The 72,089-nt window shown below is 36.5% G+C and overlaps 1 protein-coding gene across 1 annotated transcript; it reads left to right on the top strand.

The window, feature by feature from the left end:
- The first annotated feature begins 19,756 nt into the window (after nt 1–19,756).
- His2Av (Histone H2A variant) lies at nt 19,757–65,496 on the top strand. The gene is made up of 5 exons (XM_081726169.1): nt 19,757–19,894; nt 20,038–20,115; nt 20,310–20,423; nt 47,547–47,676; nt 64,893–65,496. Exons 1-5 carry the CDS (start codon nt 19,892–19,894, stop codon nt 64,952–64,954), a joined length of 387 nt encoding a protein of 128 aa, XP_081582295.1. The 5' UTR covers nt 19,757–19,891; the 3' UTR covers nt 64,955–65,496.
- Nucleotides 65,497–72,089: the final 6,593 nt, after the last annotated feature.

The following is a 72,089-nucleotide window of genomic DNA, read 5'->3' as shown; positions in this document are numbered from 1 at the left end:
GACACACACAAATTATCTTAAAATAAGCTTTGGTATCCCTGTAATATATCCTACAAGTATTGTGACGATATATAATAAAGTAAGCATGTCAATAAAAAATCTTATTCTACCTAAAAAAATCAGTTATCGTTCCAATTAGAGAACAAGGTCTGGTGTAAACCTCAACTGTACTTCCCCTAATTATCCTACTAAAATTTCTATAGTGCGTTGTGTAGGGCAAAGACGAGACTTCCAGATACTGGTACGTTTGTTTCGATGTAGCCAACAAGAGGGAAATACTAGAGACAAAACAGATAATTTTCCCAAAGTTTCCCTCTAAAATCTGGAATTAAAATTATCTGTATCTGGCAACACTGCTACCAGACAGATGCAAACTATCTTAAATTAAACATTGGTACACCACTAATATATCCTACAAGTATTAGGGCGATATTTAAGGAACAAAGCTTCTAATTACCAAAAATATATTATGGTAAACATAAAAGGGAAAAACTAGAAAAATCAAGGGTTAGAACCTAAATACGAATTTTTCGTGCGCCCCCTAATTACCCATTGTAAAGATTTGTACTTGCATTTGTTAAGTAAGGACAAATGTTCGATTGGCGTAAGTTGACTTGCACTCGGACGTATAGGTACAGATTTATAAACAAAATCTCGAATTTTTTTCCAAATTTAGGTAAGTTTTAATTTCCCTAATTGGCAACACTACGCGCAGGCCCGTCCAATTGATGTCAACAGTTAGGTATCCATCCGAGGTATCTATCTGGCAAGAATTAAAGAGGTCTTTCTACAACGAAGGAAGCTACAGGGAAAAAAGAAGTAAAGGAAATTTGAAATTAGAAAATTCTCGAATTTTTGACTGGCGTGAAATTTGAGAAGGAAATTCGACACTAGAAGAAAAATAAATTAATATAATAAACTATGGTCCAACCATATTTGGCAAGAATAATATCCCGATATCTTAAATAGTGTCCACACAGGAGCGGATTAAAAACATGACACACCCGTGTGTGCCACTTTGGCTACCTGGTGTACATTTGATTACATTACTAAACAGTGTTGTTGTTGTAGTTATAATCTCGACTAATAATAATATCGTTGTTGTAAACAATAAATTTATAAGGAAAATTTTCTCTCCTTTTACATCTTAGTTCTAACACTGTTGGTGAGAAATGCAGGGTGTTTCAAAAGGAATATCGGGGTTTTAAGTCTTCGTAGTACTTATTACATTTTACGTACAATTATAAGCAATGCATCTAGTAAAAGAGCACCTCAAACAGTCTTTGCTACAAGTGTTCGATGTGAGATTCATTCGTCACAGGTACACATCTAGTCGATAGGCGAGAAAGGCCCATAAACTTTCCGCCATATGGCACAAAACACATTCAATTTAGGGGAGTCTCGTTTCAACTGTACCATCTCCTGAGGATTTGCTGACGGCCAGATGCAAACATTATGAGTGTTCACATTAGCTCCTAGGTGAAATATCGATTTATCACTGAAGACGACACGATCCAGAAAATCTTTATTGTTATGCAGCAATATTTCACTTGCGAAATTGGCACGTAAACCGCAGTCTGTAGGCTTTAGACCTGTAGCAACTACAAACGATAAGGACGTAGTTGCAAGCGTCACCTTAATATTCTTCACACAGACGGTTGCACTGTACAGATTCAATCTTTATTAAAACACAAAAAGCTTTCTGCTCTCTAGTCTCCATCTTTGCTACTTGCTCCTTCTAACGGCAGACAGAAGAAACAATGTATGTACATGCGTGCGTACAAAACTGTTTGAGTTGTTCTTTCATTTGATATAATATTTATAATTGTAAGTTAATTGTAATAGATACTACAAAGTTTCAAAACCCTAATATTATTTTGAAACACCCTGCATTACTTCAAATTGTGTCATCATACATTCATGTCTTGTATATACATATACAAGAAGTGCCATTATTATCAACTACCAACTTTCATCATCATACACACGGTCGGCCCTAGGCAATTTGTCGCCCCGTGCTTGGCATAATTTGCCGCCTCCCCCTTTCTCCAGAAAAGAAATCTTAAAAGTCATCATTTTCAGTATGCTACTTCAGCATGAACAATGAAGGGGAGGGTAAGTGCAGTTGCACTCAGAAAGACTTAAATACTTACTAAAAATGCAATCCCGTTTTGTCTGTTTTTTTCTTTTAAATATAAATCTATTATGTTAGTGAAAGATAAAGCAAACACACCTGAAGAGGAAAGATGGTAATCCTTTTTATAGAATTCAATATCCAGCTTCAATCTCAATGTATCAGTTTGCAATTTCAGTGCAACTAGCTCTTTTATCTTTATTTCTTGATTTTTTTTCTACATCTGTTAACATTTTTTAAAAGGCTTGTTTCTATCTTCAATGATAAGGAACTTGTTTCTGACAAAAACAAGACTAGTTGTCATATCAAAACTGTGATAACTTACTAAGTGGAACAGATATTCGCTACTATTCGAGAATTGGATTTTTGCATTTGAAGACAATCAAGCAATTGTGCTCGGATTGATTCGACTATTTGCTTTAACATTGTCCATGTGACCTTAAACTAATGCAACCTAAACAAATGAAGGTAGTATTCAAATAGGTCAACTTAGTAAGTGTAACTATCATCATCATGAAGTCTGTTTCCAACAAGAAATATTTAATTTAAATAATATACTTATAACTAGAGACCGGATGTTAGGCAAAATGTTCTTTAATGTTCTTTAATGCTAAAGATATGATCAAAAATAACATTTTAAATTTTATATCGGGAATTATAGTTTCGATTTAAGCCAACTTCATTTTGCTTATTTTGCCTATTTCGGCCCTCACTGCCTAAATAATTGCTTTAGTGCCTAATGTTGCATATTCTATGCATTTTTTTTGAAATAAGACTTAATTGGGAAATACATATAATTTATATACTGTAAATAACACAAGCACATGGTACATTACAATCGCTCTCTCTCTCTCTCTCTCTCTAGCTTCGTTTTTTACATATAGAATGAAAGAAGACATGAACAAACAGGTATGTTGCTATATTCTTTGAACACTATTTATGACGAATCTATTTTTTAAATTGTATTGAGTATTCATCTTCATTATTTCGAGTTACATTTTAGTGCCTATTTTACTGCTTTTTTTTTTTTTGAATTTTAAGTGCCTATTTGCCTGCCCATTTTCCAAGTTTTTAATCCCTAAACATCCGGTTTCTACTTATAACAGATTTTGCCGGACCCTCCAAACTTGCCGCTCTATGCAAATGCATGTGTTACAGATATGGTAGAGCCGGCTTTGCATATCATATATATCTAGTCGACAAATTATTTATATATGATATTTAGAAAAATACTATTAGGCAAATAAGTATTAGATTTTACCTTTAGACAAGTTGTTTGAATTTTACACTGTTCGTGACATTATTTTCGTACATATTAAAGGCCTGCTTTCAAGAAAAAACAAAATTTCATTTCTACTTTTATTTCTTAGTTGATATTGATTAAAACTGCTGAAATCCGAATTGTTAATAGGTATGGTATTCATGTAAATTGTAAAATATTTGTAGCGTATCAGTGTCTAGCGTTTAATTTATGTTGCATTTTACGGTGATTACACCTACAAAAAATATTTCATATTTAAATAGACGTAAGATGCATTGCAAATGACTATTTGAAAAAAAAAACGAAATTTAGAAAAAAAACGAGAGGCAATGTTTTTTTTTTAAAAAAAAGTACATTTCTGAAAAAAAAAACGAACGGTTTTTTTCTATTTACAACACTATTCTTGACACTTGAAGATATTGTAACAGAGTGGTGCTTGAGCAATTGACTAGAAATTCAAACTCCGATTAGTGACAATTTCAGAGTCTTGTTTTATTACAAGTGTAAACTCTTTAGTCAGTACAGAAGAGGCCGTGGATCGTGTTCAGAGTTGATAACCATGAATTTTGGTGAGTCAGAGTAGGTCACAATGGAAGAGAGTGGTTCATGGTGGGTGGTGGGTCAGAGTGGGTCACGATGGGTGGTGAGTCATAGTAGGTCAGAGTGGGTCATGGTGAGTGGTGGGTCAGAGACGGTCACAGTAGGCAGTGGGTCGTGAGTCAAGTTTTCATTGACCCACGCCAATACTGACTGATACTTATGTGTATAATCGGGAAATGCATATTTGTGGTAAATTTCATAGGAAAAGAATTAGGAGAGTAGAACAAAATGTTGCTAAATGGACAAAAAAGTTTTATTTTCCTTTTATTGTTCTTATTTACTGCTCTTTTGACGTAAAATTTGCCACATACATGTATTTGCCGATTATACAGATACTAACATTATAAGAAATACCTGGCGAATTCGTTATCAAATTATATTCCTACAACAACATATTTATAGACATGCGAGAATAATTTTAGACACGAGTGTACTCCCATGCGCAAAAAAAATTGCGCGTATACTGTAACTCACGATTTTCCGTATTTATTCCTTTTTCCTTACGTTTATGGGTAAAATTGAGTTATTAGTATGTGGAGATAATAGAGAGCAATGCATCTAAGGAGATATTTCCAAAAAATATAATAAAATAATAAAAATATAAACAAAAAACAAAATTATGCTCGGTTTTGTGTATACTGGCAACGATGATTTCTAGGGATTTTTTCAGTAGTACAGCACGATTGCGGAGGGAATTCAGTAGGGAAGTCGAGGAGATGGATCAAGGAACTGGATACTGAACTAAGATGTTGCATTTATTGGTTAAAACCTAGTGTGTAGATTGCCTGCCAAATATAAATTAGCTTCTGTAACTAAGATGTCGTACGAAAATATAGAATGAAACAGAAAAACTCTTATGTTAAGGTTCGAAGCGATACGCACCATGGTTATGAAGATTATTTCTTAAGAAAAAAGAACAAACACAACGTAGCCTCTGTGGTTAGGTGGATAGAGTGGCGGACTCGTAGTTATTTTATTACTTTGACACCACATCGAATCCCATCCTATCCCAATCTTTTTTTTTTTTTTTTTTTTTACAAAACATTATAATTTTCATGTTAATAAGAACCGAAGCAATATACTAAGGACAACTTATTGATATCCAGGATTACAGTATTATTGGTAATAGCTATTGTTTTCAGTTCATGTTGTTGTATAGCTTCTCTCACCCTGTTTTCTTGGGAAAATAACAATTTTGTCTCCAACAAAATGTAAATGATATATACGGACAGAAAAAGACATCTTAATATCAAACGTGATTTATCGTGATGAAATGGACTAGTTTGCCATTATTAAAAAAAAAAAAAACTAAATTACTGAAGTTGACTTTCCTTTAGCTTTTAGCTAAAAAAAATATGTTTTTTCTTTATAAGACTATACTTTATGAGGCAAGGTGTGTGATCATACCCACAAATTTAGCTAGGGAGTGAAAGATAATCGTTTATACAAACATTTTACAGGTTTAGGTGCGTGAAACACCAATACACAATGGTCTCGCTTATCCGACCATCCTTTGTTACACATACCATATGATCCGATATATCATTGCAGAAAGCACCAATCGGCAAGAAGAACTGCAAGTTGTGGTCTTAATCTATTTTTCATGCTCTGGAGTATATCGCCTAGCGCGCCCGTCTACACGTTGACTCATACATCTATCATTCAGTGCAGACACGTATCCAGGTTTTCTATTCGGAGGGGGCCCAACACGAATCCTCGTAAGCACGTAATTCTAATGTTTTAAAAATATCAATATCAATATCAATATCAATAATAATAATAATAATAATAATAATAATAATAATAATAATAATAATAATAATAATAATGTAACAGTTCTGTATTTCTCTTAAACTTTTTCCTACTTTTCATTTATAAACCAGTTTACTTTGGAAACTGCATTATAGCACAAACAAAATGAAACATATTTTCGAGAGAAATGTAACTAAAGAAAACTGTCTGCTACGTATATCACATAACAAAAATAGCAAGACGACATTGAGTGTATCGTTCTAATATATTAAAGTTAAAAACAGAACGGAAACAAAATGTTAATCCTATTTAATTCCAAATGGTATAATGGCATTAATGTATGTTCTTAGAATTATAACAAGACAACAGCACATTGCCCAAAGTTTGGACACTGACTATTAGTAAACTGATATAAAAGAATCTCAAAAGGGTAAAAGCATGTTTATTAAAAAGTGCTTGAGTTTCGGAAGGGGACAGCCCTCAGGCCCTGACGCTGGATACGTCCCTGATTCAGTGCAGTGCAGTTATTTGTTATAAAACATTATTATTAGATGTGTAATATGTAAGATTATATCATAAGTTTTACTTTTAACAGGTCTTTTCTTAACACATCCATATTATCCAGCGTTCTGCCTGCCTGTTTATGTCGGATAAGCGAAATTCTACTGTATTTCCGAAGCTAGCATATACATGAACTAGAATTGTATTGACCTAGAACAGACAATAGTGTGAAATGCTTATATTAAAAGGCTGGAATAAAAAAAAATAAATACTGTTTTGGTAGCGTGAGAACAAATTGAAAACAATTCAATATATTTCCTAGGTATTAGATTATCATCTTATTGTGTCGATATGTATTCTTTTTTTAAACATAGTTTTAAAAGTCATACCATTCTCAATATTCCTAAGGAAATCGAAAGAAAAACTCCTATGTGCCTCTTGTGGCAAAGCGGCTTAAGTGCGTGGTCTGAAACGTTAAGGTATAGATAGAGTACCCGTACTTTAAAAATGCAAATCCGGGACGCTACTAAATTACGAGAATCTTTGAAATGCTTAAAATTGAAAGAAGTGTTGAATACTAATTTACTTTTCTCCATTAGATAGAGTTGTTCAAGCATTACGTTATCACATTTTTATTCCTTTCACTAGACCTTCTTCCAAGGGCGCCGATTTCTCTGTATTTTTTTTTTCTGGGAGGGCATTCAAATGCAGACGATATATATTAGGATTTTAAGGCAAATTGCATTCAAATTATGCCGAATATTGTATATTCATAAATACAAAGGGGGCCTACATGAACTTTGGGGGGCCCGGCCCCCTAGGATCGGCGCCCTTGCCTTCTTCCTAGTTAAGCAAACGTAAGCAGATGATTTATTCCCTTCCCCTGGTAAGCAAAATTGTTTTTGTTTCTCAAGATTTGTTGTGTTTCGTGAAATAACAGCAGGAATTTCCAGATTACTTAACCATCTAAATGAATGTTTTCACTTAGAGCCATCCCGTCGATTCGCTTTGCCTAGGACTAAAATAAATTAAGGATCAATAATGAAAGAGACATGTGGATCGAAGATCTTTCTTTGTTCGAACTTTGATTTTTTCAAATCCATGATGGGAAATTATATTATGTGTACAATTTTCGAAATTAATAGTATACAATCGTAAAAATATCTTACAAAACGATGGTTTATTGTAAAATACTTTGACTCAAAGAATGAATTACAAGTAATAAACTTGTTACTTTTCCTGAAGAGTCTAAGTCTTAAATGAGACGGAAGCTCTCGAGCGTAGTGCTTGGAACGATTGCCTCACTTGTTCTACCTTCCCGTGACTCAGCCTTGATTCGACTTGATCCTAAACGGATTATTCAGAAGTCGAAGTCGGAAGATGTTTCCCATTTTTCCCAAACACTCTTGGTCGATTACAATCTGCCTCACTTGTGAGGGGACAACCCCATGCCGTAAGCGTCGGTGGACTACCGATAGGCAACTAGCGACATGTCCCCAAAAATTGGTGGTCCCGCAGCCAAAACTTGGTCCCACTTCCGCTTTGAAAACTATACCACCACTGGCAGAGAAGCGACGGAACGCCAACGAACCACAAAATTGTTCCCCTAAAATACGTTAAATCGCCTTTGCATTAAGGTGAGTCTACAAACATTTTTAAAAAAAGTAAAAACAAAATGCCCTGAGCTGGGCGTGAACCACCAACCTTAGGGTTATTAGGTGCGTGTTCTTCCGAATTCGCCACGGAGGCGATTGTGAAGACACAGCTTGTAGAGTGATAAATCGTTGAAGTATTTTTAATATTTCTAATCAGAGTGCTCCATTAACCGTGTATATTTGACGATAACTGTTTGGAATCAGATCAAATGCACTCGTCATGTAATTTTATAACAAAATGGCAAGCGTCTATTTACTTTTTTCATAGTTCTCCCATATTCACTTGCTAGTGATCGGCGACAGTTGCCAACTAAATTCATACAATTATACGCACCCATCTCAAGATTTTTCACTTTATGATGTAAAGGCAGGAGTTACTCTTGACCCCCGGAGCTCAAGTATTGTCCTTATAATAACAATTCGTCAGGGAAAAGTAATATATAATAATAACCGCATGCACATGACTGGGATAGTTCGTGTTGGTCCCTTTGCGATTCTCCGTGACAAATCAAAGGAGCGGGGATCAAAATGAAGTCCTCGCTATTACGTGGTGGTAACTTCAATATCCCCGATTCTAGATATCTGCTTCGACTCGACGAATCCCTGCCACTAGTGGCACACTAGCGGCAATCCTTCGACGCGTCGCTATATTGACGATCGCCATTTACCAGCAAGTGGGCGACTAGGTGTTGGCGACGTTTACGGCATGGAGAAGCTAATAAACAAACAAACCAATAAATAAATCTAAAACCTTATAAAAATGTTTTCCCAAAATTTACATCTAGCAAAATCATTTGTTGGTATTCCAGAACTGCAAATTCACCTGTATTCATAATTTACTTCTATCGTAGTTTTGATATGAGAATGATGTGTCTGAAACTGTAACACAGGTCATTAAGACTTTTTTTTTTTTGCTTTAGTCAGATTTAGCAGTTTTACTTAGCAGTTAGTCAATTTGGATCTGTGATTTTAGAGGTTTGGAGATTTCCTTAAATTTTTCATTTCTACAACAGTTGGCAACTAACACCATTAACGTATCTTTTTCGATATTTCCATAGGCAATGGCTTGGTCACTCCCAGTATATTTCATACAATGAACTACGGTGTCTTGCTCCATTAATCCGAACTACATTTAATATCCAACAACTCTGTACATTTTCTCTTAAATCTGCAAACTTTCTACTAGGTTAAAACTGAGTATTTTCTATTTTCTTCCTTTCTTGCTAAAACGAAAGTGTTCTTTAGACAACCTGAAATGATGACTCTGTATTACATTATGTTGCATAGGGCTTATCATTTGACAGTTGGACACTTTCTTCGTATATTGAAAGCAACAGGGATTAAGTCCTTCTACACTTACATGAGAAGTAAACAAACTCTTTTTAATTCGTGGAATTGTGCCAATGCACTAGGTCCAGAGAGTTTTTAATTTAAGATTATTATTATTATTATTATTATTATTATTATTATTATTATTATTATTATTATTATTATTATTATTATTATTATTATTATTTTATTGACTTAGGTTTTCCTGAATATTAAGCAATATTTCACAAAAAGCTGGTATTTTTAAACAAATGTGTTCGATATCAAGTTTTCATAAAGTAGTCACTCTCTCCTATAAATAATTTCAGAGGGGTCGCGGTGGCTTAGTGATAAAGCGTTCACCTTTGGTGCATGGGATCCTTGGTTCGACCCCAGCTCGCACCAAGTGAATTTTGTGGTAGACAAACACCATGTGCATGGGTTTTCTCGGGGTTCTCCTGTTTTCTCCCACTTTCTTCATTCCACCATTTCATTCATTTCTCATCATCACCGTGTCCTTTAGCCTAGTCGGTATAACCATGGGTCGTAAAACTTAAAGATTTGATCTCAAATAATTCCAACCCAAACAGTTGCAGGAAGTATGTCATTTCGAATAAAACAAACTACTCTATAAAATTCTGAGTACAGTATTATTATTTTTTAAATATACAATTCTAGCGGACCTTATTTCTAAATCGAAGGGTAAGAAGACTAAATTCACTCTTATTATTATAGATTAATTTCAATTGAAGCAGTTAAAATAGTTGGGGAAAAATTAGAAAGCCATACCCTATATTCCAGTGTGCCACAACCGGATAACAGGCACACTGGCGTGTCCAGCAAATTACAAGAATATTTGTCGAGTTTATTTTATTTATTATTATCAACGATTCTCCCATGGATCAGCTGTCTGTATACAGTTAAACAAGTATCACGTTGAGGGAATGAGTGTAATTATTTACTTTAATAGTAATAGAAAGGTATATTTTCTTGTATTTTCTACCGGGAATAACTGCATCCGGTCTAGAAAGCTGGGGCTAACAACGAAGGAACCCGATGTGCCAAACACACACCACTCTATAGTCATGAGTGCCACAAGTCCTTTTCTACGTCTTGGCACCCTAAAGGTTGTTGCCTTCAAAGAGAGAGAGAGAGAGAGAAATAACTTAAGTCTATTGCACTTCCATGCTTAAATAAATACATTATGTAAATAACTGTTTCGTTTTCTGTTTTTATTATTATTATTATTATTATTATTATTATTATAAATTTCTTAGGAAGTTGACTGCCATATGTATGCACACTGCTCTCCCGTGCAGCGCCTCGTGTATGATTTTCCATACATAAACTATATATTCCAAGTTTGTTGTGTTCGTTCTATAGGTGTGTTTGTAATTAGATGCATATGGCGGAGAAGTCAAAATTTAATGTCCACGCTACGTATATGCAAAACCATAGACAAAGAAATTTATGAACAAAGACATTTATGGCGCTAAAACAAAGGGCAAAAATAAAGAATTACTGGCGGATTGTTGCCCGTTGTGCACAGGTATTAACGGTTAACAGTGTTAAATTTAAACACATAGTTTTAATTAAGCACGAATTTAACTTATAGAGTACAGTGCGGAAAGGCTGAGGAGTTTGCTAGGATCGTTACAATATCGAACCCCGTAAAATGTACTGCAAACCTGTCCGCAAGCTCCCCGTAATGTTCAACAGATGTTGTGCATTAATGCTCATTTCAATGCAAACCTATACAGACCTACGCACTTCAATACTAAACGAAGGTGCAGAGACTATTCATGAGTTCCAGTATTAAACTCTCTCACCCAATGTATTCTCCTAACATGTCTCCCAGCGATTACAATATTTTTTGGTATCTCAATCACTTCCTAGTAGGATAGCTTTAACTAGAGACCACTGATTAACCTGGTATTGGATGTTTCACTTTCTTACCTTTGGAGTTGACAGTCATGGGTTGGACTTTTACACGCAAATATCTAATATTAACAACGTTTCTTCTATAATTTCGTAATATTGTATTATTTCTTTGTATTATTCATTAGCTTGGTTAGACTTGTTTAAACACTTTTCTCTTTGCACCTATTCCTTAACTTTGGATAAAAATACACTAGCTCTCACCGGGAATCAAATCCAGAACCAATGCACTTGAACCATTTGGCCACAGCAAGGCACATTTAAAAAGAAGTTTCAATTTTCTTAGGAAAATTGTGATTGGGTGTAACATTTAAAAATATATTTAAGAATGGGTACGGATGAAACGCACTGAATTTTCTCGCTCGAATTTCTTAAACTGACTCGTGTTAGGCTGCAGCTATTACTGAAACATTTATTTGGGAAATGCGAATAAAATAATGTGTTTTAGAAAACTTTGTTCGAAGCAACTTACGTCCAAAAGTAAAGTACCCATTCGTCATATTTCTGTTAGAAATAACTTAAGCCATACATTAGAATTATTAAGCAGATAATTGTATGTGAACTATGAGCAAAAGCGTTTGAGTACTTTCTGAGAAAATCGTTAAAAAAGTCATCCCCAAGAATAAAATATCCCTTGTATATCTTTTCAGGACAAACGAGTTATGCTATTTATGAAATACGAACAAAATTGCCAGAGTAATTATCGACAAAATCGTAGGGTAAAACTTGCTCCGAAAAGTAATATACCACTTCTAGCTTTTTAGGATGATGGAATTATACCATATCGTTAGGTTATTTATGTAACATTTATTTATGAAATATGAACAAAATTGGGTCAGGCGTTAATGGGAAAATCATCGAAGAGTAGGCTAAACTACCTCTTCTGAATGTTTACAGGACGAACGAGTTGTGTGATATTGTCAGGTTATTAATGATACATTTATTTATAAAATGTGATTGAGAAAATTGTTAAAAAAAAAATGCATCCCATACAGTAAATTACACCTTACGTATTTTTTCAGAGCAATGATTCATACTATATTTGTGAAAATACAAACAAAATCTTTACAGCCGTTTTTGAGATAATTTAATGATTTTAAATTTTCATCCTTCAGTAAACTACTCTTATTTTTAGGTATCGGAGGATATAGAATTCGAAACGATAGTGTTATGAACACAAATCTCCGGGTGTAGATGAAATTCCGGCTGAGTTAATTTTAGCTGGGGGCGAAAAATTGTGGAACAAGATACACAAACTCATTCTCCTTACATGGAACAAGGAAGAATTGCCACAAGAGTGGAAAGAATCAATCATTGTTCCAATTTACTAGAAAGGCGACAAAACTGTAATAATTATCGAGGCATTTCTCTTCTATCAACATCCTATAAAATCCTTTCAAATATTCTGTTAGCAAGGCTGACCCCATACGCAGATAAAATTATTGGAAATTATCAGTGCGGATTTAGACGAAATCGATCAACTATCGACCAAATATTTACCATTCGACAAATACTCGAAAAAAGTGGGAATACAATACCCCGGTACATCGACTATTTATTGATTTTAGAAAGGCGTACGACTCGGTTAGGAGAGAAACATTATACAACGTCCTTACAGAACTTGGAATACCGAGAAAGCTAATTAGATTAATTAAGATATGTTGAAATGAATCCCAAAGTAAAGTCCGGGTAGGAAAATTTTTGTCCACGAGCTTTCACGTCGAAAATGGCCTGAAACAAGGAGATGCGTTGTCGCCATTATTATTTAACTTCGTTCTGGAATACGCTATAAGGAAAATCAAAGATAGCAACCAGGGCCTACAGTTGAACGGTATTGACCAGGTTATGGCATATGCTGATGATGTAAATTTAATAGGGGATGATAGGAGAACAGTAGAAATAAATGCAGAGATATTATTAAACTCTTGCAGGGACATGGGTTTAGAAGTAAATGCAGAGAAAACTAAATACATGGAAGTGCGTCGGGACCGGAATACAGCAAATTATGGATGCGTTAAAATATTAAATAATACTTTTGGTAAAGTGGATAGTTTCAAATATCTAGGATCAATATTAAGAGAGGGAAATCATATTCACGAAGAAATTAAATGTCGACTCAAAGCAGGGAATTCGTGTTACTATTCGGTTCAAAATCTCTTGTTGTCGCGAATTCTGTCGAGGAATTTGAAGCTTAAAATATACAAAACGATTATTATGCCTGTTGTTCTGTATGGCTGCGAAACATGGTCACTTACTCTGAGGGAAGAACATAGACTGAAAGTATTTGAGAACAAGATCCTGAGACGAATATTCGGACCCAAGAGGAACGGGAATGGGGAATGGCGGAAACTTCATAACGAGGAACTACACAATTTATATGATCTACCCAACATTGTTAGGGTCGTCAAGTCTAGGAGGTTTAGGTGGGCGGGTCATGTAGCTAGAATGGAAGAAAGTAGAAATGCTTTCAAAGTCTTGACTGGAAGACCAATCGGAAAACGACCATTAGGAAGACCTAGGCGCAGATGGGAGGACAATATTAAGATGGATCTCGCAGAGATTGGAATACAAAGTAGAAACTGGATGCAGTTAGCTAAGAATAGAAGTCAGTGGAGAGCTTTTGTGAACGCGGCATTGAACCTCCGGGTTCCATAGGCCATATAGTTAGTTAGTTTTTTTAAAGTGTCATAAAAACTTCATGTCTAGAATTCGGTCCAGGTACGTCGAACAGTATGGCCTCTATTTGAATACATGAAAAAGCGTGACGAACCGACAGACGAACAGATGGACAGACATCAAAATTACTTTTTCGATATGTGGGGGCGTGAAACTTGAATTCATTGAAATCTCGAATTCGATTTTTATCACTATTACTACAATTTCTTCTTTCGTCGCTCGAACGTGAAAACGAATAGGAATACAACGACACGTAAGGTGATAATTTGTAATTCCCAAAATTTAATGAGTTAAGTTTAATGTGTTGCCGTGCTAGAAAAAAAGCTTATGACTGTTTGTTATATCATTTAAATATCAGTTTTTCACGCTACTATATAATGTAGAAATATGGTATGATTATCGTTCATATTCATGCTATCTTTTGGAAATATTCGTGTTCCGCATACATAGATCTGTATAATTTAGCTTTGTTCAACGAAAACATTCCTTACACCGACTTATGATTGCATTTTGAAATCGTGTTTTTTTTTTCGTCGTTAGAATTTAGTAAATATAAGCATAACACTCAAATTAGTTTTTGACTTTTACAGAAAACCAAATTTCTGTAAAAAAAAAAGCCCAAAAGAAAAAAGTTGCGGCTGACTTAATCCCCACCCTCCTTGTGCAGTGCATAATAAAACGCAAGTGTTATATAAATTATCCCCTACTCTCATTCGTTGCCGCTAGCGCAAATTATAAATAAAATTTTTAAAAAATCATTCCTATAAATCAAAAAGGCCATCTAATCAAAGTAAATAATTTTAAAAAAATAAAAATTAAAAATAAAGTAATTGTTTTTAAGCACTCAAGTTGTTAAATATACAATTTGCTTGTAGTTTACTTATTGTATATTATTTGTTTAATCATAATACATAATACTCGTAATTTTAATCTCACGTTAAATTCTTAGCCGTAATCGCTCGTAACTTTACAGTGTATTATAAAGATTTATAAATTATTTGTTTTAATTTGTTTTTTTTTTTATTCATTATCTTTACGGTAAGCACTTTTCTCTTCCCGAATATCTTTTCAGCGGCCAGTGAAAACGGGAACTGCTTATATAGTTTATAATGACCTTTTGTGGGTGCTAAGAGCCACAAAGCCAAAGTTTAAAGCAAATGGTTAAAAAAATGTCGTGTGTTAGCAATCCAAAATAAATCGTCCTATTCCCAATAAACCCACAAAGGTCGGTCATAATTTCTTGCAATTGTGGATATGAAAAAAAGAGAGAGAGGGAGAAAGTCAATACTCTAAAAAGAAAAAAAAACACAAGCACACACACACAAACGATAATTTGACATCAGCTTTTTCCTTTCTTCCTTTTTTTCATGACAACAAGCATCATTCGATGTAACGTCATGTCGATATAGCAAGGGGTAAACTTGGGAAGACTGTCAAGGTCGCGTATGTTATTTTTCCTGTTCTTGACACACAAATCCGAAGTGAGTTGTCTGCTGTTCAAGAACGGGCAGGTAACATACAAGACCATAAACTGAAAACAATAACTGTTGGCAATAGTACACGTATTCTAATACTGAATAAATACGTCGATTAAAGGATACTATCAATAAGTTATTTCCTTATTATACTGTTTCGGTTCTTATTAACATCAAAGTTATACACTTCTAATAATGTTTTGTTAAAAAAAAATGGGATGGGATAGGATGGGATTCGATGTGGTGTCAAAATAATAAAATATCCACGAGTCCGCCACTCTATCCACCTAACCACAGAGGCTACGTTGTGTTTGTTCTTTTTTCTTAAGAAATAATCTTCATAACCATAGTGCGTATCGCTTCGAACCTTAACATAAGATTTTTTCTGTTTAATTCTATATTTTCGTACGACATCTTAGTTACAGAAGCTAATTTATATTTGGCAGGCAATCTACACACTAGGTTTTAACCAATAAATGCAACATCTTAGTTCAGTATCCAGTTCCTTGATCCATCTCCTCGACTTCCCTACTGAATTCCCTCCGCAATCGTGCTGTATTACTGAAAAAATCCCTAGAAATCATCGTTGCCAGTATACACAAAACCGAGCATAATTTTGTTTTTTGTTTATATTTTTATTATTTTATTATATTTTTTGGAAATATCTCCTTAGATGCATTGCTCTCTATTATCTCCACATACCAATAACTCAATTTTACCCATAAACGTAAGGGAAAAGGAATAAATACGGAAAATCGTGAGTTACAGTATACGCGCATTTTTTTTTTGCGCATGGGAGTACATTTAAAACGATAATATCAAACACCGACCCTTAAGAGTAATAAAAGAAAGTCTGTCGGTAACAAATTCAATCCGTTTAATTGCTGATTATATTAGTTTGTGAATGAAAAATACTGTTCCTAATTGGTGATTTTTATTTCCTTCCCCTGGAAGAACGTAAAATTTCCTGAATTCACAAATCCATTTCCTTCCCACCTAACTTCCTGAACTCCTATGTTTAGTTAAATTAAAGAAAGTAATATTGTTTCAGTGAAACTCAATTTTACCAGGGTCTCAATCTATAAAAATCCAATTTTATCTTATTAATAATGGTAACTGTCATATCCAGCAACATTGATTTCCTTCCTTCTTATAGCACATACTCACTCTCCAACGTAATATTTTTTCTACGAAATTATAAAAGTGACTCTTGGCGGCAGACAGAATTGCAGGCGGCTGTGTGTTTATGTACTTATTTGAAATACATTATAGCTAATTTTGCTGGGTTAAAAAATTGTGTGCTTGATGGTGAATGTGAATAGCCTATAACAGCAATTTATCTTAGCTCCGGAGGGCGGTTGGTAAACTCTGGAAGGACAAAGTACCCTGGAAGTATGCCAGGAAACACCGAATACGATTATCGATTAGTTAAGTTTAATAGGGACGTCAACACCTAGGCTATATCGAATATGGTGGGTTTTAATTTTGTAATTTAGACTTTGGTTAGATTTTCAGTACCAATCATCTTTTTCTTTACTATATTTGACTTGTAGACCGAAGCCTATGAACTTCGATCATAAATCGAACCTCCGTGCTCCTCACTACGCGCGTCAATCCCACTGGGAACGTGTCCTCCACAATATTCAGTCGCTCTCACAATTGAACGTACACCTTATTTATTAACATTAAAATGCACAAAAGACATCTACATAAGTAAAGTAGGTATTTCAAACTTAAAGTATTGCTTCCTGAACAGATTTAGAACAAATTAGAATACATTTTCCTCGTAAACATTATTTCAATAATGAGTAAAAAAATAAGAAACAAAATAGTATGTGTTTTTGGAGTCACAAAATTGAGCGTACACGCATGAATACACATTTGATTATTAAGCGTACACATTTGAATATTGAACAGAAAATAAAGTTCAGTAGTTGGTAGCGCCTCCTTTGGCTTTTATTAGAGCAGCTAACCTTTTAGGCATGGAGTGTACATATTTGTGGGTCACTGAAGGAAGAATTTTGCTCCACTCTTCTTGCAGAATCCTTTTCAACTCAGTTTTATTCGTTATTTTATGTTTCTGCACTTGTTTTTCTAATTGCCACCACAAATTCTCAATTGGATTTAAATCCGGAGACTGTGGTGGAGTTTCCAACCTTTTTGGAGTGTTATATAATAACCACAGTTTGACAATATGGGCAGTATGCTTGGGATCGTTGTCATGCTGAAAATAATACAACGACCCCATACCAAGCTTATTAGCACTTTCCTTTATGTTATTCTTCAACACTGTCAAATACCCGTATTTGTCCATTGTGGTATCAATAAACTCCATGTTACCGACACCAGAAGCGGACATACAGCCCCACAACATTACGGAACCTCCTCCGTGTTTGACAGTAGGTCGCAGATTTTCCTGTTGTAGGGCTTTATTGGGTCGCCGTCACACATACTGCAGTCCATCTGACCCGAACACGTTAAACTTGCTTTCGTCACTGAATATCACTGAATCCCAGAATGCAGGAGGCTGTGAAATGTACGTTTTAGCGAACGCCAATCTTTTACGTTTGTTGACTTCACTTATCCATGGCTTCTTTCTGGCTATGCGACCATGATATCCAGCTCTTCTCAATGTCCTACGTACCGTTTCACACGAAATTGCTTTTCCCGTCTCAAATGCAATTTTTGTAGCAAGTTTTGGCACACTTTGACGTGGATTTATCCTTATTTGCATAACTACATTTCTTTGCTCTCGTTCATTTAGAATAGATTTTCTACCCCTCCCTCGTTTATTGCGCACTGTCCCTTCATATTTAAATTTGTCAACAATTTTTTGCACTGTAGAATGCGTTTTACCCACAAGCTGTCCAATTTGACGCAATGACTTACCTTGCAAAGCGAGTTTCACTATTAAGTTTCTGACTTCAATAGTTGTCTCTTTTCTGCCAGTCATTTTGCTCTTGTTTTCACAAAAAAACACATTGGACGTATCAAGGTAGGTATTGATGAAGCACAACGATCACTGACTAAGGCCTATTGCAATGTTGTACCCCCTCTACAGTCTTACAATGAAGACAAATACTAAGGTGTACACTCAATTCTGTGTCTTTGTTTTTTATATCCTGCGGGAGTTAGTACGCATACGTCCTTCGAAACACAGCAAATTCTTACTTACATTGGGTAAAGAAGCCTCAAACTCTTTCAACATAGACCCATGCTAATTTATCGAAACAAAATCTTATATACGTAGACGTTATAGTAGTTTCAACATAATAACTACAAGTGTACGCTCAATTGTGAGAGCGACTGTATAAAAATGACTTTCGTCTCCTCCCCAATATTTCAAGTTTCTTAGGTCAACTATGACCCAAAAGAGGTTCAACCATGTAGAAGTTTGCTACGTTTACAAAATAATGTTAGGAAAAGTGGATATGAAAAAAGTACCACAAAGGTTTGTTTCCAGTTGTGATAAAAAGGCAGGCAGTTTTTGACCCTTTGAAGGTGGAGTGAACTGTAAAGTAACAAACTGTAACTTTTTTGTTTAGGTAGCGAGCAGCAAAGCGAGTTTAGTGTAGCTAATATAATAATAATAATAATAATAATAATAATAATAACTAGCAGCGTTCACCCCGCTTCGCTGCGGTCACCCCGGAACGCAATAAACTTTGTTACTTAGATAATTTTTACTTTTTCGCTTTCAAGTGATATGATAAAAACCACACTTGGTATCATTTAACTAAAATTGTAAAACAAGGTTGAATTAAGCAAACCTACTGTAAAATGTGTTTTTCAGTACGAGATTTAAAAAAAAAGCTTTATAATGCAATGTACGAACACTAGTTTCTTTTAATTTTCCGGGGGGACCACCAAACCCCCCACTTCCCGGTAAGCATTCAATACACTATTCCCGCTGGTAGTCTGTCCCCAAAGTTTATGTGCTGTAGACGCCAATGCCCCTCACTGAAAATCTAGTATGTGGGTTAATCAGCTTGTTATTTGCACTGGATGAAAAATGGGTTTTACTAACTGCTAGTTGCTATAATTAAATATGAATAAATAAATAAAAACGAGCGCGATTTGAATTCCCAGTCAGTCGCTTGTCTTCATCATAGGAAGGCGCTTTACTTAAGAACACTGGCGTAACAGTCTAACACTAGCATAAACGCACGCAAAGATCTACGGAAGTTGTGAATTTTTTAATGACGTAACAAGCTACAGCTGTCTTGGGAAAATAGAAGGCAATTAATTGTACTTCATGTACTGTTTTCTACAGGAACGAAATCAAAACATTACGTTAAAAAGCAATATATTTTGTTTTACTTTCTAAAAGTACTTTCTGCTTTCCACTATTAAATTATAGCATACTAGCATTCGCCCTCTCCTTCGTGACACCAAAGCGCGGAAAATGAACGCGCAGCTCATGTAACTAAGTTGATCAATAGATGGCAGGCATCCGCGCCAAGAATTTCAAACGTACTCATCCCTGATTGGTTCTCACAGTCACATGCATCCTTTCATACTTCCATCGAATCACTTTGTTTGGCGGGCACGCAGAGCGTTAGTAGCAAAGGATAAGGACAAGACGTAAAGAATGGTGAGTATCTGGAGTTTTTATGGTAGATATTTATCATCCAAAACTTTAAGTATCATATTTTTGTACTGCACATATCCATCGATTGTCTCACGAAGTTTGATGCACCTAGCTGCAAAATTAAACGTATATTTCTCTGATTTTAGGCAGGAGGCAAAGCGGGTAAGGATTCCGGAAAGGCGAAGGCCAAGGCAGTCTCCCGGTCAGCTAGAGCTGGATTGCAGGTGAGAACAAATGACGCGCTTTTAAGAAATTATAATTCTATTTATGTTATTCCATCATTACTTTTGTTGTGGTGTCTTGTTGAACAGGTTGTAATAACAATGTAGGATCTTTTTAACGTTTGTTTTCGACTTCTGTTGTAAAAACGGAAATTGCATTATTAAGTCTTAAAAATCCTTTATATTTCTTCTTGTAGTTTCCCGTGGGGCGAATTCACAGACATTTAAAAAATAGGACAACAAGTCATGGGCGTGTAGGAGCTACAGCAGCTGTATACAGTGCAGCAATTTTGGAATATCTAACAGCCGAGGTGAGTGATTTTACAAGTGAAATCAAAATGGCTGCCATGTATGCTTATAATACAGCCTTCAAATTTAGTGAAGCTCGCGAGTGGAAAAATAAATATTTTAAGTTCATATGCTAACGTGAAAAGCAAGTGTCCCATAATCTTACGATGGAAAGCTATTAAAGTGTCAGTGTAGGAAAAGTGGCTGATTTTGTTTTATTTTGGTGTGAAAATTACGGTCTTCAAACGTTGGCGCGAAAATTAGGAACGGAACTTGTTGGGGGGGATTCCTGTGCGGGAGGATAAACCGGAAGAGGTGGTATAGATATGAGGAACATGCCGAATTTTTATTCCGTAAGCTCAAAATTGTATTTATTAGCTTCAGTGGTATTCTGTAACATTCATGTGTTTCTATGCTATGATCATTGCGAGCAGATCTAGTTTTGATAGTATTAGTGCCAATCTAGGTGTGACTTATGTAGTTAACATACGGAATTGTTTGAAGGGAGACTGTGTAGTATATGAGCCTTGCACTTGGTTATTCTTGGTAGGCGTGTTTGTAACACTGGTGCCACGCGTTGCAAAAAGGAAGGAAAATTTCTTTCGGTTTTATTTTTTAAATATTACTTTAGTAAATTTCACGCACTACAGATGTCATTGTTTAGTAACCTGGTTGGTTAATGATATTCGGCATACAGACTGATGCTTTCCTACTGCAAAGAAGATTGTCTTGACTGTTCTCACCTTAATTTGTGGTTTGTCCTCACCTTAGTTATTTCAATACGAAAGATCATTATTTAGTGATTGCGATAAATGTTTTGGGTATGCTTCCGTAGTTAGCAATTTTAGTTGCATATTACGGTGTCATCATTCCACATTTCTCTACTCCAGAGCTTTTCAAACTTGGGGTGACAAAGAATACAAAACGAAAGTAATTTTGGTAATGCTAAATACGGTAATGTTCTTTCCCTTATATTTGCGTAATCGAGATGATTTCTCCAATTTTGTGGGTAAGTTTCAAAGTTACATTTTTCTTGGTTACAATGGACGACTTGGATAGGACTATGTGAAGGGGTGTAAAGTGAATCTTGTACTAATATGAGGCCACCATGAGGAATCTGTACAAAAGCACTGATCTAGGCTAATATGTGGTTTCTACTTTTAAGTTCCGATGTTTATAATTTCGAAATATAGTGGTTCCTCGTTGAACCGTAGTTCCTTCGTTACTGTTACTTTTATTCATGTTTGTTTCAATCAATTCTCGGCACAGATAAAAGTAGTCACTTTTTTTTCTTTGTTTTCACTTTTCTTAAGATTGCCCTGGCTCATGTCGAAATAACTGCGTACAGATTTATGTATGCAAACTGCTATGATCTGGAAATGACTGCTATTCTAATACGTGCTTTTCGATTATATGCAATTCTTTCGTTACGAAATTCATTGGCATTGTCTTCAAAGTTTTCGGCTTAAGTTTAAAGGCAAACTGACAATCTAGTTAAAACATTAAAGGTTAGTTTAGTTTACGTTACCTGGTAAGACTGGACTAAACATGACCGGGGCATATATTCCGAAGTTGGGCGTCTGCTTTCGTCAAGTTTTTTCACTGTTGTCTCCTTTCCACACTTTCTGCAATTTATTAGGTTCATTAATCCGTGCTCTTCACAAACTTTTAAAAGATTTTGCTCGTTATCAATGTATTCCTTCACAAATGTTAAAACTGCTAGTTCATTGCCCTTGTACATTCGCCATGTTGGTAACATAAATGCTAGTTTCTTTCCCACAATGCAACTGTTCGGTTACCTTGCGCCAAGTAGTTCCCTTCGCTCTCCATATAGTCCCATGTTTATAACCGCTTATATATAACAAATACAGATTTTTCGAGACTTATATTTTATCAAGCACACAAACGATCAAATTATATATTTCCTGTACATTTTAAAAATTTCGTTGGAAACGGACGCCCAACTTTGGAATTTAACCCGTGACCGGAAGCATTTTGGCTAAACTTCCACAGATAGCGGGCCCGGTTGGTCGTGCAAAGTTCTAGATTACTGGTCTCCCTGTCTGTGCCAGAGTTTATTATTTAAGTTACATAGTATTACAGACGGCGTTAGCGAGTGAAGGCGGGTTAGAGCCCCGCAGGGCACGTTGTTTATCCTTGTACTTTGGGGCCGACATCTGCGGAAGTTAGCCCAGCATTTTTTTATAGCTGGTTTTCACTTCAGATTCTCGTCATTATACACAGTTTTGTGGGCATTTATTCCGAAGTTGGGCGTCCGCTTTCTCCACGTTTTTTTCGCTCTTATCTCCTTTCCACATTTTCTGCAATTTATCAGGTTCATTAATCCGTCCTCTTCACAAACGTTTAAAAGATTTTACTAGTTGTCAACGTGTTACTTCACAAATGTTAAAACTGTTAATTCATTGCCCTTGTACATTCGTCATGTTGATAACTCAAATGCTCGTTTGCAACGTTTCCCACAATGCAACTGTTCGGATACCTTGCGCCAAGTAGTTGCCTCCGCTCGGCGTATAGTCCCATGTTTATAACCGCTTATATGTAACAAATAGATTTTTCGAGATCCTTGTATATTATCAAGCACACAAACGATCAAATTATCCATATCTTTCCTGTGAATTTTAAAAACTTTGCTGGAAACGGACGCCCAACTTCGGAATTTGACCCGTTTTGTGAATCTTGCCGCGGATATATCGGGGTTTACTCGAGCAGATAGTTCTACCAGATGGAAAACTTACAGATAAAATGCAATGTGGAACTTTTCGTGAAGGGATGAGTGTGAAATGTAATTACCGTCAGTGCGCAGCATAGCAATGAATTTGGAGTGATAGTGAAAGTATTGTATGTGTATGATCCTCCACTCTTTTGTGTATGCCCCGTCGCTAACGCGCCAATTTCCTAAGGACCCTGCTGCTCGGAACCCCGTGCTGCGCTATTGTCCTGACTGCTTTCGTGCTTTCCAGTGGGTACCTGGCACAAGTTGGTTCGTGTTTTATACCGTAAGTCCCCACTATACTGAGCCCTTCTGAAGTCAAGGTGCAAGTAGTATAGTTACCGGCACGTAGCATGACTGCTCGATGTCACTATGTGATGGCCGAGGCGAGTTTCCACATTTTTTTGTTGCAGGGTTGACAGGGTGCTTAGCTACTTTGCACTACTGAACGTAAGATGCAGTGTTTGAGTTATGCGTATGTATATAAAACACAACCACAATATTCTAGTAAATACGCGAAAATATTGGCGCTCACATACTAGAATTATGTTCATGCTAGTACTGATTGATGTAGGGACGAGGAATTTTCGTTATATTCTGCCCAAAGATATTCTTTACAACAGACTAATGCTATTGTTTGTTAAACTAAAGATATACAGTATTATTGGGTTAAATTCCAAAGTTGGGCGTCCGTTTCCAGCGAAATTTTTAAAATTTACAGGAAAGATATGGATAATTTGATCGTTTGTGTGCTTGATAACATATAAGAGTCTCGAAAAACCTGTTTATTTGTTATATATAAGCGGTTATAAACATGGGACTATACGGCGAGCGGAGGGAACTACTTGGCGCAAGGTAACCGAACAGTTGCATTGTGGGAAAGAAACGAGCATTTATGTTATCAACATGGCGAATGTACAAGGGCAATGAACTAGCAGTTTTAACATTTGTGAAGCAATATGTTGATAACGAGCAAAATCTTTTAAAAGTTTGTAAAGAGCACGGATTAATGAACCTAATAACAAATTGCAGAAAGTGTGGAAAGAAGATAACAGCGAAAAAACTTGACGAAAGCGGACGCCCAACTTCGGAATATATGCCGTATTATTTAATTCGTGTTATTTTTCCGGATGTAATAAAATTTAAATATATTACATATTTTCCCGGATTAAAATAAGTTATGAAATATAATTGCAGGGCTCATAGCGAGTCACTTTGTTATTTTTTTCTCAGATTTGTTACTAAGTTACTTTTTGGGGAGGTAAAGTGACTTCCGTGTAATTTGTTTTGCATTGGCAGTTTTCTAAGAAAAAATATTGAAAAAAATAAATGGAAAAATGCAGAAACTTGGTACTCATTATTCTTCTGAAAGCTTCAGTACGGTACTTGCTGCCACATGTGAAAGTCTTGTATGTTCTTAAGAGTTGAATTTGGATATTTCGTGGGTTTGAGATCTATGCTAAGTTACGTGTAATGTCTGGGACAGGGTTTGCCCAAGTGGGCCCAGCCCGAAAAAGCCCAGTTTTTTTTTTTTCGGGTTGGACCCTCCTGAAAAAAAAAAAAACCTGGGTTTTTGAGCTTTTTGTTAGTATATTGTTGGTACAAAGGTGATCACATTGAAAGTGAATGTTATGAGATTTTGGACTTTCCTTGGGCGAGTTAGATGCTTTCACGTTAAGGTATACAACAATATTAAACTTAAGACCTTTATAAGGTTCTGAATGTATACAAAAATATTACCTTACCTTAGCCTGAGGTAATTATAGAGCAAATTAATGTGTGGACTATGCATATAGCCTATTTGAAGTAAAATATGCAATTTTATATTTTAGAAAATACTTTCCGTGAATAGTGTGCTCACAGACTCGGCGACACCGAGGGACATTATTCCTCATGCGTTTGACAGGTTTAAGGCCATACGTGCCGGTACTACCAGTAAATATGTATTGCATTCGTAAAACTATTAGTATTATTTTTGATTACCTTTGATGGTAACAAGAGTATTCAGTAAAATTTAGTTTTTCAACAACAGTTTAATTCAGTTATTTGTTGCTACTCTTCGAATAAGCATTCCGTACAATCAACACCAGTAATAGCCTAAAAAATTCAAATTTAAGAAGGTTAGAATGCTCAGTTCCGAAAACTACTAACTCTTATATTTCAAGTGCTGAATTGAAACTTCCGTACTACTGGAAATTGCGATGTACAGTAAAGAAAGTTGCATTTTCGAAGGAAAAATGACGTTGCAAAAGAAGTGCTAGGGAGATTCCCGCAACTGAACGCACAAAGCATCGGAACTGAATGCTTCCACAGTAAAACTATTTTTTACTGGAAATATTTGTCGTATAACACATTTTGAAACCTTTACTTTATAAATATGAATTATATTTTTGTTTTAAATTAATATATTTGATGTTCATATTTGGCGAACGTCACTGTGGCCGTCATAGATTTTTTTCTGGGGTCAAGCATTAATACGTGTATTTGGGCCCCCTAGAAAAAGTTGTTTTACTTATTCTTGGGGCCCCCTCTTTCCATCTTTCTTACTCTTTATGGGACCTTCAAAGCCTGTGGACCCTCCCGCGCGGCAAGGTCTGCGGTACGGCTAGTTACGCCCATGGGGCCGTTCCTTACATGAAGTATTAAGGAGACAATGTTGACAAATTTCAAAGCCATACGAATAAATATTATTTCTAGGGCCCTTAAATTTTTTTTTTTAATACTGAGATGGGCCCATAACTCATTTGTTTTATTTACCTTTTGTGTGCTGTTCTGTTTATGTAATGTAGTGAACCTGTTTGATGCTTCATTTATAAATTCATGATCGTATCGTATATGGAGTAAGAAAATTGTCTTAGTTCCCACCCCTCGAACGTCGTGGAGCTTCCTTGGGGACAGTTTCCCCCTGCCTCCTTCCCCCACAAATTCCGGTCCTGCACTAAGACTACTGCGATGATTCAATCTACATTTGTTCGTTCGTCTGCCTGTATCATAGATACTACACGACTTTCGGTCTTTCAAGTTTACATTTTCAGGTTACAAGCACGAGACACTATTTTCCTGTATAGATTTTGGCGGCATACCAACGTAAAGTTTCAAAATGGGTGCCATTTTTTTCAAAACAGCAGGTATCCACGCTACAAAGCGCAATTTACGGTCTTTTAGGTTGAAATTTTCAGAGTACGAGCGCGAGACTAAATTGGCTGTATACATTTTGGCGACCAACGTAAAATTTCAAAATGGCGGCCATTTGAAAAAAAAAAAACAGCAGTAAATTCAAAATTGTTGCAAGCTGTGACAATTATAATCTTGAAAAATATAAATCACATTTTTAACACTTTCACCCAAGACAGTGGAATCCCGAAAATACCCATATGGGCCCAGGTGAGTTGGGCTTTTTTAAAAAACCCGGGTTTTTTCAAACCCTGGTCTGGGATCACAAAGTCGGAAATAGGCCAGAAGCTTCTTACTTCTGCTAAGTCTGCTTACCGTAACTACAAGGCATACGTAGAAAACCTAGGAAAGGAGGAAGCTCAAAAATATAGATGAAACAAAACAGGTGATGGAGAAATTTACAAAGAAAGAAAAAAAGGGCATAATAAGATTTTGGTCACTTTTTAACTATTTACAAGATACCAGACTACTATGAGCCCTGTTGTTTACCAAAATTGAATCAGTGGCTGTGGTCAGATGTGTGGGCTATTTTTATAATCTTACTGTACACAGCAATTGGGCTCCCTCCTGGTTCCTTCATTTTAAGTTTTCTTCTCTCCATATGTGAATCGTGGTCCTAATTCCCCGCTAGAGGACGCTATTTGATAGAATGGCTATTTGGATTCAGGAGAGTTCTTTGCTGATAAACCTAAATTATGTAAAGATAGGATTGGATTTGGGAGGGGTAGTCCAGTAATTTTGAGCATGTAAGAGTAGTCAGATTTTACTGGAATAAACAATCACAAGTACTGAAGTTTTGGTGGTAGTTCGAAAAAGGAAAAACGGGTAAATATTGAAGACTTCACTGTAGAGAAGAGTTAAGTTCCTTCTTGAGGAAGGCGTACTGGATATTACTCGAAATCAGGAAAATTCCTGAGGAACAGTAGACGAGTACTCTTCTGGGGCTACTCGAACAAAAGTGACGTGGTTTATAAACCGAATGCATTCACGAATGTTGCAGTCTAGTTCTATTCAATAGTTGTTTTGAAAATGTATATTCTGCATGTGTCCAGGTCGGAGCTTCTTTGCAACACGTGTTTTAAACCTCCAAAAGACTACGATTACTGTGCGGGGGCTACTACCAGCGGTTAAAAACTGGTTACAACGTATAGTTTCCTGCTACTTTACTGAGCTGAACATTGTGGATATTATAGACTTCTCCATAACACTTGTGCGTGTGTTTTTCTAAGTCTCTTAAAATCGTCCGTTTGACAACGCATTGGAAAGAGTAATAGGAATTTCCGCATGCGGGTGTTTGCTGTTTTGAATACTCAGCTTTTTTTTTTCTATCTCTGATGTGATTATGCTTTTAGGACAAAATGGCATCTTGGCAAGTGCTGAGACTTAAGCAGTTTTCGGGGGTTAGGGGGGAAGTTAAGTACAGCTGGTGAAAAAGTGTATTGTTCGGTAGCCATGCGTGTTTTTTGTGGCGTTGCGGTATTTTTGAACTTGGCTCGAATCTCAACTTGTCATTTTTCTGCTATTCTTGACTTCGAGTTTTATGTATTACGCGGGGTTGATTGACAACTTCCCTGATGTGATTTCGTTAACCTGAGGAAAAGGTGTTCTTCAAATCTATCAACTATAATAAGGCATCGCTTACAATTAGAACGTAGTACGTTATTAGAATATCAAGTCCTCAATTTTATCCCTGTGTTCAAATTGAACTGGTATTATTTCTACATAACGCCATGAAGAAACACGATAATAGAAGTATTTTCTTTATGAATTCAGTATCTCAGGAATACGTTCCTTGAATTCAATTATTTCACTTTGAATAGAGCTGTCAGGCCATTCGTGCGTTGCTTCGTGGAAGTTCTTGAGTATATTATATTGCCTAAAAAGTGCGTGCCTGGATGCAATAGTAGTAAAAGCAGTGAGGGGAGTGGGATTGAGGAAAATGCTATGGAGTTTTGATAGGATAAGAATCCCGTAAGATCAGTAACAAGCAATGTAGCTTTCGGTGCGGTAATAATTAAATGAATAGTTCCAGTATCTTAAGTTATCAGAGAGGTCGCTAGCGCACCCTTTGATGCTGTTTTTATTGAATATTGGGCAGCCAGGTGTAGTCCAATTTAGATTAATCTGATGAGTCATTAAGTGTCACTACTTGCAAAATCCTGCATACAGCAACGCTAGACTACGTGTTCAGGAATCCGTTACGCAAACTGTTAAGAGATTGACCGCTAATACGTAGGAGTTTTACAACCACTTTCGTTGTGTTAAAGGTTAAGTTGGATATAAATGTTACCGTAAGCGTAGCTGTTAACTAGGGGTAAGTATCGTGATGTATATTGAATTAGACATAAATCCCTGTCATTTTTTTTCCTTTTCCTCATTCATCGAAACGTAAAGTTTTTGAGAAAAGTAAAGATTAGGAATATGGAGACCGAAGTTGATGAATGGAATACATAATTCGGAGTAATGTGTAAGGAACATGCTTCTTACAGGTACAGTTTCTAAGTGATAGAAAGCTCATGGAACATAACCAACGTTAGTGCCATTGTCATATAATTTACCGTAAGGAAAATCAGTTAAATATAAACTGAGCTCCTCCGTGGCTGAGCGGTTAGCGTACACGCTTTTGGCGTGGGAGACCCGGACCCGGGTTCGATTTTCGGCGGAGCTCATATGGTTCGGATTCCACGATAATCAGTAGGTCCAAGTCTCATAGCCTCGCTGCTGAACGGGACGTTAAACCCAAAAGCGAGTCAATATAAACTAATGCACGGATTGTGTTGGCACACTATAAAATAGCATAAATGTGGGATTTTCGGGCATTTTAGTTCTGAAATCGCTTGAATCTGGCTGAGGTGATTAAGGGTCGTTATTTGTAGGGCACCATATGGCATAAAAAAACAGTAAAAGCATGTTGGATTTTCTACCTATGATTGGAACTATTTAAAAAAAAAAAAAGTTTGCTAACCTTACAAACCTGATAGGGCATAATTTACAGAAATAAAGCATAATACTTAATGCTTTTTATTTCAGAACCCTCTGTGTGTACAATAAAGAAAAATATATTAATATATTTTGTGCCAAAGAGAAAAATGATCAAGGGCTGTTAATATTGCTGCAAACAATGGATATAGACTGCCAATTCCCTTTGTGTAACAATGTGAAGTTCGAATTCCTCTTCTCTCTCCCTCTGTGCACCTTCTGCTCAGAACGATTTGTTTCCTTACTTCCTGTTAAAGGGCAGGTGAGAGTGGGTGTGATTGTTCCAAGATGCAATCAAGAGTATATGCACTCTGAGAGTAAGACAATTCCCAACTTACCATTTCAAAGTAGGAGTTAATCTATTTTGTACTGTTCTGAATTCATTAAATGTGAAGTCTACTCTGCAGCTACGTGTTTCTTCGAAGTGCCGCCTAAGAAAAGAAAGTAGCATGTTGTACCGTATTGAAGTAATTTTTATTCGGAAAAAGTCATGTAAATTTTTAATGCTTGTGTTACAAACGATTGAAATAAAACAAATGTACTAGAAATGGGTAAAGATTAAGTATAATTCAAGGGACAGTATATTAAGGCATAATTTAGGAAAATGCGTAATGTACGAAAAGATAAAGCGTAATACACGGCTGGCAGAGGCATGAAGTTGGTTGCCCTAGCTATTTGTAATCGTAATGAGTGTACAGTGGACATTTGACATAAAACTACAGTGCATGAAACACGAACCAGCTTCTGCGAGGTGACCACTGAAGAGCACGAATGTCATGTAACAGGTGCGCAGTAGGGGGACTCACTGTTTACCGAAAAAGGGGTCCGTAGGCAGCAGGCACGTTAGCGATGGAAGGTATACGCATAAACAAGATGTTTTACAAATCTTAGGTCAGTGCCGGCTCCAGAGCCGCCGATGGATTTAGGAGTAATACTAACTGCCGTCTAGGTTTCTCATTAACTACAAAGTTACAGAATACTATTGTAGCCGTATGTGTACTGACCAGGTATTAGGCTTGTATACATTTTCCGAGTGGCCTAACTTTCAATTTGAACTATTTAATCCATTTTATGTAAAGTTTCATGTGGTCTGGAGTTATATAAGTAAATAAGATTACATGGTATATGTAGACTGCTAAATCTATATATTTTCATTTTATATATATAGGGTGTTAATGAACTATACCGACAAACTGTAGTGCTCGCAATATCAAGAAAAGTTTCGTGGGTGGTAATCGGAAATTTCCTTACTACTGACATTGTAACTTAGTGTGTGTCCAACGACGTTGCCATGATTTTGGTCCTCTTATACCGTGATTAACGACTTACACATGTGGCTTTAAGAAGTCTTTTTTCCCCATGCTAATAAGATTGATGCTTCCTTTGGTGTTACTTCAAGTAAATAGATAAGATTTTAACGCATATTACCACACTAATATTTTAATATTTCAGAGTACATTGTATTTTTGTTTTTCTATCCACAGCAAGAATATTGTGTAATATTCAATTTAATGCGAATGTCATAAATTATTCTTAAATGTGTTTTAAAATACTAAATATAAATCACTTTAAACTATTAAGGAGAATGGATTGTTCGAGTTTCTTATACCATTGGTTAGTATAGGATGGCGCACAATCTGCTTTAGTACACCTATATCACGACAAATGGCTGTTATTTCCTCAAAGTAATACCGCGTATAATGAGGTTGAAGCTAGGTTTTAAACAGTTTCTCTCCTGTAAAATTGAAATGTTTCTTACGCGGTATTGCACCCGTATTATAAGGTTAATCAAATTATGTATAGTCTTTTATTTTTTATAAAATGTCCGGAAAACTCGCGTACCTCTTGTGGATTTTTTGCAGGAAAAATAAGTTATGGTATTTGGTTAGGTCAGTACTCATTCATTTACGAAATATGAAAAAAGTAAAAACGTCCCAAAAGCTCACCCTCACCAGTAAACAAACCCTTGTGGATATTTTCAGGACAAGTGAGTTATCCTATATTATCAGATTGTTATGAATCATTTATAAAACAATGATTTATGAAACACGAAACAAACGTTAGAGGCGTTTGAGAAAATTGCCATATTTTCGTTGGGACGAACAGACGTTCAGAACTGTTTTGAGGCATATAGAGACCATCCAACGTACAAATCAGTTTCATTCTAATTTTTTTCAGGATTGCTATACTTTCTTTTATCGTCACTCCAAAGTAAAAAGAAAATTTTGGATAGAATACAATCGAGACTGTCTTGTCTCATCATAAGAAAACTACTGAACAATTTGAAAAGAATTTTGGAACATTAGCACACTCTAGCTGGATTTTTCATGTACCTTTCATTATAATGGGTTTTCTGATGGGTATTTTTCCTCACCACTCCAAGTGATGTTTCTCATCACGAGAAAAACTGATAGGCTGTTTCAAATGGATTTTGCAATGTAGGTAGCAGTTGACTCGAGTTTTTCATGTCACTTTCATTAAAGGCGTATCCTAGGGAAAGAAAGATTAAAAAACAATGTCTCCAAAGCTGTTAAACAGTTTAAAATCAGTTTTTGAAAATAGCACTTGAGTCGCCTAAGCTTTTATCATTTAATTTGGATTCAAATACCTGTTCTAAATGCAAAAAGGTCAAATATGATACACATTTAAAATATTCTCCATAAATCTACTTTTCCCGTGCACGCCGGTTCTTCAACTAGTTAGTAAATTTTATGATTAGCAGTAATAAAAATAATTTACTACTGTTACAGATCACCAAGAACTAGCGAAGGCAAATTGTCTCATGTGTGGTTATTACATTGCTTTCTTTGTTCTACTTCAAGGTTCCCTGTTTTTCTTAATTCAACTGTCTACAGATGTAGGTTAAAAACTGAAAATTCTGTGCACTTGATCGGGAATCAATCCGAAATAAAGCATATTAAAATTAACTATAGTAGTAAAACTACATTTCCTGGTGATTTCGCATTACAAATGGGAAGTTTTCAGAATTATGCAACAGGAAATCTTGACAGAACTCTCCACGATTTTAATTTTCCCCCCAAACGAGTAGTGAGATGCATACTTACCTCTTACTTAGTACTAGTCAGAATATTTTCCAAATTTTTCCCTATTTCTCATTGTAATGTTAAAAATGCGTTCAAACTATACCTAGAGCTCTATTAAATACCTGTCAGCAGTAATAATAGAGCGCAGTGTTCCGCTAATAACTAGCCATTTGGCCTATGCATAACACATTAACACTAAGCGTCTTTTCTATCTTTATCTAATAAAGATGAAAAAAAATATACCAGTGTTCTTTTCATGAGGGAACTATACTAGTGTTCTTGTCATGAGGGAACTATACTAGTGTTCTTGTCATGAGGGAACTCAATGAAAGAAAATGAAGACAGTCTGCTCTGGTGTGGGATTTTATAAAAATAATCCATGTAAAATATAGTATAATTAATAAAATAATGTGATAATTTAATAAAATGTAAATATAATTTAAATACACTATTCATAGATTTTTGATCTCTTCTTGCCTTATCTATTATGTAAATGAGAAGGTTAATTACTTCATGATGCATTTCAGATATTATTAATCAACTGGAATTGAAGACTTTTTTTCAATAGATGCATTAGTTTTTTTTTTTTTTTTTTTTTTTTAAATGCAGTCAAAAATGTATTTCTGGCTTTTGTTTCTTTCTATATAGAAAAGAGGGGAAATGAAGAAACATTGACCAGCTTGCCTGCACACATGGTTCGCTCCTTAGCGGAAGAAGATATTCTTAGTGTCTCATAACAAAGCAACACCAAGCATTCGCAGCTTTCCACACTGCTTTTTTTTCTTCGCCAATACATTTGACATTCCATTCCTTACACAAGTAGAGATGGGCTTTTACTCACCCCCTCCTATTCTAGCTGAGAGCTGTCATGGAGTTCAAATTTGGCAACATCGGATTTCGCAGAAAATGTTTCTCTACCATGTAGTGGGCGAAGAAGGCTAATAGGTCAATTTTCTATACTCCCCGTAAGGTTTTCTTGATTTTTTCCAACACTGTAAGAGGTGGTTCCTTACATGAAAATAAGGTATCTCGAACTCGGGACAGCGCTTGCTGCAATGTTTTCTTTCACACTTATAAGTAAATAAAACGTGAAATATACCGTGACGGAATACATAGCATCACATTATTCCGAACAAACAAGCAAAAAAAAGAAAAATTGCCGCTAGTCAATTTATGAGTAATTTTCAGTGTGTACATTCTTTGAAATTTGCAGGCTAACGAGAGGTGCGCGAGAAGGTTTTACCCTGACCACATATCGTGGAGGGCTGAAATTTTGCACGTGTAGTCCTGAATGCCTATATAGGCCATGTGCTAATGTACAGCTCGCAACTTTGCACCGGTGCTGTTATAGATCCGGACGTGAAGTAAGGTGTAGTCCAAACTCACTCACTACACCTTAGAAAACGGCGTGGCAACGTCGCAGAAGTACTTGCCCCTAGGAATGACTGCATGGTTGGGAAGAGGTGGAATGAAGATGTGCGGTTGAGAGAAACCTCGAACTGACATATTTCATACCCAGGGTCGTGCATCTGTCTGGCTAGTGTTCGAGCAGTAAACGGGTGTGTTGTTTTCCAGGAGGCTGCCTTGTGAATATGCTACGCTCCGTAATTTCAGAATCCCGCAAGGCACGCACCAGTGGGACATAGTATATATATCCTGGTAGTTGTGGTATCTTTGCCTGTAAAGCAAATAGGAAAAACCCATTGCTCATCCCAAATTAGCGTGATCAGTTTGGTCGCTCCGAGTTGGACTTCCTTTCGTGGTATATATGGCACAAAACACTAGGTCAACTTACATGATTTTGAGCTTTCAGACAGCTAAAGGCGGCTTATGAATAGTATAACGCTCGGAAGGTATCATTTTGATCCGATTTTCTCAACTAATAAAGAAATCCCATATAAGAGCGCGCTTGCATTCTTAGCCCGTGTTGATTAGAAAATAGCTGATGTGACATCACATTCCAGTCCATTAATTGTAAGATTTATGGAACAAAATTTTTCGTTTATTTCCAAGAATGGTTAAGAAAAAGTAGGTACATATTTGTCCGGATCCATACATTAATTCGTTTAATGTGTACTTCATTTTTTGTGCCTAAATTTTTTGGAGGTTGGCTTGCATTCAGTCGTGTAAATTTACTTTGGGAGGGCTTCAGTATACATACACGATATTGCGCCAAGACCACCTGTGCTACGTGGCCACTAAAACAAATGAAGGGTACACGGAAAGAAAGGGCTAATGGAAATCTTACATTTTTTGTCAGAAGCAATTTAAAATGTTGATAGGGGCCCTCTTTCCTTGTAAAGCTGTTTTTCTTGTGTAAGTTTCTATGCACACTCTTCACAATATTCGTAGTGCATTTAGTACAAACTGGCACCGATAGGTAGTGCCATTTTCCGCTGAAATTGCAATGGGCCCCTTTTTCCTCATGTACCATTCAAATGCTATTGAACAGTCGGGCCAGGAGTGCAGCGGAGAGGTAGAATGTTATCGTAGAGTATGTTCTACGGAGCAGACGCGTCACCGACAGTGGGTGTGCCCATAAATTAGGATAGTGCAAAACACTGTATATGGCGTGTGGCATGGAAAGTGCTGGATTATGTACTTGTATTACTAGAAATGTTATGTAATATTCAGATTTTTCATTGTTTGCACATTTGTTTCAAAGCGACATACCACACTACTAACGTAAATATCACAAATGCGTGGTTCCCTGAGTGCTGGTACATTTGTGGTTGCGCATCGTGAGTTCGCACGCTGACTTCAAATAAATTTAATTTCATTTTGTATACTGTGGTTGGTGGCTGCCCCATGATCGAATCCGTACCTAGATAGGCATCGCACAGGTAAGAACACAGCTTCTGTCTACTACTGTTCTATTCTATGGCGATTAACGTTAGACCCTAAGCTGTTTATACTGGAACTTTCGATTTGAAAGTGGTTTGGGAGATGGTACATATTAAGAGAACCGATTTAGAAATTTTGTTGCTCCCTCGTATAAATTTTGATCTGAGTGTGTTGGAACCGAAAGTTAGTGGATTCTATCGCTTTCGGTTTTAGTAAATATTGAGTGATGGATGAATTGTATTCTTAGTACACTTGATAGATTGCAAAAGATCACTTCTGTTTGCTCTGTAGTAATAAACGTGTAGACTTGTAATGGTTTTTCTTTCACTTCCGGTTCTAATATTACCTCTAAGCGAGCTCGATTCCTGGCTTTTGACCGTGTACATGATTACTAAATTTGATCAAGTACTCTGACAGTTTTTCCTGTTGCAGGTGCATGGAGACACGAAAGTGAAAATATCTGAGCTTTGCGCTTGTCTCCTTAACAAAATTTGTTTCTAATTGTGGTACTTTGTCTGCAACACGATAGTTGATCCGTGTTCCTTTCCTTATGAATATACAAAAATGCTAATGTGCTGGGAAGTTATCCGTGTTAGGGATGAGAATATTCTTCACAGGACCTTTTTTTTTTCTGAGAAGGATCTTTCACTCGACCTCAATTTACACACGGGGAAGAAAAATATTTTAATAGTTTAGTAGGATCGATGCGCCCTTAACCCTCTGGGGATCTTATCGTACATTTTGTACGATTCGCATTTTTCATCGTACATTGAGTTATTTCTCTTCTGTTTGAGCTCTTTCGTCCGTTTTTTTTTTCTCCAAGTCCAGATACATTGTAGAAGGCATTACGTATGGTTTCAGACCGTCCTGCGTCCAGACATAGGAGGTGATGACGTCATAATTTTGAAATAGAAATTTTCCCTTATGAAGCCTATGTTCATTATTTTTTGGCGGGCTTATTTTTTCACGTAGAAGATTAAAATTTTGCACAAACATTCAGTCCACCGAGTAGTATTTACCAGATTTTTTTGTTCGGATGTCAGTGCTAAAACAGGGGGGAAACAAGAGGGCCGAAGGGTTGAAAAAAGGGATATTTTTACCCAAAAAATCCCATTTTTCAGTATTTTCTCGCCTCACATGATGGGGACACGTGAGTCATATCGTCTGAAAGGCCGTTCCATTCTGAAGAGAATGACGGTCGAATTATTATTCTAGGGTAATTAGGGACGTCTGTGAATTTTTTTCAAAATATACTTCTATATAGGGTAACATGGGGAATTTTCTAAATTTTCTTTTTTGGCGGGCGTATTTTTGCACCTAGAAGATTGAAATTTTGCACAAACATTCAGTCCACCGAGTAGTATTTAACAGATTTTTTCAGATTTCTGCGTTAAAACAGGGGGGTCCAGAGGGGCTAAAAGTTTTAAAAAAGGGAAATTTAGACCAAAAACTCCCTTTTTTCTGGAATTTCCCGCCTTAGATACATGGAGACATATGAATGGTACCGCCTGAAAGGCAGTTCTATTCAGAAGAGAATATGGGCGACACATGTCCCTAGGGTAATTAGGGATGTCTCAGGAAATATTTTCCCTGAGATCATAGTGTTTTGTGGTAATTTGGGGCATTGTGGGGATTTTTGATACAATTTCTCCTGCCCTTACTATTCAAGATAGAAACTTGAAATTTGGTACACGCATTTAGTTTACCAAGTACTATTTATCAGATTCTTTGGAGGTCTCTACGTTCACACCGGGGGGGGGGGGGCAAAGTTGGACAAAAATTTCCCCCTCAAAATTTTTCGACATCAATTCTCCCTCTCCTGTTATATGGTATGGGCATGCAAGTGGTACAATTTGAAAGCCAGCTCTATTCTGAAGAGAATAAGGTATGAACCATGATCCTAGCATAAATAGTGACGATGCAGTAGCTGCTTGACTGAGTCTAAAAAAAATAGCCCAAAAAGCCAAGATCCTATAAGGGTTAAAGAATATTCAGTTTATTAGTTTCCTTGATTGTGCAATCGTCAGATGCAAACTGCGATAAATCTTAGCCTTGCTAGCCTTGCATTTGGCTATCGAATCATTTGTAAAATTATTTTTTCAGTTGTATTGGTGGCGAAGGTACACTCAACCTTTCTTATGCTTTTTTGGTTGAGAATCTTCTACTGTTGAAGTTTTATTCATTAGCTAAAGTACTATTTTGTTCTGGATGTGAATATTAACAAACTAGTGCGAATATTTCTTACTACGATCTGTTGGAAACTCCAGACTACTACGACTGTCACTTCTCCGAATGCACTGTTGCCAAACTTCTTACCTTCTAACATTTTGCGTAACAGGGTGTCTACTGATGCTGGAAATACTTAAGATACTGGATTTACACTGGAATTTAATTTTGATACCGGAAAAATTATGAAATATACAAATTATCATTCTTTATAATCTACCCTGTGGTGCCTTACATTTCAACTCAATGCAAAAAAAAAAAAAAAAAAAAAAAAGTACCATCACCATCTCAGATATTGATTTTTTTTAATAGCAACTAGACATGTTTTTAAGAGACCAGTTTTTTAATTTATTTTAAATTTTCCGCCAAGTAATGTGCCATCAAAGACGGGGAGTACAATTTATGAATTGTAAAAGACATGGAAAATGGTCAACTTCGGAGCCTCACCATTCGGTTATTGGAGGCAGGTAGTTATAATTCTTGTGGTATGTACATAGGGATGTAATTAAACTATATATTTTATTATAGTTTGGTTTGCACATGCGTATCTTTTTGTACATAAATTAACACATGAACGTCAATTTATCTCAAAAGTCCTCGCGCACCCTCGCCCTCTTCGTCGAAGCTTTTCCTCGCCCTCGCGAACCCTCGCCCTCTTCGTCGAAGCTTTTCCTCGCCCTCGCGCACCCTCGCCCTCTTCGTCGAAGCTTTTCCTCACCCTCGCCCTCTTCGTCGAAGCTTTTCCTCACCCTCGCCCTCTTCGACGAAGCTTGTCCTCGCCCTCGCGCACCCTCACCCTCTTCGTCGAAGCTTGTCCTCGCCCTCGCGTCACTGTGGGCGAGGGAACTTGAGGGTGAGGGTGCCCTCGAGAGGGCCACCCTCGCGAAGGTGAACATCTGATACACCTATTCATTTGTATTTCAAGGAAATCAAGGCTAACTTAATTTATTAAAAATAAAATTATTTGATGCTTAATTACGAACCTGAAATTAAGAGTGTGATATATATAAAATAATATTGTATTAGGTTCTGAAATTTTGAAATCGAAACTGACACCCTGTGTAAGCAAGTACGGGAGTAAGTGGTCTTCTGTATACTTTAGTCTTGGGAGTTTTTACGTACATTTACGCACTACGGCGAGGAATCTGTTCATGTTACTGTTCCTATACTTTAAGCACACCACAGTAGATTACTGGTCATTCTACAGCAGTCGACTACAAAGTAGAAAGCCGTATAGGAACTAAATGACAGTCGGGTTATTAGCCCCCTCCCCCTTATGAGCGTTAAAACAAACTGGATATAACGTAAAACCACAGACGTTGCTCTCGTAAACTTAATTCTTAAAGGTGACTAGTTAATCAACATTAATTCATGAACTACACAAGCACAAATAAGTGATAATTGCTTACAAAATCAGTAAGACTTACCTGTAAATCAAAAGGTGCTTCAGAACAATGTCGTAACTTATCATGGGATCAACTCACACCACCAACACAAGCGCAACAAATTACGAATAGGTGACTCATCAGCGTGGTGGGGTATTGAAGCAGCAAAAATAAGTGTAACGCTTAATATTTCATTTCCGAAATGGCCAATTACTGTCACGAACTAATAATAGTGTAGTTTCCCTTAAGTTTTTCCTAACACCACTTCAGACGTTCTTTTCGAAAAGTTGTATTAGGAAGATTGCTTTAAGACTGTCATTTTTGTTATTCATCTCCAATGTTTTATTACTAGAGGTGTATTAGAATATTTCTGCGTTCTTGATCGAAAGTGTAATTATTCCTTCCCGTTCGATCTACCTCTTGAGTTTCTTCAGAATGTTCGTACAGTTATCACGGTTGTCCATAGACAACTGAGCCATGACTCCGTCATTGGTTGAACGAAGTCATAGTTCGAAAATGCGAACAGGGTGTCGTAGCACTAAAGATTATGCCAGTTATGTGGAAAGTTGCTTGTATCACGATTGTAAGTAATATGGATGTGCTTCGCTCCCCCCCCCCCCCGAAAAAGTCCGAAATCGGCACTAGTTCTGATGCCTAAACTTCGTGATTACGGCCATGTTTCATATTTCACTATGTTTCTTTCATTTAACTGGTTGATTGCGAGAAAATTTGATGTACGCGGTGTTGCATTAGATTGGTTTAGCATCCGTGTTAACGAGGCTGAGCGTAACTTGTAGATTACTGTAAGTTGCATTTCGTTAGTAGTAAAAGAACGATAACACTGTATGCATGACCAAGTATGTAAACTGAAGTAATACCCCGGGGTATCGTTTACATTCAATAAATGTGCTGTTGGACGAAACTGATTTTTCGGTTCGCAATAACTAACTCTTAGGCAAGTAGTTACATGTGATTGGTAAAAAGTTGAAGATTGGACAATAAATCGGGTCCCGTAGTTATGACCACTCTTCCTTATAAAGATGGAAATAGTTGTTGAACATGCTTCTTTTCGGTTCTAGTCTAGTTCTTCTATACTTGGCAGTTCAGTAAGTTCTGTGAACTTCCCGACTGGATTTTTAAGTTTTTCTTCCTCCCTTCATCGCTATTTTGACCGCATTTGCGGGGTTGCAATGTCGAAGCACCCTCTCGCTCTCATACTATCCCTAATGTGAAACAGATGTCTGGCCTCCACATTTTTCTGCAATCGAGTGTGTTGACGAGCAACTGTCAAGTGCTGGAAGTGATGGTTCTGGTTGGCAATTTCGTTATCGGGGGTGATTTCTGCGAACGATGACTTGACATTATCCATCACACGTAGAAAGCCGCATTCTGTATATACAAACCACATGTATAGTAGGATTATACCATATAGCAACTAGTTACTCCTAAGATGACTGCTCAATAGCTCCACTCCAAAATTTTCTTATTGGCAGGGTTGGCTGGTTTAAACCAAAGAGAAAAAGAAAGAAAAATGCTTTAAATCGTGTGAACTTCATGGTGACGTTTCCACATATCAATCTGCATTAGTTTTCTCCTTTTTACCTTTTAATCAAGGTGTCAATGTTCAATTCTCGGTCGAACCACAACCTTTCTAACGTGTAAACCAAGTAGCGGTTTGTGCCACTTTAAAGCGAGTTTTCTTTAACCTCGGTATTACATAAAGATGTTAAGCCTAAACATACGAAACGAAGCCAAATTGTATGCTTTTGCTTGCCTGAATGCTTGTTTTATAAAGCAAAGGTTGCCTAAATGTATTGATAGACATTGGCAAAATTTATCTACTGGCTACGTAGCTTCCAACATTAGCTTGGATTGGGCTTAGTTTTAATTTTATTGAATGATATCTACATACTAAATTTGGAATTTAATACCTCAGTTTTAGCGTACTGATTATGATATGTTGACCTTAGCTTTTACATGCAAAGCAACAACAGGATTTTCCCAATGGCTAACACGGGAGTTTCCCGGTTTATATGTAATTCTGTATAATGGTTTCACATGTGCAACTATTTGTCTTTTTGTCCCGAAATGACTCTTGACAATTATATTAAGTATGTAAAGATTAGTGCAACGTATTTTTATCAGGAGTCCTTCGTGAGTCGGTAGACTCATTGCATTTGTGGCAAATTAGTCCCGGTTTCGAGTCCCAATGGAGGACAATTTCTCTCGGAAGTAAGCCGGGAAGCTTTGGATCCCGCTTTAAGCTTATAAGACCCCTTCCAGCATAACCCTGTTGTTGAATAACAGCAATGCGAAACACTTTTGTCCATATGTAATATAAATACATAGAGCAAATTATTTAAACCAAAAGAAAAACCTGTTTTTTGCCAACCCTGCTTATTAGCCAGCAAGTTCAGGGAGTCACAATCCTTACCGACTCTGTATGATCATTTTAATTGAAGGTGTTTGGTTTCAAATGGGTTTAAGCTTAATTGACTAACAAATACCTCGCTGCAGAAAGTCTCAAACCTTCTCGCGCTCGAGGATTGTTACGTGAAAGCATCGCAAGTGTTAGTTTCGTTGTACTCAGTTTTGTGAGGGCGGAGCCATTGTGGTCCTTAGGGTATTTTCGAGAGACGCACGTGAGCTTCAGAAAACTAAGTTGCAGTATTAATTTGTGATTCTGTACCTTTGGGACCGTTCACATTATGTACCTCTGCTCTTGACTAATTTTCCCCACTTCCCTCCCCTTTGTGACATAACTGTTTTTCCGCCAATTTTCCTTAGTTCGTTACTACATAAACTAATTTTAGTGGCAGGACTTATTACAAGATGATTATATTCTGAATAAATATGTAGTGTTTTCCGACAAAAAAAAAAAAAATACTACCGCAATATGGCTCATTCCACGTCAACCCAGAAAAATATCCGAAATGTCACCCACCGATTAATATTTTAATGGAACTTGTATTTATTAGCAATCCTATGGTGTGAAGACACGTAATTTTTTTTACTATCCAAAATCCTGGTAGTTTGTGAGATACACGAGACCAAAGTTTCAGAATTTGTCATGCACTCGTCCTTGGAGCAATCAAATATTTCGTAGAGCTTAATACAAAAATTCAAATCTCAGTATCTATGCGATGTATCACTTGGAAATTTCTACCTGAAGTTTATGTAAGTCTGTAGCGGTATTTTAAAAAATAGATTGCTGTATATTAAGGTTAAAAATTGCACCTTTCCACTTCAGTTTTTTGGCAAAATTTCTAATTTTACGTATTGCGTATTATCGCTTTGAGGCAGACCAATTACATTGCAGTTTTTTTTTTTTTTTTTTTTTTTTTGTAAATTGAACCCTAAGGTATGTTCTGAGATTGTAAAATAAGATTATTGGTCTTTTTTGAATTCTTCGGTTAGTGATTCTCGTTTAATCCTTCGAGACCACCGCGCCAGCTTTTCGTGTCTGTAAAGTGTTATTGCTATTGATGCGAGCAAAGTATTGGCGCATTATTCGATCCAGACACACAGATCTCAAGTAATCACTAAGTATTCGTATTATGTTGAAGTGTGTGGGGATCCAGAAAAGCGGGATAACCAGGCTAGAAATATAAATTTTCGAAATTTTGTTTTTTCTGCTTAACGAACTATTATGTAAGCAGTGGATTCAATGTTAACATTGAATTTTCCAGATCTATAGTCCATTATCTTTAATATAACGTAGAAATGAACGTTATATGACGTTCGGGGGGAACGATACCGGATTTTTTCGATTGGAAAGACGTATCTTCATAAACGTAATTTACAAACAGCAACAATAGGACCAATACCAGGTACAGATCGAAACAACTTTCGTACTTCATTTACGACAGTTATATTTTAGTCTTCAAAACTGAATAAATGATTGAACTATTCCACTACGTTAAATTGAAAATTCGTAAGTAAAGAAATATAGGAAACTTACGCTCCTCAGTATGTACCAGTGACTGGATTTCTTTGAGACTCACGAAACTTGCTACTTCGCTTTAAGACCGATTCCATTTCAGATCGTCCAGGCCAGTTTTTTCAGTTCTTCACACCCTTCAAAGACAAACCGCGTAACTTGATGTATCACTGCGCGCACGACTATTTGTTTCAAGTACTTTAATTCATGTACTTCGGATCACTCGTTCGGCTGTAGGTCCAAATCTCATAGAATCCTGTTGTTGAAGGGGACCATAAACTTTAATCCATCCATCCAATCATAGATCTGCTACTAGAAACACTAAGTCATCATGTGATAATGGCTCTGAATCGTAACATTTTAGGTAGATTCTCAGCTAGAGGAAACGTTAGGAGTGGGGATAGTAAGTTTTAGTTGTAATTTACACTGGCAGAAGAAATTCAGCGTTCTGGTCTAATCCTGATGCGTGTCTGCGTTTACATAGTAGTTCAAAGATTCAGGAGAGGAGTGCGTACGCCACTGCAAACGAGAGGAAATGGTTCCTTATTCTCCTATCACAAGCCCATGACATATATAAATCTCATTGTTTTTTTTTTCCTTCAGTTTATTTCTTAGCACAAAATTGCATACAACATTTTTTGTTTAATTAGTTGGCAACATTTCCGCACTGCAGTCTGCATTGTTTACAAGGGGTGCAAAGCTTCGTGAAAATCAGAATAGTCCCCATCATAGTGTCAGATTTCATATTTTTATTATATGGGATCTACATGCAATATTATTAGACCCGTATTTTTCCTTTTTGCTGAATAAAATTTCTCCTTCGGTATACAGCCTTCCAAAATAGCAGCCCTCCTCGGATTTCTCGAAAAACTGAAACATGTCAAATTAAAAGTTTTATTGTAGAGAAACGAGTACTTAGTAACAATCTCAATAGTAGGAAGAATGTAGTGTTTCGGTGGAAGGAAAACATTCGTATGTTGGTCCAATAGGAATCGCGCAATGTTGCCAGCTTTGGTGAAGATCTTGCTAACTTCTAGCATTTATTTCTGTCCTCACGAGCCATATCAACCTCTGCTTCTAGCATCGAAATCTACTCGATAAGGTCTCTTGAAAATGTAAAGGACTTAAGTTTCTGATTATTACATCCTACGTTACAGTATGATGAAAGGCAAAAAAAGTTAACCGTTCATGCAGCTGCAGCCCCTAACGTTCGCAATTATTGTACTTTAAAATGCTAATATTTCCTATGGGCATTTAGGTCCTGTATACAAGGCATTTATTTGAAAAGCAGTATGGAAATTTTGAGAGTTGAATCCTGACACCAAATCAAGTAAAGATCCTATGAACCTGAGTCCGAATTCCGCTTAGTTTTCAAGTTATATTGTTTTTAACTCGGGACCCAAAGTCTGTTCGCGACGATGGAAAATATATTTCGCATTAAATCAGAAAGTATGCGTTATAAGTTCTGATGAAATTCAGGAAGATTTGTATCAATGATTATTTCTACGTGCGTAAGGGCGATGTAATTCCGTTGACTTGCCAACTTGGTAGAACCTTTTTCTTCCAAATGACACTACGTTGTTTTTTTGATATTTGGTATTCATTGATTGTAAACATCACATGAAGCACAATTTGTCCCCACATCACCAGTTTTCGAAAACGTACATGTATTTCATTCAAAGATCTCGTGCGTTATTGATAGTTTGCAACATTGAGTGTGAATCTTACTTCATGTTTACGATCATTAGTAAAACAAAAATGTCGAATAAAAGCGATTTCTATGTAAGTCGTCATAAGATTTTATTTATTTATTGCAGAACCTCTCGTATTAACTATGCATAAATTTCGAAATTGCTCAAGAAGTTCTGTTGCACCCACGAAACAGTGTTACGCGATTCGGTGTCATGAACATCGTCCTAGTGTTCTCTGGAAGAATGAAAATTATCACTGGTAACATTACATTGTAGTGCACTAATTAGTGTTTGTGCAAATAATGGAGAAATGTTGTTACAGTAAGGACCGTATTGTGTGTGGATTATGCTAAAAGGCATGAGAGGATTGTGTACAGCAAGAAGTCTAGACAAAAATTTTAACTTGCGGTAAAATATATCGATTGCGTATAGCGTGTCTGCCAGACGTATTTGGGATGATTTGTGTAAAGGGTGTTTTGAATATTGACCGTGAAAAACGTGAATATATATATGTGTGTGTAATATTGGTGGGAATGGAAGCAAGTATAAAGATTAAATTAGGCACCGGCAAGATTAATTTGTTCATCTTAATGTAGATTTGGATACCTTAAAGCAGACAGTTAACGTACTAAACATGGATGTGTCGCCATTAAAACTGTCATCGTTGACACCTAAACTACGGCGAAGGATTCATCTCAATTTTTCATACTGCTCTTCAAATCTCATTGTGTACAGGACTCAATCATCCCAAATGATACGTTTGGCAGACACACTATATGCAATCGATATATTTTACCGAAAGTTAAAATTTTTGTGTAGATTTCTTGCTGTACACAATCCTCTTATGTCTTTTAGCATAATCAACACATAATACGGTCCTTACTGTAACAGGATTTCTCCATTATTTGCACAAACACTGTAATTAGTGCACTACAATGTCATGTTACCAGTGATAATTTTCATTCTTCCAGAGAACACTAGGACGATGTTCATGACACCGAATCACGTAATACTATTTCGTGGGTGCAACAGAACTTCTTGAACAAGTTCGAACTTTATGCATAGTTAGTACGAGAGGTTCTGCAATAAATAAAATCTTATGACGACTTCGTTTTTATTCGACATTTTTGTTGTACTAATGGTGTTGCAAACTATCAATAACGCACGAGATACCTTTTAATGAAATACATGTACGTTTTCGAAAACTGGCGATGTGGGGGCAAATTGTGCTTCATGTGATGTTTACAACCATCAATGAATACCAAATATCAAATAAAAACAACGCAGTGTCACTTGGAAGGAAAAGGTTCTACCAAGTTGGCAAGTCAACGGAATTACATCGCCCTTACGCACGTAGAAATAATCATTGATACAAATTTTTCTGAATTTCATCATAACTTATTACGTATACTTTCTAATTTAATGCTATAAATAAATATATATATATATATATATATATATATATATATATATATATATATATATATATATATATATATATATATATATATATATATAATAATTATAATTATAATTATTATTATTCTAGTTGTTGTTGTTGTTGCAAACAGAGTTTGGGTCCCGAGTTAGAAACAATGTAACTTGAAAACTAAGCGGAATTCGGACTCAGGTTTATTTATAGGGTCTTTTCTACTTGATTTGATGTCAGGATTCAACTCTCAATTTCCATACTGCATTTTCAAATAAATGCCTTGTATACAGGATCTAAATGCCCATACGAAATATTAACATTCAAAGTACAAAAGTCGAAATTTCAGTAATTTGCGAACATTAGGGGCTGCAGCCGCATGAACGGTTAACAGATATTAGATACTTCTACAATAGTTGTAAAAAATTTAAAAAAAAAATAATCAGGATTTTAGAAGGTGGGGTTTTTCAGAAAATAGTCTTAATGAAATTTTCAGCTTTTCATCATAGTATAACGTAGGATATAATTATCAGAAACGTAAGTCTTCTACATTTTCAAGAGACTTTATCGATGCTAGAAGCAGAGGGTTGATATGGCTCGTGAGGACAGAAATAGAAATGTTTGAAGTTAGCAAAATTTTCATCAAAGCTAGCAACATTCCGAGTGAATTGCGCGATTCCTATTGGACCAACAGACGAGTTTTTCCCCTTCACAGAAACACGCTACTCTATATTCTTCCTACTATTGCGATTATGTTACGAATTATACTAGTTTCTCTACATTAATACTTTGTTTCATTATACTAGTTTCTCTACATTAATACTTTGTTTCACATTTTTTTAAAGCAGTTCGAGAGGAGGGCAGCCATTTTGGAAGGCTGTATTCAACAAGGAAGTATACGGGTGTAATATTGCATGTAGATCCATACTTTAAAAAAAAATCTAAGACTGATGGGGGACCAATTTTGCTTTACCTGGACGATTTGATATGGAATCGGTCACATGCTGATTACCACCATAAATTTAACTCTGTTTACTGTACGTTGATTTGTACCTGAATGTTTCTAGTTCTGCTTGGAGAATGGCCTTATTGGTCTTTCCTAAAAGGAATAGTAAAACAGTATTTTATCTATATATATATAAAAGAGAACGTACAAATCCTTTGTTAGCTCATCACGCTAATACGGCTGAACCAATTTCTTTCATTTTTGGGGGGTTATTAAGATTTGGACCCTAGATGGTTTTTATCATATCACTTTAATTTTCAATTACCAGTGTCTTGAGATAATTGACCATTCAAGTGTCCATAACGTAGAAATCCTTTGTTAGCTCATCATAGCTAAATCTAACCGTATTTATATGCAACCCACATGACCGTGTCACTCGGCGGGTTAACATAAATGACAGGCGATATAATAACATTTACTGCAATCTTCTATGGTTTTTATCATATCGCTTGAAAGCGAAAAAGTAAAAATTATCTAAGTAACAAAGTTTATTGCGTTCCGGGGTGACCCCAGCGAAGCGGGGTGAACGCTGCTAGTAGTTTATATATTTCAGTGTTTCAGTGGAAAACTGATTATATGCTGTGATCTGTTATTTAAATTTCTTAATTTCATTGTTTCGCGGTAGTGTTCTCTATTTTGGTAGTGCTGGAATTTTTTTTCACGTGGTCAATTGGTAAAATATGATTGCGTTTTCCAGGTTCTGGAATTGGCGGGGAATGCTTCAAAAGATCTGAAAGTGAAACGTATAACTCCTCGCCATCTTCAGCTTGCTATCAGAGGGGATGAAGAATTGGACAGTCTCATCAAGGCAACCATTGCTGGAGGAGGTAAATTTGTACTAAGCTTTAATACTCAAGTGACATTATAGATGTTTCTGAAGTATTTACTTCGTAGAGCTATCCGGGAATGGAAGCTTCAGAATTAGCTTCTAGCCTGACCTCATGGATACACTAACAAATCTACGGCTTCCCTTGTAGTTTTATATGGACAAAATTCTTTTCCTATGACAACTTGTCTAGATATGAAGCTTTTTTTAAATTATTTTTAAAGGGATGGTATTAACTCAGGACAGGCTAAACTTTGCAGTATATATATATATATATATATATATATATATATATATATATATATATATATATATATATATATATATATATATATATATATATATATATATGTGTGTGTGTGGATATGTAGAAATAAGGTGTAACAAACTAGTTAAGTTCTTAGTCATTAGAAATAGTTAAGTTCTTTACACCGTTACATTTTCTTTGTATTATTCATTGTTGTAAATGTTTGAAATGTCGGAATATGAAATCTTTCCGAAGAATGTTCATGTCACTTTGTATATTATGTAGTTTTGACATGGGAGATGCTTACCCTAAATTTGTTGTGGATTCAAATAGGTGATTTTTCTCCCCTCCCCCTTTTTTTAATGCGAACCATAGGAACCAGTTCGAAATAGTTTTCTGTGATCCATCATTATAGTCATAATTGGCATTTAAATGGTGTAGAATTTGCTATGAAGTGGAATGAAGGCGTGGGTTGAAATTTCTCATGTACCCCTTTGCGGGGGTATGGCACTTCACGAAATTCGTGTTTAATTTCAACCTTTGCACAGGAAGGAAATGCTCTGCTGTTTGCATTTTAGATTCCTGTTTCCCACTTTGTTTCAAGTTTTGGCTCAGGTCAGTCTTTCAGATCCAGCATCTGAAACTTTTGACCGGAACGGGTTATCATTGTCATTTGTTTTCTTATCTATTGGATATCCATATTTGAAAGAAGAAAAGGGGAAAAAGGAAAGAACACAGGAACCACAGCACAAGAACAACAAACATAAAACAGGAATAAACTATGAAAAAATTTAACGATTTTCTTGCGAAGTGCTACTCAGCTTAACTCTATCTGCACCTATCCTGAACTATACTACTTAGTATTTCAATTCCTAATCCAACAACTATAATAGTATGAAATACGGTATAAAATACTTAAATAATACATTCTATTGTTATTAATTCTTATCTACTTATCTATCTATATATTATCTAACTAATCTAATCTTCTATTTTGTTTATTTTTATATATTATTTCCCTATAGTTCTTAACCATTTAATTCCTAGTGATTTCTTAAATCTTTTAAGATTGTAGTCTTAATTATGATGTTTAATTACCTAGTTTCTAATTTTTGTTTAATTGTAATTGTGGTTTCCGCATTCTTAATGGTTTACTATATTTATTAACAGCCTACATTTGTTAGGGTACAATTTATCCTTTTTCCCCCTCTTGTTATTCCACACGAGTGTTTAATGATTAATTTTATATTTACTTTATTTAAATTGTTACATTTAAGTTTTATTTAATATGTTGCTTCATCTTTCTTCTGTTTTCACCTTATGATAAAGGTTCCTCTCCTGTATGCTGTATGATTATCAAATTGCACTCTTCTTCACTTTTTACAACAGATCACTACGGTTTTTCATTGTATGATTGGTTCTCTCCTGTGGTCACGGAACACATTTACACTAACATTTTACTTCACATTCCACTCTTATATGACCTAAATTTTAATGGTTATTCATGAAGTATTCTGTGAGTGTTCTCAGTTTCGTGTCCGTGCCGTATCACAGTCCTGTATGTGCTAACTTGGTCCAGGACCCAGGCTGGGACCGTCATTTCGGCCGAGGTCGACTCAAGCGGTCACGTAAGTTCACTATTTCTGAAACACTCCTCTTCACTTATCGTCCATGATGCAATGAGGTACAACCAAAAACCCAGAAACCACGAACACAAAAGTACACACCCGACGCACACGCAAAAGGCCATACGCATCCGGTGTAAACCGGGGATGCGATTATCCACTCGCTCTTCTCCGGGGGCATTGAAAACCAGTGCCATCCTTAAGAATTTCTTCGGTCCGAAAGATTTCATTCATTCAAAAACACACATCCACTCTAATTCTATTTACATTTATGCAGTGCTTATTCGTTTTCATTGTAATAAGTTCTTATTTCAGAGTATCGGTTTGCAATTTGCTTTAAGATGTTAAAATCATTTGTTTTCGGTTATTTGGGTTAGATTTTTACGTCCGATATTTTACCTCCCCTGGTATTACATCTTTTGTCAGAGGGCACCAAAAGATGTGGTGCTCTGGTGTTCCTATTTCGCCGCATTCAGATTGTATTTTCTTGGCCTTTATTCTATACAAGTTAGTTTCATAAGGGCCCCTTAGAAAGTGAGTGACTCCTGGACTTGGATCTGGATGTTTTTAACTTCTTATTGTTGGAATAATATCCCATAATCATCTTGATTTGAGTTTGTCCATTCTAAGTTCCATATTTCTTCTATAGTTTCTTCGATCTCCTTTGTTATTGCCTTGCCTAGATCTATTAGTTTTTAGTTTTTCTTTAGCCAGTAGAATGCTGCTCTGTAGTATTACCAGATGTAGTGGTTTTATATATGTTAGTATACATAATGCTTCATTTGACACTTAAAGACTCCTCTTAGTCTTATAAGTAAATTTCTTTGAGGTCTATTTATGGAATTTTTTTTTTCTTTCTTTTCTGATTCGATGTACCCATGTACTTGAAGCGTATGCCATAGTCTCATAGTATTGTATCATGGTATAGCTTTAAGATTTTATTTAGTAACTTGTATGTATTTTTGCCAATTGTCATTAGTTTGTTGGAAATTTTATTACTTTTCAACTATATATTGTACACGTTTCCCAAAGTTGAAATTTTCATAAATTGTTACGCCGAAGTATATAAATTGTTAATCTTTTTTATTCTTTGATTTAATATTTTTATTTGTGGTTCCCTAGTTAGTTCCAAAAGGCAGTTTTTTTCGCTGATAGCTTTAATTTATTTTCAAAGCCCCAATTATATAGACTTTCCACTACTTGGTTAGTTTTTGTTTCTATTTCTCTTCTGGAATTTGCCGATGTTATTACAATATCATCGGCAAAGGTTATAATTCTATTGACTCATTTTTTCCCATTTTCTCCAGGGAAGGCTGTAGTTGCATATCCCACATCAGGGGTCCCAAGATTGAACCTTGTGGAGAGCCCTTTTCATTTTGTATTTCTTTATCTCCCATTTCTGTTTGTATAACTATTTTTGTGTTGGAAATAATCTTTTAAGTTTTGCAGATATTGTGGAAGCCTAATTTCTTCAAATTCTCTAATAACGCTGGTATCCATAAATTATCGAATGCTCCCTCAATGTCAACACACAGCGCTAGAGCATACCGCGCAACACGCACTATCCACTTCACCCGTAGATAGTTTCGAGCTCGCATGTAAAATTTCAAAAATTCACTTTCGAGTAAATTTTGTGGTGTACACATTTGGTCTTATGAACATGATAGTTTTCATATTGGGGGATAACACTTATTAGATTTAAAAATTTTCACATGTAAATTTTTATTTATGAATATTGGGCGTAGGCACTTCCCGAAGATATATTTGCACGCCCGATTTTTTGTCCCTTAAAATTGAAACTCGCAACAACGCATTCTGAGATAGGGGAATCAATGAAAAAAAAAACTTACGAACACAGCTCGTAGTTTGCTGTTTGAAATTCTGTTCCCATTGTGTTACTTCATATAATGATACTTTTAGTACAAAACAGTACCTCAGCATCTATGCAAAAAATGTTAAAGAAAGAAAAAGGAAAGAAAAAAAAAAGAGAAAAAGGCTTTTTAAGAGTTCGTTCTTTCAGTACAACTGAAGGAACGTTTAGTTGCGATAGCCCGCATTAAGTAGTTTACTCTTGAAATTCTTTTGAACCTGGTTCAAATCCCACTCGATGCTCTTTTATTTTGTAATTTTTCAGTTATTCTTGCCGTTCACATTTTTTAGTATATGTATTACACGAAGATGATGGACAACTTTCTAATTTATCAAAATAAAAATGTGTATAGGCGTAAAATTTTTCTACATATCCTAATGTAATTCCTCCTTAGTGCAAATCACTTCTTGCGTTGGTCCATAAGATTTTCGTAAACCGGAGTTCTAGTGTGCAGGAAATCATTATCAGATCTAATAACTGCTTCATCACTACTAAAACACAGTTCATCTTCTGTAGGACAGAGGTTTGTGGGTGCTAAATTTGGTGAGACATTTTATTCCCTCAGTTTGTTGTTACCCCTATGGACTTTGTCTTGGAAGCATTTTAGGTTAACAATGAACGTCTGATTTTTTTCAGAAATTAGCAACCCAGATTCTCACAATAGGATTAGAAGTTGCAGGGTTCCTCAACGATTGAGACATAAGATGGATTTTTGAGATATCCTTCTAGCAGAGGTACCCAATGACAGCCTGGTTTTCTCATCCTGTTCCTTGGTCATGCCTATTCACAAGTCCATTCTGTTTGCAGGGTTCGGAGCAAAATTGTGTGGAGTGTGCGAATTAAGGGAAATCCCCTCTGGTAATAATGGATGTATGCTATAATCAAAGGGGATTTTCCCCTTGTAATTCACTGTCTACACAAAGCGTCTAGATTTTTTTAAAAAAACTACTGTGGTAACCGTACTAGAACTCGTAATATCAATATTTACGGAGTAGGTCACGTTTCATTGCTAGTTAAAATTGGAACATGGGGAGGTTTTACAACTTATGTAAACATTTCTATTGTCTTATGCGTTGAATTAATATTTGAACATATTGAAACTTATATTGATGAATTAATATTTTACTTGTAGTTACAAATGGCTACTTTATTAAAGCAAAAAATAACGTTCACTGAAGTTTTCAGTCGAACCCAAGACCCTTTGTACGTGAGTCGTAGTTGCTTCTCACTTTACTACGTCGCTTGATAAATTGTCGCGCCGTATCATATGCGATAAGTCGGAAACGTTTCCTGTATTTCTGGCTATTGCGCTCCCGTAGTTTGTAATATTAACGCTTTAAATATGCTCTACAACCTCGAGAAAGATGACTGCGAAGTTAATTTACCAAAATCTGTTTTCCCCTTGTAAGTTGGAACCTGTTCACCCCACGCGGAATCCATACAAGTGTTTCCTCGATATATTAGTTTTCGATCCAAGAGGATCACAATTGAAATCGGAAGTTATATAAATTTATAAACCGTCCAGTTTTTCTATAAATGTAAGTAACGAAATAAAACATTTCTACGATACTGAATCCACATATCAAGCTTGTTTTAATTCGAATTGAACTATTGCCATGTAAAAGGTAGCGACTGCTGTTTGACTTATACCCAGTACTATATTGTAATGTTATGGAGTGAATGTTATTGTATCTCGGTAAAAGTAGAACAAAAATAATCATAATGGTTACAGAATTCTTACCTATATCATTGACCCTACGGTTTAATTTTGCTCCGAACCCCGCAGATAGAATGGACTTGTGAATAGGCATGACCAAGGAACGGAAGAAACTGAGCTATTAATGTATGCTTCTACTAGGATATCATAGAAATCCATCTTGATATGTCAATCGTTGAGGAACCGTGCAACCTCTAATGTTACTGTGAGAATTTGAGTTGCAATTTCTAGGTCAGACGTTCATTGTTAATGAACTTCACTCTGGTGCACGTTCAATAATACTGACCTAGAAAACATTGATTTTGTCAATGACATAGTATTGCAGAATCAAAACCTTTGGTGTGCTATAGAAATTATAGGAATTTTGTATCAGAAGTTACGACATCCTTTGAAGTCTTGTAGATACGAATGTGGGAGAGCATGAGGAAAATATTGACACACATTCCCAAATCTGAACGCTGAACAGTCCGCATTAAGTTCTTTCTAGATGTACACTCATGTCTAAAATGATTATCGCATATCTATAACTGTCTTCTTTGTAAGAAAATAATTTGATAATGATTTTGCAGGGTACTTTTAATACTGATACTGTGTGTATAATCGGGAAATGTATATTTGTGCTAAATTTTATAGGAAAAGAATTATAAATAGAAAAATTAGAATGAGTAAAACAAAATGTTGCTAAATGGAAAAAAGCATTTTAGTTTTACGGTTCTTATTTACTGCTCTTTTGATATAATTTACCACATACATGTCTTTGCCGATTATACACATATTAACATAAATACCGGGCGAATTATTCCCTGTTCAGCGTAAGCTCTAAACTCCGATAAACAAAATATTTGTATCCTTTCGCTTCTCACAAATACGATTGGTTAGTGACGTATCACTCCCACTCTCCATGGGGAGGAGCAAATTATACACGTGCATTTTGACAATACTGTCTCGTGCTATCTAGAAACTTCCAGCAGCAGCAGAAAAGAAAAAACTCGAAAGATTAAAAGAAATATGTTTGAATTTCGCAATTAAACAATTGTTGCTTAGTGAGTAAAGGTTTACCTTGATGTTTCACCACAACACTCGCTGAACCCGAGTTCATGTCAGTCATCTTTCAGACTTTAAAGCAGAACACGCCTTCAAGTTGAATTGGCGCCGTAATTACTGCGCATGCTTAGTGTTTATTTGTATTGTTTCATTAACCAAACTCGATTACAGTATTATTAGATAATCCGTATTATATCTTTGTCATTTATAATAATGTAGTAGTTTTATATGGAGGTTCATAGTGAAAGTAATAATCAAATGATATGAACTATTTTGGAGGAAGGGTATTAGTGACAACCCACATTTTCTTTATTGCTAATGCACTCTGCTGTTCTGTTGAGATCAGTAAAAGTGTTTACTGAGTATCAATTTGGGCAACGACACGCTGGTGTTCTCGGGCTTCAGTTTAAGCGTGAAGATTCATGAATTATTGGAAATTAATTTTCTAGAAGATAATCCAAACTTTTGAATATATATATATATATATAGGATAATTTTGAATAGGCCTAATATATGCACATTAAAAGCAAAATGATATAGAAATATAATTTGACAGAAACGTGAAATATCTTGTCTAGAGTTCAATCTGTTAAGTTACTTTCAAAAAGTAACGCGTTACTTTATCATCAACTTTCCCTTATATACAATATATGACACAAGTTATACTAGGTGATAGTTATCACTAGTATAACTCATATTCGGTTCGCAAGTAGTGCGCTATTTGTAGCGAAGCTACAATAGCTAGCTGCGAATTTTGCACTACAGCTACAAATCTTTTCCAAGACGCAAAAATGTTTAACATTTCCTCACACCTTTTAGTTAATTCTTATGATAGGGAGAATATATTCGGATATATGTATTCGGATTTGTTTCTGAAATTGTTGACGATGGATCAGAAGGATAGTAATGACTTAAAATGTCATTCTAGTAGCGAAAACATTGTACAATTTTTTAGGGAGGCATACATCCTTTAAAAACAGAAAAATGCATAATTTACTGTGAAATGTAAATTGACAAAGCTTTTATGTAATATTTTATCCAAGGTTCAGTTACGCATGACCATGACACATTATGAAGCATGCTGCCAAATAAACTGTATTTGTGACAAGAGCTTAAGTAGCGAATAGTTGTAGAGGTGTTAATTTTAAAAGCAGCTGTAGTGCAGCTACTTTCGAAAAGTAGCTTTCCGATCACTCCTCATGCTAAAATGTTGGCAAATGGCGAATATACAATATACTTGCCTTCTACGTGTGCGTCTCACGTATATTCTCGGCGAGCTTGCTTGCCTGGATTTCAACAAGCGGTAGGACATTTCACCTTTTTCAGTTGGTTTCCCAAGTTAAGGATGGCCCATTCCATCTCCAGGCAAAGGGGGACAGATGACCATCTATTTTATTTATTTATTTATTTATTATTATTATTATTTATTTTTTGAAAACAACATATATGGTTGTCGTGGAGCGTTCATTTCCGGTGCTTAGGGTCCTTGGTTCGATCCTAGCTCGCGCCGTGTGGACTTTGTGGTGGACAAACACCGTGCTCGTGGGTTTTCTCGGGGCTCTCCCGTTTTTTCCCACTTTCTTCATTCCGCCATTTAACTAATTTCTCATTATCAGTCTCCTATAACCGGCATAACCATGGGACGTTACACTTAGTTTTTTCTTTTATTTAACCCTCGTAGCCCCAAGGTTAAAAAATTACGTTAAGCACCGAGGTGGGGTGCAAGCGCACCCCATATTAAAATATTTATTTCTTATTTAACGCAGTGTCCAAGCTTCATATTTTGGGTTATGTCGCACAGAAGGGGGCCAAAACTAGTAAAAAAACAATGTTTACAGAAAGAATTTCATATCATGAAAGAGTAATTGATTTGTGAGTAATTTGTGAAGTACAATTATTGAAAACACACATGTTATATGTAATTAAAATAACTTAAGACATTAAAATACGTACATATTTCGTTGCGAATATCATATCAATGGTGTTTGGTAAAACAAACTTAACCTAACCTAACCTTACCTTAACTAACCTAATCTACTCAAGGCTAACATAAATAACCTCAACTAACGAAAACTAACCAAAATTAGCCAATATTTGCTTTAAAAAGTAACATTTTTTGGCAATAAATTCTGGCCCCCTTCTGTCCGACATATGCCCATATTTTTATTTGGAATTAACTAACACAATCATTTAACATATTTAGTATATTTTTATTGTATTTCCGACAAACTTGTCATAAAACCTTGTCATCTGTTGTATTATAATGCGTACTCACTCTCTTGAATCTTATAATGCGTACTCACTCTCTTGAATCTTTTGGGTCGTTGAATAACCTGGTAAAATGGTCAATATTGTTTTTCTGTTTCGTTTTATACAAAGGCAAACAATACAATTTTCTCCTGTGATTCCTTTGTACAAGGGCTGATACACAATACTAGAAATTTGACCCTTGTACACAGAAAAAGAAACCGGAAAAAATATTGACTTTTTCACCGTGTTATTCACCTCGAATATCAATACCAATACAATGATGTTGCTTTCCTTGCAACTTGATTGAATTCAGTGCAAAAATGTTCCTTGAGTGGTAAAAATGCACCTATGTCCTTAGTTATAATACACAAGTAATGAAAACAACTTATAATTTGAGTCAAAAAATTTGTTTCTTTCTGAAGAATTACGTACATCTTTCTTCACCCTCCGTACATATGTTGCAAGTTTTTTTTCGATACCACAGTACTGTTCTGTGCAAACAAACTTCATACATTTTGTACATGTTGTGCGAACTTTTCTGTCTTTCTTTCTCGGGCACAAGTGACATCTCCCCTGGGAAGCAGACGTTCTTGGAATGTCCTCTTCTCCAGACCTCTTTAGTTGAACAGTTGGATCCAAGTATTTCATGAAGCTCAACACTGTAATTGAAACCCACAGGATTTTGTTTCCGTTTTTCAATTTGAGGCAAAAGCAACATTTTCCCTAACAAGAGGAATATTCTGCGTCTGTCCTTTCTCTGTAACTCCCACTCGGGGAATTTTGTCACCCACACTGCGAAGGCATTTATAGCGCCAATGTCTAACATATTGGAGAATATTGCCATAGGCCACCGCTTGGTTTTCCTTTTGGTAGAAAATTCTTTGCACATTTTGTCGATTGTATCGACGCCTCCCTTTGTATCATTGTAATGGAGGATTATTTCGGGCTTTCTTTCTAAACCTTCAGATATCTTCGCGTCGTGATGTTCCGTTGATAGAACAGCTCTATTCTTGGCTGGTACATACGACACAAGTGTATGTTTCTCAGTGAAGCCAAATACACTTGAGTATATTTCTCGTCGTGTGTTTGGTAAAAACTCCGACGGAATGTGTTTTGTTTTTTCTTATGGTCCCACACAATGTGAGGTTCTTCTCCAATAGGGCTTCGGCCAATTGCTTGCTTGTAAAGAAATTATCTGTTGTTAGGCCATAACCACCTTGCAGATGGCTTACAAGGTCTAGAACTACTAGTTTCCCTTGATCTTTCTCTGCCTTCTCTGCTATCTTCCCAGCAAATATTTCAAAACTGTCCTTTACGGGAGCTGTTTTGTCTACAGCTCGTCGTTCTTCCCTTGTTTCTAAATTGTCAAATCGAAGGCAAGATGTCAAAGCTACAAATCTGTTCTTTGACATTGTCGCTGGAAATATCGGTCGACAATATGCAAGATAACTCGTCCACAACATTTTGACTGCTTCTTTGTTAGCTTTCAAAGCTCCTGCAGTAATCAACAAACCAATGTAAGCAGTTATTTGTGTCCTATCTGTTGGTTGCCAGGTACGAATGTTTTCAGGGCGATGTTGGTTCCATTTATCAAATACTGAAACTGCCTTTGTTTGTCTCAATCATTGATCTGAAATAAAAAGCTTGAATGATTCGTCCATTTGAGTCACGGAAGCAGTGTTGTGTAAGGCCACGTTTCTGGTGTAATACGTTATGCGCTTTATATCTTCTGTGTAAACGGCTCCCTAAACAACTTCTCACCAGATTTTGCTGTCATAAAACTGCTAATATGGGCTGTATTTTCACCTTCACTGTTACTAGATGATCCACAAAGCATATCAGCACATTCTTCTTCACTTTGCAAATAGTCTTCTTCAGTATCTGATTCTGAAGGTGCAAACACTGGATCGTCGTAGTCCTCGTCGTCAAGGTATCTCAGGATTTCATTTTCTGTGAGACTACAACCCGATGCACGAGAAGTTGAAGCAACTGGGCTTCGTTTTCGTTTGAGACATCACAACGCACCGTTCAAAGTCAAGTACTAACCTTCAGCACTGAGCACTAAACAGCAAAAGAATACTTCTTCAAATGCGGCAAAAGACAAAAAAACATTACACAGGAGTGACATCTATGGCTAAAACAATTGAACTTAGATCAAAATCGAACAAAACACTATCGCCAAGCGTTACTATAGAATAGCGTTCACAAAATCAGAATTGCAATCAGTGTTTGCAACTCAGAAATCTCGAAAGTGAAGAAATAAAAACAACAAACGTTAAGCACCAACGGGGGGTACAGCTGCACCCCACTAACAAAACTAAATATTCCACGTATAATTATTTGCTGAAATGTTCTGAAAGTTTTCTCAAAGAAACGTGACACTTACAAAAGCAATGTCCTAAATGCATACATTTCTGCTAAAACAAAGGAATTGTGCATAAATTGAGGTTGGGGTGCACGTGCACCCCCCTTGGGGCTACGAGGGTTAAAAGTGCTCAGATTACATTTGAGGTTCTGATATAAAAAGCACGAATTAGTCCAAGTGTTTTGTAAACACCGGAAAACTTCCTAAAAAATAATAAAAAAAAAAAATTGCAAGAATTTTGAAATTTATTTTCCGTATTAAAGAATGAGAGAATAACCGTATTATTGTGACACAATATAAACTCCTTCTGGGATCCCTATAGATAATTGTTTCCCATCTACGATGGCACATGGGTGAGAAAACGTGAGTGAAAGTATAAAACGTCATTTTCGCATGAAATTAGGGCGGATTTTCTCCAAAAGGCCATTCTTGAAAAAATCTGAAAATCTGCCCAAACGATCTTTCATTGTTCCGTATGTGAATCATGCAAACAGAAATGGAGGTATTTGCGTATTAAATTTTTCGCAAATTTTTGAGTGTTGCACAAGGGCGGATATGCAACCACGCATCGCATTGGCGCCTGTAATGTATGCAACTAAAATACTGGCGTTGTTGCATAGTATTGCGCAACATGTAACTAGGTATGATGCAAGTATCAATGCTCTGGAATAGCTATCATTTGACATTTGGACTGCATTGTGTGAAGTATGTCAACGATATTACCCATTGTGCATGTCAATGCATCGTCTTGCTCGTGTTTCACCATAGATATACTGCTAATGTATATAAAAGTTAGTTAACATTGCAAATATGTCTTCTGAATATAGCACTAAGAGAGTTAAGTGCAGTGATTAAAGAGAGACAAGAAAGTAATATACAAATGTAACACGAAAAATTTTACTGTTGTTGATCTTGCAGTCATTTCAAAATTTTGGATCACAAGTACAAGTAAACAGTGCTTGTAACTTGTGCAAAAACTGTTTTATTTATTACAAGGCTCAGATCGAGAAACCAGCTGCTTCGGTTGAACCAAATAGTGCTATCATTATTACTGATCAAATGACTGCAGATGACGATTCAGTGACTTCAGATCCAATCTACGTTCCAAGTAGTGCAGTGATTGGTACTTCAAATAGTAGCATAAGTGTACTTGATACGCAAGTGCCGCTCTGAAAAAACCATAGCAAGTGAAAGAAGAAAAGTCACGTACGTAAAACAAAAATCAGAACAACTAGAAAACGTGTTTTCAACGGCAGTTTTGAAAATTAAAAGATGCTTTTGGTGTGAGTGTAGTGTTCCTCAGGAAGTTCGTAAGTCACGAAAAGAGAAAAGGGTACGTGGGTAACGCCAGATCCGTACCAAGGACACTCTTTACTGACCGCTTAACTCGAGACTGCATTGTCGTATTACGTAGATGATAGTAAAGACTTCTATACGAAGTCAGATTCAAAAAGATGTTTCTGTATATGAAAACGGTGAAAAAGGTTTAAACGTTTTATGGCCCTCTACATTAAAGAAGCCTTCAGATTGATGAATAAAGGTAATCCCGATATAAAGATGTCTATTTCTAAATTTTACTCTTTACGTCCCAAGTGGGTTAAATGTCAACCGGTGAAACAAACATGCACATGTATTTATTGTACAAATATAAATCTCATGTACATCCCTGAGCAATCTTACTGAACGAAAGATAGTACAGATCTGTACTCTTTGTGTCTCTGACGATCCTACCGAAAAGTGTTGGTTGCAAGAATGTGAGAATGGCCCAGGACTAAATGCAAAATCAACAAAGTTTAGATAAAAGATACTGGTGAAATCACGTATGCACTATGGGATAGCGGAGATCTTGTGAAAGAAACTGGAAACCTAAATAGATTTTTAAAGCATATAAAATACTGGATTTCAAAAGGAATAACTCATGGCTATATTCGAAAAATCCAGGGAGAAAGTATAGCGGAAATAAAAATATCTACACTTCTTGAAACATCCTTGGTATTGCATTTCGATTTTGCCGAGAACTGGTCTGTTGTTTTGCCAGATCAAATCCAAAGTTATCATTGGCACAATTCAGATATCCATATTTACGTGTGTAGTGTACTTCAATGGCAACACAAAGTTATGCGGTAGTGAGCAAGGACTTGCAACATGATAGTGCTGATGCACTTTGTGCAAACTGATACATCAAGATGTTAATAAAATCACCGACTTATACAATGAATGGTTCATAATTTATATTTCAGATGGAGCAGCTTCTCATTTTAGAAACAGGTTCAAGCTGTATGAGCTTGAAAAAAATTTTCAAGGCGATTCAATCAAGAGATGATGGATCTTCTCGCCAATTGGACGGAAAATGTGCATGTGACGGTGTAGGTGGGCTCTGCAAACGTTACGCAACAACGTTTAATCTTCGAAATGGGCTGGTAAGAGCTATAAAGGATGCAGAACAGTTTGTGAACACGGTTTCGAAACCTATCAATGGCACAAGGCTCTTGTTCCACATGCACGTACCATTCTTCAAGACTTCAGAAATCAAAAATCACAAGAGTGGGCCAATGTTAAACCTGTGATTGGTATTGTATAGTCATTTTTGGCAGGTCGACAGTACAGGTACATTCATGGAAAGAAGCACGAAACATCTGCTTGTAAAAATAAAAGTAGCTAACAGTTCCAAAAGAATATATTATACACAGAATTACCTTCAAATTGGAGGTTTTGTCGCTTGCGTCAATAAGCAGTGGTGGGTGTTAAGTAGTTTCTCACAGGAATTTCGCGACATTAGTGTACAGTGGTGGCAAAAAGTCCTGAACACACATTTTTTGCCTAATTTTTGTGTTTGACTTCATTTTTCGTTATAAAATTATCGCACTATCTTAAATATTATTGATTTTAATGTATTTTTTCATGCTTATTTCAAATCTACTATAGTTTTTTAATGCCTAAAATATTTTTTGTAGTAAAGCTGCCTGAACACAATATGAAATATGTGCAGAATAAAACAATATAGCATAACATATGAATAGAAGATTAACACGAAAATTGACAAATACGGTACATAGAATACGCATTTTGAAAATTACATTGCTGTCACATGTTAGAACATCAATATTTTATGGGCCAGCCGTTTGCTTTAATTGCGGCTCTACACCTTTTTGGCATGGAATGCACCAATTTCAAAAGTAGTTCTTTGACAATATGGTTGAAGGAAAATATTAAAGCTTCAATTAACTCATGTTTGTTTGAGGGTTTTTTCTTTGAAATTTCATAACCAATTTTAAACCGTAAGTTCTCTATCGGATTAAAGTCGGGAGACTGTCCTGGCCAGTTCATTCTATTCACGGTATGATCTTTGAACCATTTCTGGACTACCTTTGCACGGTGACAAGGGGCGTTATCGTCCTGAAAAATCCGACTGATTCCCAAAAAGATCTCTCACAGTTGGTAGTGATTTATTTTGTAGTATTTCAATGTAATCCACGGCTTTCACTGTTCCGCTAACGATGTCAAGTCTTCCAACACCACGAGAAGACATGCAACCCCATACCATCACTTTTGTCGGGTACTTTACTGTGGGCTTTAGACACTGAGGGCTGAATTTCTCATGAGTGCGTCGTCTTACATAGGCACTACTTTGGTTACCAGAACCACAAAACTGACTCTCGTCACTAAATATGACCTTTTCCCAGTCTTTAATAGTCCATAATGAATGTTCCCTTGCCCACGTCAATCGCCTCTTGCGTTGAAATTGTCAGTAATGGTTTTGGGCGAGCTTTACAGCCTCGTAACCCAATTTCTAGCAGTTTTCCTCTAACAGTTCTTGGGCACACACACACATTTGATCTCCGTCCATTGTTTCAAAATCTGTTTGTTTTAAGCTTTCTGTTTGAAAGTGAAATCCTGTGCAACAACCTGTCTTCACGTAAAGATGTTTTTCTTGGTCGTCCTGATCACCCCCTTTCCGCAATAGGATTTGTTTCAGAAAATCTTTTCAAAGTTCTCACGACAGTAGAAAGGCCATATGGTACTTTAGCAGCAATTTGGCGCACAGAATACCCTTCTTCCTTCAAATGTATTTTGTACTTTTTATTCTCAGGCAGATATGAAAACTTAGCCGTAATTGAGCATTTCATTGGTTGAAAACAGTCTTTCTTAGTGATCTTGTGCTCTCTTGTCAATGTTTTTTTCAACGTATCAATGAAACTGTTTACTTTAGATTAAATCTAGATAGATTTGAAATCAGCATAAAAAAAATACATTAAAATCAATAACAATATTTAAAATAGTGCAATAATTTCATAGCGAAAAATGAAGTCAAACACCAGAATTAGGCAAAAAAATGAGTGTTCAGGACTTTTTGCCACTGTTTTATGATTCCTCATGGACCTGCAACTTTAAATGGCCAGCTGAAAACTGAGTGTAACTGTTAAATTCCATATAGCTATATTCTAGTGTACACTCATGTCCAAAATTGTCTCATGTCTATAAATATATTGGAGGAATGTAATTTGATAACTAATTCGACCGGTATTTATGTCTCGACACTCCAGCTATCACATGAATCCACGACACAAAATAGCAAATTGAATTTTCAAGCTGGTGAGTTGCGGAACGCAGCTTATAATAGAAGGTATGCCAAAACATTTCCAGGAATTTGGGCCAAACCGTGGCAACGTCTCTGCGTGTACGTGAGACGATCAGAATGTTTGCGTGCACAGGAAATAATTATTTACCGCCTTCGACAACTGTACTGCACCGGATGCTCTGGTCTCGACAACTGTACGAGTACTTCACTTCACGTGGACACTGCTGCTGCCATCTGTTGTTCACACGATTATAACATCGTTCTTGGATAGAAATGTAGAGCTGTCGATGTTAGAGAATAGAATTGTATTCCCACTTTTGCTTTGCGTTTATTAACATTCGTAACAACTATAAGCTATAGCAAATTCGAATCTCGTAATAGTGATTAGTAAGAAATGTTCTGCTTTCTAATGAAGATACTACATTGACATTTCACCTGGGTTTGTGGTATACAGCATAGTTTTCCCCCAATTAGATCCTGCTCCAATTAGATCCTGCTACTCTATTGCCAGTCTTTCCACCCAAGAATGGCGAAAAATTGTTTGAAAAAGGGAATTTTATACCACAATTCGAAAATGTTCCCCTCCATTATTTCCCTCTTGTATGCAGTACGTGGGCAAACTGTATACCGTCTGAAAGTCTGTTTCAGTAGCTTTAAAACGAGGCATAATACTTAACGTAAAACCAACCACAGGATGTTCTATAAGCTTTCACACGGAACTTGCTTTCATGACAAGTTAGTTCATGAAGTAAGTGCAAGCGACAAAAACTTACTTTCACCCCTATCTCCGAAACCAAGGGGATTAGACCCTATGTTCATATAGGCATTTTGGCTTAGAATGACCTCCCCTATCACCTCCCAAAATCTTTGAATTTCCTCACCGGACACCCTGTATATATATATATATATATATATATATATATATATATATATATATATATATATATATATATATATAAAGCTAATTTTGGTCGAAAAGCGTGTGCTCTTTAGCTACAACCAAGTTTTCTGCATTTACCAAGTACTATGATCTTAATGTCATTACGTTAAGTTACAAAAAGACAACTGTGTATTTCAAACAGGAAACTGAGCTGTGTTCGGAAGTCTCGGCTATTTTTTCCTGACTTCCCCTACCATTACATCGAATGCATTGTTGACAAACCTATAATTTTTAAGGACTTGGAAAAAATCGGGCATGCAATTACATCTTGGAGTGTACAACACACACACGAATTGGTGAATTTCAAGCTTCATTGATTTCGTCGGGTGGTCAATTTTGTTGCGATACAGTTCTGACGTTTTGCGTATGCATGTGTTAACCATTTTTGAACACAATGTAATCTCATTTACTGCTCCCATGGCACTTACACAACCTTTTTGCCAGTCTTGTCTTATTGTTTTGATACGCTAAACTAAAATGTTAGCTGCGATGGATCTCACAGTAATGGTTCGTAGAGGTCTTTGTGGTACTAGTTGATTCGTATGTTTTGAAACTTGATAAATGTCTTCTCTCTTTGCAGGTGTCATCCCACATATCCACAAGTCCTTGATTGGCAAGAAGGGGTCTCAGAAGCCCGCATAATCTACAGGTTAATGGACAAATTCACAGTATTGTGATGGACTATTACTGAAACATTCACCTAAGACACTTTTTTTAATCGTATAACTAAACCTAAACCTCTTGGGTGAAAAGGTTTGTGCATTTGATCGCGTGAAGTATTCTGCTTGTATGAGCAGAATTCAAAATTCCTTAGGGAAAGAAACCTTGTTTAGATTTGTAATATTCGTGTCCGTTGTCATAGTTCTTTGTAATTGAACAGCGTTTAAGTAGTCCAATTACCTTGAACTTCAGGCTACGAGAGTATGAAAGAATGTTTGTGTTTATAAACTGAAACAGTGACCAGGTTTTAATATTGCATGTGTTGTTGTTCACTGAATACTATTACCACATTCTGAGTACAAAAAGTTAGTATGGACATATGGACAAATGTGGTGAAGTATTCGCGAATTTTTCTTACGAAAGTTTGTTCATGAATGCTGCTAGATGTAGGCTGCACTAAATTTGTGAGAGTTTTTGTGTAGAGTATATTCATTTCTTAATAAAAAGTACATTAGTACAAAGAAGTCTGCCATGATTTCATAAATTTCCTAAAATGGTTTTCCTTAAGTCTTCATCCCGGCGAAATTAAAATACGCTAATTTTACAGTAATTATGTGATATCTTCAAATAGATAAAAGATAATTGAAATATAGAACAAGAGCGCCCTAGACAATATTATTTTGCGTGAGGTACCGTTATCACAAGTCAACTAGTGGCTTTGTTTTCAGCTGTTCAGAAACGCGAAAATAAATGCCGATTTTCAAAATGGCTCGAAATCGAAAGCAGATAAGTGAGTTGTGATAACTGTTTCTCATGTAAAATATTGTCTAGGGCGTTCTTGTTCTAGAGTATATTTTCTAGTTTCGCTTTATACAGCCTCATCTACTTTTCATTTCTCATTGAGTTTCAAACTCTTGTTTCTAAGATATTCTCGGTGCAAAGATGAGTAGCTGTTTCTCAGATTTAAGAAAGTGTTTTTAAGTATGTGGATATCAATAAAGTACATTGTACAAGGTGAGCCATAAGTCCCTTACCACCTCTTGTAAAATCATGTTCGTATAAAATAGTGAACAACCATATAGTAACATAGTAGGCCGAGGGGGAAGTCGGATTGTGATGGTGACCAAGATGGCTGCCATCTTGAATTCACGTCAAGATTGTTAAATGGGAACATGGTCATGCGGCACATCATTTTAGGCTAGAATTTAAAGGCAAACAATGGTGAAATCGGTTTGTTGATATCTTAATTTGTTCAAAAGTTACAGGCATTTCAAATTGCTAATTTTACCTGTCACGCATGGTGGAGCACGTACTCTACGTGGCCCCATCCCGAGTTATGCACAAGGTAAGTCGTTCAACCTAATTGTCCATGACCCTCAAAAGAGTGTCTGGTGAAATATCGGCAGAGACTGCAAATATGCGTTCTTCTAAGTGTTCAAGACCCCGGATCTTTTCGGCGTCTACCTTTGCATTCAGATGACCCTACAGATAAAAGTCCAAGGGCGTGAGATCTGGTGATCGTGCTGGTCATTCAATGGAACCACGGCTCCCAATCCAACGTCCAGGAAATTCTTCAGACAGGTACGGACCTGTAATCTGTAATGCGGAGGGGCACCATCCTGCTGGAAAAAGTGGAAATGTGCCGTCCTCGGACGATATGGAAGGGAGGATGAGATCCCGCAACATATCCAAATACCGTTCAGCAGTGAGGGTACCAGGAATGATGAATGGACAAATTAATTTGGTGCCCCATAGACCACACCACACCATTTTGCAATGGTCAACTCAGAGGATTTGTCGGGGTCCAATAGCGACAGTTTTGCTTATTCACTGCCCCCAGTGACATAAAAATTGGCCTCTTTTGTGTGGAATGTGGGATCCGTTTGCAACTGTGCAAGGGCCCAGTCGCAAAATTCCACACGATGATCAGGGTCATCTTCAGATAGATGTTGAAGTTGCAAATTGTACTGATGCCACTTGCTTTTCTGTAAGATACATCTGATGGATGTACGACTGACACCACATTGCATGGACAGACGGCGGGTACTGAGCTGATGTAGCAAATGATGCCAGCACTGCTACTGACGTGGCTTCATCTGTTTCGGTTGTGGGTCTTCAACACCTGGGTTGATCTGCTATGGAACCAGTATCCATGAACTTCTGGAAGAGTTGGGCGACACTAACATGGGATACAGCATGTCGATCTGGGTGCCTGGCATTGAATTTAGTTGCTACAGCCCTTGCACTCCTTCCTCTCTGCTGTCGTTAGCGGCATAATTATTCACCTGCAATAGCAGAAACAGTACGGTAGAATTAGCAATTTGAAATGCCTGTAACTTTTGAACACATTAAGATATCAACAAACCAAGTTCACCATTGTTTCTTTAAATTCTGGCCTAAAATGATGTGCCGCGTGACCATGTTCCCATTTAAAAATCTTGACGTGAATTCAAGATGGCCGCCATCTTGGTCACCATCACAATCAGACTTCCCCCTCGGTCTATGTTACTACGTGGTGGTGGTTCACTATTTACCACGAACACGGATTTTACAAGCAGTGGTAATAGACTTATGGCCCACCCTGTAATATCCCTTCTGCTTCTACTGTGTTTCTTTAAAAATGCGTAGTTTTTTGATGGATCTGAGTTCTTCAATACTGAGAGTGATGCGTGGACCTAAATCTTAACATAGGTTCCCAGAGGGAATCTGAGCTGGGTCCCCCGCACTGAAAGAGCTTATGCTACCCATATAACCAAGGAAGCTCAAGAGCTTCCGTAGGTTTTATGTTATTTCTGTCGTTCAAATTGAAGTTTGTAGGAAGAGGCAATACAAATTGTATTCTCAAGTTTTTTTTTTTTTTTGTGTGTGTGTGTGTGTGTAAATCGGAATATCTGTTGATTTCAGCCGAAATTTCCTTCATCGTGGGAGCCTTGTTGCTTCCATTCATTGTACCAAAGTTTATGCACTTTGACGGATGACACTTTGTAAAATCGTTCATTTCTTCCAATCGTGTACCTTTAGTTTTCACCTCGTCTTTACGGGTGTTGACACTTTCCCCTCTTCCAAGAATTCCTTTTTCAACGAAAAAAATCACCTGTAATATCAGTAGTAAGGCTAACAATATCGCTCATACTCTTACAGGGATCGGCACGTCGTGTATATGAATACAGGTTTAAAAAAATTTGCCTTGCTTGGCTATTTAATGGACTGCCAACTTTACGTAACCGAAAATAACACGCAGGTGAATTTCCCCTTATAAATTGTTTTGCATAAGTATCATACTTTCGTCAATTGAAATTATTTCCTCAAGACCACAGCGTTTTTGTAATTAAGACGAAAGGTTGCCTACATATGGTTTCAGCTTGTATAAAGGATCCGCATTAGCGACTCGTTGGGGATCGTTGTTCAAATGAAGTTACACTGTATATTACGTTACATAAACATTTAATAATTAGAAGTAATTGCGTTATTCCTACGTAATAGTAGGCACTCAAAAAAAAAAATACAACGCATTTAATGTAAAGTGGTTCTGAAATTAACACTTAATACAAGCAAAATTCAACGCCTAAAATTTACGTCTCTTCTATCTCGTGCTAATGGAAATCAACTAAATATATAGTTAGTAATAAATGTTGATATCTATACTTTAATTTTTATACAAAATTTAAAGCTTTATGAACACCTTTATATTAATTTATATGTAAAAAGTAAAGCCATACGTGAAACAGCATACTGCCTCGCCGCAATGTTTTAGTCTTCGAGAAATGAAGTACAGACAATCAATGTTAGTCAACCACTGAAGACGTAGGAAGAATAGGTAGTAGGATAACGGACTACAAAGAACTAAAGGGCTGAAAACATAGTTTCTTCGAAAATGAATAAAGGCACGCGTCCGATTTATCGGACGCTGTGCACTAATGGGTTAAACCATAAGTTTCCAATATTTGTTTCGAGAAAATTACAAGATGTTTTCGTTATTTGTGATTAGTTTGAATGAAAATAAACTTCCTTGACTCGTACTCCGGGGAATGTATGCGGAGGATTAATTTCTCCACTGGTAAGAATAATCTCAATTATATTAGAACTACATGCAGTACATAGATTTTTTTTTTTTTCGACAATGTTCAACGATGTCAAAATTGATTCATTGAATGTTAACCTGGAAATGCCAGTTGTGAAAGTAAAATTAATCATGACAGTTTACAGTGGTTGACTAAAATCGAAGACAGACTGTAAGTGTTGAGTACGTAAGGGTAGACTTCCAGGACTTGCTGAACGTTGATCACAGTTGGAGAAATTTACACTTAAAACATTGTCTCCCTCCCGAGTCATCAATTACCGTTGAATTCATATTCTGGTCTCACTGTAATTTTTATGAATGGTAACACGAAATTATTCAGATTCGCATTTTCAGGTGTAGAATAACATTATTATTGTAATAAGTTAAATTTCATTATGTCTACGAAAAACGGGCAACAGAAATAGATTCAGTTTTAGTAGTCTGCACACTACTAAAATGCCTGAAATTTTGAGGTCAGCACAGAAAAATCTTTTAAGAGACATTAAGAAGACATGTTTAACAGAATGTCTGCCTATATCTAAACTTTCTAACCATCCTATTTTGACTAACTTCATACATATTGAAGGGATTTTACAACGATCGTTTTCATCATTTATCACACGCAGAGTATGAAGAAAAAAAACTGAACAGCAGTTGCCATCAGGCCAGAATACCAGCTTTGAAATTACAGCAGTAGCTTTGTCAACTCTTGCCATCACATCCAGAACATCTTCAGTAGTAAGCGTTGCAGGATGTCGAATAGACATTAGGACTAGTGCAGTTAGACGTCCAATTCGTATTTTGTTCTGAAGAAAATGCTTCATCTTCTGCAGTGATGAGAACTATCTTTCAACTTTTGCAGTTGAAAGAGCTAAGCTTACAAGGCAGGGTACCTCGGTGTAACACGCCGATTTTGATAAGGTTGCACAGACATACAGATCATCAAAAAAGAAGCGACACGTATTTTTTTTATATCGGCCAACAAGCGTATTAAAAGGGTCAAATAGGGACATAAAAATGGGGTCAAAATGAGATTTTATGCAATATAGCGAGAACGAGAAGAGATATCGGAAAAGGTTAAATGTACGAAATACTACCCATAGTTGACGCAAGCCATTGAGGTAGAACTTACCCATGTGAAGAAAGCAGAACATCCGGAAATGGACCAATCACGTTTACAACATTGTCATAATGTGCTACAGAAATGAGTGAAGAGGGTGGCAAGGAGCAGGAAGAAAGAAAACACGAAAATGTAAAATACGTGTTTTTGCTTTGAGTTCATACGTCACCCGTTTGCGAAAGGGACGCAGATTCATCTCTACACGCAAGAAGGATGCAAGCGCCGTTCGTATAGGCAGCCAGCAAGACAGTACTGCACAGCGGGTTGCATATAAGATCAAAACCTCAAGTTGAGTGGTAGAAACAACTAATAGATGAAGGAATACGAGGTCAGATGACGTAGCACATTATGACAGGTGCAGGTACTGTAAGGAAAGAAAGAGCAAGTTGACGTTGTACACAAAATCAGTTTTAACAGTGAGAGTATTGGACGCGGCGTATGCAATACGAGCTGGTTTGAGTATACAAAGTTGCCAAACGCGAGGTGTAGAGCCAGCAAAGTGTATGTGCATTTGTCTTTCACAGGTACTATTCTCAAAAAGACAAGCAAGGCGACGTTTAACTGCTTGTGAGACCTAGTGGTGAACATTGGACAGTGTGGTAGCTGGAGTGGTATTTGATTGTTGTGTAACTGGTGGTGTGTGCTTGTGCGTGTGTAACAAAATTCAGGTGAGGTGTAAGTGGGCTTGTGACGTTTGTGGTCGCAAGATGGTCTATGTGAATCCCCTGAATGTGGTGGATATGCTAGTGGAGGCATATCAGGCAACACAATATGTCCGGACACCACGAACGGTAACGGAAATGGAGCTCAAGGACTATATTTTTAACATCCTAGAAAGTTTTAAGACGAATGGGCACATGTATATTGAGATTGAAGAAGACCTATTATGCAGCAATAGATCAGACATCCGAAGTATGGCAAGTGAAGATGAGATGGATGAGTGGGATGGCCCAACGACCTCCAACGTACATACAACTGGAGTCAAGAGCAGAGATATTGTGGACATGGGATACAAGCGGAAGGCAGTATCGTTTTGGAAACGAGGGAAGAAGAGAAAGATGTCCTGGAAATCTGTACAGAAACACTTCAAGCGTGTCAAATGCAGAACAGATCTATATAGATGGGAGAAACAGATCACAGAAGGTGGAACCAAACGTGATAGACCGCACTGTGTGTGAAAAATTTGCGACAGCAAAACAGCGGCATTTAATTGTCCATGACACAGACTTGCAACGTTGGGCGTTAGAAGCAAACCAAACAACAGCCGTTGCTAATTTCAAAGCTTCGAAGAAATGGTTATGGCGCTTTAAAACACGTCACGGTATCGTCTCACGCAGTTACAAAATTTGTAACATAGCATTACAGCGAAGGCCACACAAGTGCACGAAAGCGCTAAAACCTTCGTCCAAAATGTACAATCACTCATTACTGCTCATGGCGAGGATAACGTATATAACACAGATCAGAGTGGCTTTGCTTTAGAATTTCACTCTGGACGCTCTCTGGCTTTGCGAGGCGAGAAGCATATTACAGCAACAATGCAATCTCTACCTGCTATCACACATAGCTACACAATACAGCCTGTTATATCTGCCAGTGGAAGATTGCTGTCGCCCATGCTCAGTCTTGAAAGAACTTCATGGTACGTTTGGGCCACGGATTCAGCAAACAATGTTCCGCCCACAAAACATATATTTGTGCATCATCATCTGGGAAAGTGTTCCTTCCACAAGTCAATGAGCAACCGGTACTGTTAGTCGACTCGTGGACGGGTTATGATCGATCCGACTTGGCAACAATAATGCCACAGGACAAGCAGTGCAACATTGACGATACCTACACACACACAACTGGGTTAATACAACCTCTGGATGTGTATGGTTTCAGAATTTGGAAGAACTTCGTACGCAAAGTATCTGATACTCAATCTATTCAGC

The sequence above is a fragment of the Thermobia domestica genome, chromosome 1, assembly GCF_964235325.1.
Source record: "Thermobia domestica chromosome 1, izTheDome1.hap1.1, whole genome shotgun sequence".
Taxonomy (NCBI): domain Eukaryota; kingdom Metazoa; phylum Arthropoda; class Insecta; order Zygentoma; family Lepismatidae; genus Thermobia; species Thermobia domestica.
Note: the sequence above shows the minus strand (reverse complement) of the source record. Positions and strands in the feature narration are given on the sequence as shown.

Bases quoted from the DNA above. Each gene is read 5' to 3' on its own strand.
- His2Av (XM_081726169.1), top strand. The intron at 20,424-47,546 runs GTGAGTGATTTT...TGCGTTTTCCAG, and splicing joins TGGAATATCTAACAGCCGAG to GTTCTGGAATTGGCGGGGAA. The intron at 47,677-64,892 runs GTAAATTTGTAC...CTCTCTTTGCAG, and splicing joins GGCAACCATTGCTGGAGGAG to GTGTCATCCCACATATCCAC.